The sequence below is a fragment of the Amphibalanus amphitrite genome, unplaced genomic scaffold, assembly GCF_019059575.1.
Source record: "Amphibalanus amphitrite isolate SeventyFive unplaced genomic scaffold, NRLGWU_Aamphi_draft 001908F_arrow, whole genome shotgun sequence".
NCBI lineage: Eukaryota > Metazoa > Arthropoda > Thecostraca > Balanomorpha > Balanidae > Amphibalanus > Amphibalanus amphitrite.
The window spans coordinates 17,861-89,430 of NW_024883401.1; the positions used below are offsets into that span (position 1 = coordinate 17,861).

Consider the following 71,570-nt stretch of genomic DNA (forward strand, 5'->3'; position numbering starts at 1 on the left):
CGGCCAAGTAGTTACCGAGATATTGCAACAATTACAAAACTGACACCTCTTCGTTTTGCACGTGGCACGTGCATAAGGGGTCACCCACATGCATCGGGAATAGTCCAATACTTGGTAGAAGGAATGAAGCTACCCTACAAAATTTACCGCATGTAAATCGGTCAAGTGGTTGCTGAGATATAAGCCTCGCAAAAGCGTCCGCACGGCCGGCCGGCCGGCCGCTCATACTCAGAAATTTCCGACTACGCTCGCTTCGCTCGCTCCGTAATTACACCTACCAGTATAGCGCCTTTTGGGGCGACTAACGGAGCGAGCGAGAGGGTGAGCCTTGCACGTGCGAAATTTCGAGGGGGTACCTCCAACTGACTTGTGCACGGCACCCTACTAACCGGTCTCTAGCGATGTGCCAAATTTGAGCACAATCGGCCCAGCCGTTTTCGAGATCTGGAAGCGGCACCCTGCACGTGCGCACGTGCAGAATGGGTCCCAACTGACTTGTGCACGGCACCCTACTAACTGGTCCCTAACCGTGTACCAAATTTGAGCGCCATCGGTCCAGCCGTTCTCGAGATCTGGAAACGACCCCTGCACGTGCGCACGTGCAGCAGCACCCCAACTCTGGCACATGGATATGCAGTGCCTAGTGGGTGCCTACCTACATGCCAACTTTCAGCGCAATCGGCCGAGTAGTTACCGAGATATTGCAACAATTATAAAACTGACACCTCTTCGTTTTGCGCGTGGCACGTGCATATGGGGTCACCCACATGCATCGGGAATAGTCCAATACTTGGTAGAAGGAATGAAGCTACCCTACAAAAATTACCCCGTGTAAATCGGTCAAGTGGTTGCTGAGATATAAGCCTCGCAAAAGCGTGACCACGGCCGGCCGGCCGGCCGCTCATACTCAGAAATTTCCGTTAATCTAAGGAAAGACTACGCTCGCTTCGCTCGCTCCGTAATAAATAGACCGGCACTTCACTGAACGCCATTTTGTCCGTACAATTCCACCGTCTCCCGACTAATGGGTCAGGTTTTGAACGAACAAAAACAGAGTGATTTAAAAGCGCGCTCAGCCACTACGATAGCGTGCGACTTAGTTTCAGTGCGTCTAACAGGTCCAGTAAGGAACCGGGTCACTTAGAACTCAATTATCAACACACCAGCCATAGACAGAGCTCTCTGACTAAGCAAGAATAAATGTCACAAACCACTTACACAAGGCACGCCAGAGGCTTCGTTTGCCTAAGTGGTTACGCGGCCATTTCTGGGTGGCATTCGGATTACTACCCCGTCGGAACTCGTATCTCAACCCACGCGACATCACGCGTCTCCATGCCTTCTTAGGTGTCCTCTAATGTCCTCAGGTGTCCTCTCCCCTCCTCGGACGTTCCTCGATCCCCCTCGTGACATTGGGACATTCCTCGCGTGCGCCACTAAAAGTTGCCGTGAGTGCCGGTGGAGTGGATGTCGAGTTCCTTTCTAAGTGGCCACCTGAGTGCCTCTAAAGGCGACTTCAGGACAGAGGGTAAGGTATGAGGGGGATAGAGCGGGGTGAGTCCCAAAGCATTCGATTACCTTGGGGCTGCTCTTACTTCTATATAACTTTCTCAAAATAACTTTCAATATAACTTTTGGCATTGTTTTTACATTTTCGAGGAAAAGGTCAATGATTCTTCACGTATCTATTCTCCAGTTTTCGACAAACATGCGGTGCAAAATCAAGATGTGGTACTTGCAAGTCCACTGCACGACTAAAAACATCATGCGCACTTCACAAAAGTTTTAGTTCACCACCAAAACTGTGTGTATCGTGTAATTTTGCGCTTCTCTTGCTCATATCTCTATATACCAGCAGCAGTTTACTCGTACACCTGACAAAGAGACTGCCGCACAATGAACAATGACCACCCACGCAAGTTATCTTTCAGCCCATTCACGCCGGTAGACCGGTGCTGTCTGTCTCTCAACTCCTCCACAACTCCCTTTCAGTCATCCTTCGTCACCAAACCAAGACCTTTTAGTCCGCGCGCGTCTCTCAGGCCCATCTCTCCCCAAGAAAGCATTAGACCTCATACCAACCCGACCCAGCATTCGACAGACAGACACCAGGGCCGTTTCGAGCAGGTATCAGACAGCCAAGTGTCGCTCCGATAAATCGCCGCGCTGCGTCTCCGACCGGTCAGGCAAAAAAGCTTTTAGCGGCTGCGCGCGCCGCGCGGACCACTCTCCGTGGCCGTAATTGAGTTGGGTTTACGGTCGGCGGCAGGGGCGCGCTCAGCGAAACTGAGAGGGGACCACACTCAGCTGACTTGAGTGGTGTGAGAACATAAACTGTGATAAACAATAGTGAACAGTAATTTAGATTTGTCGAATAGGAGCAAAAGGTAGCTGGCGGGGTACTAGCTCGCACCCTGCAAATGTAGAATATGAGGTAAAAGGAATTGCAGTTAAATTAAGCATACGTAAATTGCTGTGAATTTGTAGCTTAAATTATATACGAGCTCGGTTCGAAAATCGTAATGAACACTAAGTCATCCCTTAGTTGCAGATACGCATCCCTGTATCAGCATGGATGGACATGGGACCATAGACATCCATCACATCAAAATGTCGACAATGCAATATGACCACAAGTGGTTGCTCACCAGAGCTCAACACTAGCAGTCCACGACAGCCATTCACATCAATTCCCGACGCTCATCACTTCGGCAGAGTAGCCCTCAGCCCTCCCTTTTTCTTTCCCTGGCGTCGCCCCTGCCGCTGGACGTCCATTGCCGGAGAGGCGATAACAATCTCAATCGCTCCATAATCGTAAATCAGACGTCGGGCCGGGACCCGATGACGTCACGTCAGGTGTGTGGACGGAGCGTGGGAGGAATGACAGAGTGATGGGAGGTGAGCGCCGTCGCTTAGGGGAGGTGTGGTGACAAATGCTGCAAGGAGTACCTCCTAATGTAGGGCATGACAGCGGGGAGAGAGAGAGAGAGAGAGAGAGAGAGAGAGAGAGAGAGAGAGAGAGAGAGAGAGAGAGAGAGAGAGAGAGAGAGAGAGAGAGAGAGAGAGAGAGAGAGAGAGAGAGAGAGAGAGAGAGAGAGAGAGAGAGAGAGTATATCTCGGAGCCAAGGGAGGTGGAGGTAAGACACAGACGAACTTATTAACAGCAGTTTTAGCCACGGCGCAAATAAACAGTGCTAGACAACAGGCAAAGATGAAAAGTGCGAATAAATAATTGGATGTGAATAGGTAAAATGAAACCCAAAATTGACAAATTTTATTAGGAACAACAGCCTGATTTGACCGCTACACCTTCTTTATAACCACACTGCTCAACTTTCAAAAACACTCTTTTTCTGTCCGCATCCAACATCCGCTCCATTTCCCGTCCACAAACAAAGCTGCAACTGAACACATCACTCGCCTGCCTCCCAGTTCCTCCATTATAGCCGCCCACCCGCCACAGTGCGTTTCTGTTCATCTGTCGGCGCGCACAGAAGCGCACAGTGAGTGGATTTCACGCTCAGCTGGTTTGCTTTGTGACTGTCGGCAGGCGGTGTTGAGAGACTCAACGTCTGCAAGACTGACTACTGCAATTCACAGACCAGTGATCGGGGTGGAGAGAATTAAGGTTGAGGTTGTCAGAGCTGATAAATGCGCAGTCCAGTGGAGAAAACAGGATATGAAACGAGCAGTTGGTGTAACAATTTGTCCACCGCAGCTGAAAGCCCAAATACTGGGAGATAGGAGGAAGTGAGAAAAGATGTAAGATCCCGGGAAGTTGGCTCTGTTTACAAACTGTTGTACAAACAATGTGCAGCTGCTTGACGTATGTACAGTGTGGATCCTTTACAACGAGTCACTTTTAAACCAGGCCCTGTTGGGGGGTAGGGGAGGGAGGTGATTGACCTCCACCTATACAATTTTTGGTACAGCTTTTGCCGTTTTTTCGAATATTTTACCGAATTCAGAATTCAGCCCCATATCATATATGTACAGACAGCTCATTAGCTAGACAGGGTGAAACACCTTTATACATAGTTGTTAAAAAATGCAAACGGAGGAGGGTCAGGCAGCCAATACCGGAATGCATGCACACATTGCCCACGTATGAAATTGAAATAATGACTGACAAGCAGTACGTCGTTCGGTTTATATCTATCCGACCCCAGTCATCTGGCAACACATGTCGAAATGCGTCAGATCTGGCAACAGTTGACACCCCCCGTCAAGGTGGGCTGGGGTCGGTGGAAGGGGGGGGGGCTGAACAGTGTCGAACAGGCGGATCTGTAAAGGCTGTCTTGGTCGCTGAACAACATGCCTAATTTTTTTTTTTTTTTTTAATTAGAAAACTTCGGATTTCGATTCCTTATACACGGTTGTCAGTTTAAAATAAGCTTTTCCTCATAAAAGTTATGTGTAGTTTTCTTTGTATTTTGGAAAACCTGTAACTTGTTATCGATTTCTGGCGCTGCAGGAGAGGGGGGGGGGTGTATTTGCTTCCAATACCGCTCTGGATCAGCCCGTGTCTTCTCGCTTCCTACACCAAGCAAAGATAGGGCCGAATCTGCGGGACGAATGTTGGGTTGGTGGCACTATTTACCGGGGGTAACTGATTTTAGATTATAATAGATTTTCGACTAATGAAGGTGGGGGCTGACGGGGTGAGGTCATTTCGGTCACCATCTAGTTTTCACATGTGTTTGGGATCTCGCAGTTCCTTACCCCTATTAATATTTGACTATAGGTCTCCTTCGTTGAGGTAATGTTGTCCAGATTGCTTAGAATCTCAATCTATAACCGAAGGTTTGTTGTCAATAGTTAAAACACTATTCATTAGAATTGTGTTTTTCTATTGAAAAACAAATCTGAGTTCCCTGACAATTTGGCAAAAGCTGCCTGAAATCTATGCAGCTGTGTCCAATGACCAGTGTTTTTCACCTTTTCGTGTAGTGAAAAAGTCATAAATCAGATAACATGCGAGTTATTACCATTATGAGAGTTATGATCATTAAACGAAAAACAGCTTACATGAACATGTTACAATAATTAGAATTTAAACGAAATCATATGTCACTTACATAAATCTCAACGCATCGCTAACTAGGCACAAAATTTAAGACAAAATTAAAAACCGTTTTATATAATGCAAAGCGGCACGACTGCCAAAGGATAGCGGGAACGAGCTGACGCAAACCGGATCTGTGGGCTGCCGGTGACCCGGCCAAAGGTCACAGGTGTCACAGGAGGCACGTCACGAGGGTCCTGCTCAAAACTAGCGGACAGTGCTCGCGGTGCAGGAGCACGTGGGTGCATGTTGGTTTTGCTACAGCACAGATAACAGTAGTACTAGTAGTACTAGTACAGTAGTACCTGTACTTCTGTTATCTGTGGCTACAGGGATGTGCTTAGGGCTATGGATGACTAAACTTTATAGTGCCTGATAACAAGCAGTGACATAAACGATCAAGTATAATGGTTACCTACCTACTCTAAAACGCTTTATTTAATCATACGTTTTCGAGGATGAGCAAAATATTACCAGTAGAAATGAGAGATAAAAACTAGGATTGCATACATTCATGAAAACAGAATAGCCAAAATCCTCAGAAACGAACTTTACCCCAAGAAATAAAGTTTACCCGATACAAAACATAATAACGTTTGAATTATTGTTATGCCAATAGCCATCACTTGATTATCATCTAGCTACCAACGATCTGTTCACTTGCTACTATTTGTTACCATCTATCATTTTACGCTACAATCACTCCTAAGAGATAATGTCCGGCAACAAATGACTTTCTGGCCGTTGAGCGGAAGCCAGTAGACACCAAGGCGGCCCAGAAGCCCGGAGTATTAGCGGTTGGTCGCGATACGAGCAAGTGAGATATGACGGTCATTCGTCGACAGATTGTGGGCAGTTGCCTGGTCGGGACCTTATCTGACTGTCACATAAATTATAGAGACGAGCTTGGAAGTATTCAGGGCATTTCATGTCTGGCAAATGTTCGGCCTGAAATGGAAAGATGTGATGTTCACTGAGTGATGTGGAATTAGCAAATTAATAAGTGGATGCACAATAACACAGATCTCAAGCCAGATATAAGCATTAAGGGCGGTGCTAATAAAGCGCAAATATACCTTTAATAGGTAAAATACCTACTTATGCTGTCCCCACAAAATAGTACCAACAAAATGCCACCACTTTCTGAAGAAAAAAAAATCGAGATGATAAAACGCAATGATAGATGCTTAAACGATCTCAATGCCCTATAATTGAAATCAGCCACCAAACTTTCCAAAACTGCAAATTAGCTCCTTGGTAAACTAAATTGCTGCATCATCACATCATCCTCGGACACTATTGAAAATGACATCCATCAGTTGACTAAGAGCGTTTCGCTATTTTACTAATCCGACTAAGCCGATCGAAAGTCTAACATCACCATGTGAGCACGCCTTGCTTTGTGAACTGGACAATGATGCCTCCAGCATGCTATTCTGAGGTACGGGCAAGGTAGCTAGCTCACATATATTGTCAAATTTTGTAGTGTCTGTCAGATGAGATCATCCTAACGGAACGCCGAGTCTCTATTCAGCTGCCGTTCAACGAAGTCTGCTGCCGGGATCTACGTAAATGCTTACATACAGTTTACATAGATGTCATACACGCATGCCTTATGATGGAATGACGGGCGTGGGTATTGTGGTTTGACTCATACTTGAGAGAGAGGAGAGAGAGAGAGAGAGAGAGAGAGAGAGAGAGAGAGAGAGAGAGAGAGAGAGAGGGAGAGGGAGAGGGAGAGGGAGAGGGAGAGGGAGAGGGAGAGGGAGAGGGAGAGGGAGAGATAGAGACAGAGACAGAGACAGAGACAGAGACAGAGACAGAGACAGAGAGAGAGAGAGAGAGAGAGAGAGAGAGAGAGAGAGAGAGAGAGAGAGAGAGAGAGGAGAGAGAGAGAGAGAGAGAAAAAAAAAAAAAGAGAGAGGCTTCTGATAGCACAGTGGAGACGAGGACAAAGGTACAGCTCAAAGAAACTTCAATAGCTCTCATGCCCCTTGACTCGTATAGGTATACTCAATACTTAGCATACTGGAAGGTTGCGACATTCCCATATGGGCCCCATATGACCTCAGGTCACTTAGCACCGATAACACATTGCTTATTGCTGTATAATGCACCGCAGTATGCCATGTGTCATTTGGGTACCAAATCAATTTGTCATCACACAGTTGACGCCTGGTGATAATCACTACGTGACAGTTGATCTCCTCCAGACTCCATCCCATGATCGAGTGTCAAACAAGCACTGAGCACATTGAAATAAATGTTTTTATTCTGAGCAAAACTAAACTGAACGTTCCAAAGTCGTTAAGGTGATGATGTTTGGATATGAATGAGGCTATTGAATTATATTGGTTACATTAAACATGCATAGAGAAAATTTCACGGTAACCCGGCTCTACGTCCTTTTAATTTCATGGTAGATGACAGCGATTATAAAGCGAATACTCATACAATAAATGTTACGTGGTTTTGCGCAAAGAAAAACAAGCGGCAATGATTTTGGTTGCAATGGCCAAGAACCGCTTCACATACATGCAATGGTCTCAAAAGAAAGCCCTAAGTATGTCACACCAATGGGTAGCGCGCTGAGCGTATGCAATATTGCAAGAGGCTTGTGGACATCAAATAGAAAGTTAATATATCCCGGCAGTTGCTGGGGTATTTCGCCACCCACCGTTTGCTGGGGGGGGGGGGGGGCGTTAAACGCCCCCAGCCGATAACTCGAGAACCAATAGGCGCAGCGAAACGCACGAGGCGGCAAACGAAAGAACGCGACGAGACGCTTCAGATGAGTACTTTAAAGTTGAATTTTGAGGTCACAGGTCGGGTCAAGGTCAGGTCAAACACCTGAAATCGGGCTTTCAGTAGCATGGACTTCAGGACTTCGCAATGGGCGCCTCTCGTCATAAACTCTGTCAAAACGGTGCACAATCCATCATATAAGGCCTACAAGAGTGTCAGCTCCATGTAGGGGTCAGTCAAGCATAGGTCAGGGTCAAGGTCAGGTCAACCGGGTAGGCACATATCCCCGAAAATCAAAACTGATATTCGCAGCCTGTGACACATGTTTTATGGGTAATTTGGGGCGTAGAACACGATGGTGACATTCATTTTATCATATGTGTACGTGTTTGGCTAAAAAAGTTCAATTTAAGAAATGCATGAATCATGGTCGTGAAGTAGTCACGAGAAATTGCCAAGATTCAGTTCAAGATTTTGAAAAATTCGGAACGATAATCAATAATCGAAGATAGCCATGTGATTGCTCAAGGAATTGGCAGTCTAATGGCGTTTACGGCATGTCTGTATGTCTATTCTGTGATTTTATATGATTTTTTGAACATATGCCGTTTTTGGTCGAAAACTCAGAAATCATGACGTCACTAAAACCTCGATATCTCAAAAATTTTCCGACCGATTTTTTTGAAACTTTGTCACAATAAACTTGAATCAGTTTCCTACAGGTACCCAAAATTTGGCGCGCCTGCGGCGCGCCGTTTTTATGCTATGGCCCGGCGAAAAAAGTGGGGGCGTTTAACGCCCCCCCCCCCAGCAACTCGTCGTCGTCGTCGTCAGTCCCCCCGGTCCGCCGGGCGGACCGTAGCTCTTGGGCTCTGGAGGGATCTGGCGGCCCCCACCAGGGCCGCCACCACGTCTTCCCGTCTGGTCTCCTCGATAGCGGGGTGCAGCGTACCCAGGAGCCGGAAACGCCGCACCATCAAAGCAGGGCAGTGGAGCAGCAGGTGCTCAGACGTATCCGGCGCCTCGCCGCAGGCCAGGCACCAGCTCGCCCGGCAGCGCGGGTCCATGCACTGCTCGCACTGGGGCGACGGGCCACGGCCGATGCGGTGCAGGTATGCCGCCGAACCGGACCAGTGGCCCGCTCGCACCTGGTGGATGTCGATGGCGACCTCTCTCGGGTAGTCTCGCACCGGCGGTGGGAGGTGGCCGGCCATCAGCGAGCGGTACCAGCCCACAGGCCACTGAGCTAGGGCCCGCGAGCTGGCCGCCCTCGCCGCCGCACGGTGGACGGTCCGCACATCGACTGGTGCCTCCTCCTGGGGGAGTGCCGACGCCTCTCCGGCCAGGGCGTCAGCACGCTCATTGCCGGGAATGCCGCAGTGCGACGGGACCCACTGCAGGCGGAGCGGTCTCCCCCCGGAGGCAAGATCTGTCAGCAGCCTCCAGATCTCGGCTCCCATCGGCGACTCCTGCTCTGATGGACCCCCGCGGAGCTTCGCGAGTGCCGCCTGAGAATCGGTGCAGAGCACGATAGGGTCGCCGGTGTGTACTGGATGTTCGTGTAGGTGCCTTAGAGCTGCTCTGAGCGCCACCAGCTCAGCCCGGAAGCTGGAACATAGGCTGCCAGCTGCTTCCCGTAGCTCCACCGTCTCGTCGTCGGGATACACGATCAGGGCTCCAGCGCCTCCACTGCTGGTGCCACCCACGACGGAGCCGTCAGTCCAGACCCAGGTGGCGCACTGGGGCAGGCCCCCCAGGAATGTCTCCGCCGTTGACTTCTTCAGCTCCGCGCCCGCACCCACCGGAAGGCCGGGGCCGATGTCTAGACAGAAGGTGATATCACCTGTCTCGGCCCAGGGTGGGGGGCGGCGCGTCAGCGCCGGCTCGATCGGAGCCGTGACTCCGGCGGCCGCCCACACGGCCTGGCCGACGTCGCGCCAGCCGGTGACCGACGAGAGACGCCGGGCAACGACCGCGTCGGCGACGGCTCGGAGCGGGTCGGAGTCGGGGAGTGACCTCGCCTTGGCCAGGAAGCACGCCGCGAGAGCGTGGCGGCGCACCTCGACCGGCACCTGGCCGGCCTCCGCCGTGACTGCGTGTTTTCTCGTTGAGACGGGACAGCCGGTGACCACTCTAGAGATGGCTCGTACCTCTCTCTCGAGTACCTCCACGTGGGAGGGAGGCGTGGCAGGTAGCCAGGCGGCGGCGGCGTGTTCGAGCGGACCTCGCACGTAGCCGCTCGCCACCGCCCGGAGCTGCTCCTCCTCCAGTCCCCAGTTTCGGCCGGTGAGTTTTCGGAGTTGGGCGATGCGTGGGCGCGTCTTTCTTCGCAGCTCCTTGCAGTGGGCGCCGAAGTGGAGTGTGCGCTCCAGGGTCACTCCCAACAGCTTCAGGCTGTCCCCGGCGGACACAGCTTCCCCTGCCACACGAATGGAGCAGTCGGCCGCGTCTCTGGGGGACTGCGAGAGGACCAGGACTTGGGTTTTCTCGCCCGCCACTTGCATCTTGGCCCTTCCGGCCCAGTGAACGAGGGCGTCCGCTGCCATCTGCGCTCGCCGCCTTGCTGTCTCAATGTCATTACCCGCGCATAGCGTGGCCGTGTCGTCCGCGTACATAAACACGGTCGTGCTGGGTATCTCCTTGAGGGCCGCCACCAGCGGCGCCGCCCACAACAAAAACAAGGACGGCGCCAGGACACTTCCCTGTGGCAGGCCCGCGCGGAAGACGCGGTCGCGGCTCCTGCAGCCGTTCACGGTGACATGGGCCCGACGATCACGCAGGTAGGACCAGACCCAGCTGATCAGACAGAGCGGGATATCGCTGTCTCCAACAAGGCTAAATGATACCGCAGCAGATCCACCAAAACTCATACGCGGATGAGGCACACACGCTTCACTCGTTCTCATTTTCACAGTAGCTGAAGGGGCATATCCTTGCTTCAAGAACAATGATGACACACAGGTTTCACCTTCTTTCTCTCATTTTCACAGTAGCTGAGGAGGCATAGGTATCTTTGCTTCACACACAACTGAAGGCAATGATTCTGTCTCCCATCCCGAGCCGCTAGAGATGCTGTATCTTCTGATGTCTCTCCCTTGGAGGCGTCTCGCCGTTTCTGAAGAGGAAGGCGAACACTGCTGCGTAGTAGGTGATGTTGAACACTGCCCACATCATCGCCACGAAGCTGGAGACGAACATTGTCCACGCTCTCGGCTTCCCGCGAAACGTTGACGAATTTGACTTATTTTGATGTGCTCTGACAAGCAGATATCAAACCGTCAAACAGCGGCCAGTCATAAGCGATAAGTTTCACAGCTGAGGTTCAAGATTGTCGGTAGAAATGGAACTTCGTCCTTTGCTGAAGTAGACTAGAATCGTCAACTTCAATCGTTGATGATGTTAGTATGACAAGGCAGCTGGGTCTTCTTCCTCCCTCGAACGGTTCTTCCTTCGACGTAACCTTGGTGGTTGTCCTTCGCACGCAGTTTTCCACAGGAGTTAGGACGATAACACGCTGCACAGAAGTCAACGCCGGAAATCAAGTGTAATTCAGTACACTGTCCCTCCCGTAGTTTCTCGAGGGCAACGCGATCAAGACCTGCTTCCAGTTTGATTCTGCTCGTCTCTCAAGGACCCGGCACGAACCACACCTGAGTTCAGCCCTCACCGGCACACAAAGCCTTATTGAAGGGGGACACCCACAGACGTCAATCCTCCCCCACCCTGTAAGTACTTACCACAAGTGTGGACTAGAGGTGATTACGGTCAGAGCAGATGCACAGGTGTTAGTATTTAGTGTTACAGAGGGGTACCGCAATATCCCTGCCCCGTGGAAATCTCCCCACCCGTGGGGGAGGGTAGGTCTGTTGTACGTCTAATAAATATGGCGTATTTTAGGCAGGTAGCATGGAAGGATGAATATAGATTCTGAAAGGCCAGACAAGCCTTCACTCGGAAAAATCTCAAAAATGCGTTTATTTCTGCACTGAAGGTCAGTGAGATAAGCTTAATATTATGTATGTACAATGTTTGAGCAGTGAATACATATTTCAAACGTGCACTCATGTTTACCGTTCTTTGGGACACTGAATGATTTGACCAACAACGTAGTCAACAGCCGCATGCTTGACTACACGACCGTGCCGGAACAACATCAAAGAACCCCGATGAACAAAACTCATCAATAAAGACGGATCATCCCAATCATCATCCCCTGATTGCGGCAGCGCCCGTCGTTAGCACACTCTCATCCTTTTAACAGTCCCGGAGAATACCCGTAGCTAATCATCCTCCTACTAGCTCCAGTTCTGTGACGGCGCGCCCGCCCTGGCTGCCTGTCTCCTCCCAACGAGCCCCCGCCGCGAAACGTCAGATTTGTATGCATTAGCCGCCAGCTGGGACTGTGGGTGGGCAGTTGGAAACGGCAGGGGTTGAGGGGGAGGAGGGAGCGGTAGAGTGACCGATGTGTTTGGGGTGGAAGTGGAGCTGAGCAGAGATGGAATTGACACAAAAAGAGAGCGAGAGGTGAGGTGTGGTCAGAAAAGAGAAGCAGAGAACGGCGATTTAATAAAAACATTTACCCGAAAGAGAAGCAGAGAACGGCAATTTAATAAAAACCTTTATCCGTGGAGATATGCTTACACCTTACACCTCTTCGCGGTCCTCCGCTCAGATCGGTGATTCGCCACCCCATCAGCTATGGTCGAAAAGTATCCTTCGCCCAGCTCATTTACCACCGTATTCGGACCACTAAGAATTGACCCCCGAGTGGACGCTGTTTCTGAAGTGGAATCGGACTCAATTCCTGTCACGGATGCCAAGAAATCAGACCCATGTCCCACTGAGACTTTCATAGATTCACCCGATCGAAGATGATCCTCTAGGATGCTGGGGGTCATGGATCGTCTGCAATCGTATCCATACAGTCGTTCCCGTTCATTGCGTATGACGGACGGTGGTGTCCGCTTATCAATTCGGCAGTCAACCACCATATCGTATCTCTGTCGTCCCGTTCCGTTCCAGTGGTTCTCGTTCCGGCTTTGCCACAGCGTAGTTCCATCTCCCCATTTGTTGAATCGATGACGTGATAACGTTGGTATCAGATTGTGTTTAACATACCGCTGAGAATCGTAAGCCATTTGTCAAAGAAGCAAAATCAGTGGTGCGTACGAAAAACAATGCAACTGCTTAGTTTTAAATCATGATAAAAAGCAAACGCAAGAGGAGTTCTTACAACAAGCCAGCTTGATGAAAAGTACTAGCAGGCGTCAGTGCTACTCAATACTAAATGGCTTCGTAGTTTTTCAAGAAGACACGTGTCTCGTATTATCCAAGTCATTCCTGTGTGTTGTCGGCGCAGCTCGAGAGATCCGCGGATATGAAGGGGGTAGGGAGTCTTATATATTCACGAACAGATTCTATCACCGTGTCTGATAACGTGGCTCTCTCAAACGTCTAGCGATGTGCGTCCCGGCCGCGCTTACATTAAAACTTGAAGAGCTCGAGAAAATCCCCGCAGCTGCTGAAGTTTCAGAACTTTGCCTTGTTACGGAGCGAGCGAAGCGAGCGGAGTCTTACGTAGAATAACGGAAATTTCTGAGTATGAGCGGCCGGCCGGCCGGCCGGCCGGCCGGCCGGCCGGCCGTGGTCACGCTTTTGCGAGGCTTATATCTCAGCAACCACTTGACCGATTTACACGGGGTAATTTTTGTAGGGTAGCTTCATTCCTTCTACCAAGTATTGGACTATTCCCGATGCATGTGGGTGACCCCTTATGCACGTGCCACGCGCAAAACGAAGAGGTGTCCGTTTTGTAATTGTTGCAATATCTCGGTAACTACTTGGCCGATTGCGCTGAAAGTTGGCATGTAGGTAGGCACCCACTAGGCACTGCATATCCATGTGCCAGAGTTGGGGTGCTGCTGCACGTGCGCACGTGCAGGGGTCGTTTCCAGATCTCGAGAACGGCTGGACCGACGGCGCTCAAATTTGGTACACGGTTAGGGACCAGTTAGTAGGGTGCCGTGCACAAGTCAGTTGGGACCCATTCTGCACGTGCGCACGTGCAGGGTGCCGCTTCCAGATCTCGAGAACGGCTGGGCCGATTGTGCTCAAATTTGGCACATCGCTAGAGACCGGTTAGTAGGGTGCCGTGCACAAGTCAGTTGGAGGTACCCCCTCGAAATTTCGCACGTGCAAGGCTCACCCTCTCGCTCGCTCCGTTAGTCGCCCCAAAAGGCGCTATACTGGTTATGCAAAATTAGCGCGATATCTCGTCGGTAAGATGGTACAAAAGCGCGATTTTATGACATCGTCCTATGCATTAGTTATCGTCGCGGTGATGCTACGGTGTATCTGGTTAAAATGGCTGAGAGAAAGAGGTATAAGCATATGTGTCAGCTTTGTACAGATAAAACTTATTGATCTATCAGACTCTATGGATTGCTCACCATGGCAAATGTTTACAAAACATCTTCCTCAGTCTTTGCAAGCCATGCAAAGATACACCATAGGTGATTTACATGAACGGCTGTAAAACTAAACAGCTACATTAAAATGGAGTTTGGTCCCATGGAAGCTTTGACAGCGAACATGTAGGTGTTCAGGCGTAGCTGATCTCTTTAAGGTCAATATTTACGGTCATTGCTTTCAAACGAAAATTCTAATAAAACTATACAGCAAACAGCAATTGTAGTCAGAAGCTATCCTTACGTAAAATCCTCATGTATGTCAAATCCCTAAAGTCAATCAAATTTAATCAAACTGTCGCTAAAGTCATTGACATTTCCGCTTGTCAAAAGTCGTTACGCAATGGAGAATTAAGTGCGCTCAAGTCACACTCACTGTCACCGCGGTCAGGGACAGCTACGGATAATAAGGCTGAAAAAGTAGGCATATCTTGCATTGGCCTTGTTATATCGCCTAAATTAACAGAAAAAAACATTGATGTGTAGATTGCAAATGCCATTGGCGCCTACCATCTGTTCATTGGTTATGCTAGAAATGGGTGAATGTTACGTCTAAAGCAAAATATCTATGTTCCGTCAGCTGCCGACCGGCCAAACAAGGGTCAAAACCATCGCTGCCCCGTCCAATTCAGACATACTGCAGAGTGACCACAAATTATAGTGGGATTTAGTGGTCATTTGTTTTGCTGAACACCAGACAGCCAGATCCTTTCCTCTGCTGTTTATTGCCCAGTCTAGATGAGATACGCCGATAAAACGGACAATCTCGTTGCTCTTAGCAAACGGTTGTGCGGAGTTGGAGAAAATGGGTTTTAATTTTGCGAAACGAATTAGCTATGTAAATTGAAAGCATAGGGTTGCTTTTTGGGATAGCTGAAACAGCTCAATAATAGATCTACACATACGTAACTACCTAATCAGCATGTCACATGTCATAAGCGAAGTGATATGTCAACGGTTCACGGACTTTGCTACTAAAGCTCTCACTATCTTTTTGCTTTACCCCTTCCCAACGCCCTTTTGTCCTCACCATAGACCACCCGTGCCAAACCGCCTCTCTCTCTCTCTCTCTCTCTCTCTCTCTCTCTCTCTCTCTCTCTCTCTCTCTCTCTCTCTCTCTCTCTCTCTCTCTCTCTCTCTCTCTCTCTCTCTCTCCTCTCTCTCTCTCTCTCTCTCTCTCTCTCTCTCTCTCTCTCTCTCTCTCTCTCTCTCTCTCTCTCTCTCTCTCTCTCTCTCTCTCTCTCTCTCTCTCTCTCTCTCTCTCTCTCTCTCTCTCTCTCTCTCTCTCTCTCCTCTCTCTCTCTCTCTCTCTCTCTCTCTCTCTCTCTCTCTCTCTCTCTCTCTCTCTCTCTCTCTCTCTCTCTCTCTCTCTCTCTCTCTCTCTCTCTCTCTCTCTCTCTCTCTCTCTCTCTCTCTCTCTCTCTCTCTCTCTCTCTCTCTCTCTCTCTCTCTCTCTCTCTCTCTCTCTCTCTCTCTCTCTCTCTCTCTCTCTCTCTCTCTCTCTCTCTCTCTCTCTCTCTCTCTCTCTCTCTCTCTCTCTCTCTCTCTCTCTCTCTCTCTCTCTCTCTCTCTCTCTCTCTCTCTCTCTCTCTCTCTCTCTCTCTCTCTCTCTCTCTCTCTCTCTCTCTCTCTCTCTCTCTCTCTCTCTCTCTCTCTCTCTCTCTCTCTCTCTCTCTCTCTCTCTCTCTCTCTCTCTCTCTCTCTCTCTCTCTCTCTCTCTCTCTCTCTCTCTCTCTCTCTCTCTCTCTCTCTCTCTCTCTCTCTCTCTCTCTCTCTCTCTCTCTCTCTCTCTCTCTCTCTCTCTCTCTCCCTCTCTCTCTCTCTCTCTTTCTTACTCTTTCTCTCTCTCTCTCCCTCTCTTTCTTACTCTTTCTCTCTCTCTCTCTCTCTCTCTCTCTCTCTCTCTCTCTCTCTCTCTCCTCTCATCTTCTCTTCTCTTCTCCTCCCCTCCTCCTACCACATCTCTCTCCCCCTCCCATTCCCAGAGCGCTCACCGCCGCATTCCAATACCCTCCTCAGACCGGCATCGGTTACCAATGACGTCACTACTTTGGGGTGGCGCGTGCCTTGGATTCCGTCCTAAGTGCAGCTCGAATCACTCTAAAGCCACCCAGCTGGAGTGGGATTCCAACGGCTTGGCAGCCATGAGAGGAAAACAAATGGAGGAAACACTCAGAAGACAATAGAACAACAACTGCTGGTCATAAATATAGATTTACAGCAAGGTTGTAGGCAAGCACATTTGCTCGAATCCATCTTCCATTTATGTAGTTATTCTAGATTGAATACCTATTCTCAGCCATGGGTCTTATGTTGTGTTGTCTTCAACCAGAAGGGGAGATAAAAAGGCTGATGTTGATTTTGACGGTAATGGATTCACTAATGGACCAGAACCAGACCGCATGCAATAAATCTACCCTATCTGCAGGAATTCATAAAAACGCTCTGAGGTATGGAGATATGAGTACCTAATGCAATGCAGGGAATGTTGGAAATTTGAATGAACTAAGCATTGCAGATCTATGACCATTGTCCATTGTTGTTGAATGGACAATAGTCGCTCACCAAGCAGCTTGTTTATTTGTTTATTGTTCCAAAAATAACCACAAGCCAATGCCCAGTTATGGCTGCAGTCCCACGTCGAGCTGCGTATATGCAGTGCCAGTGCATTTCATTTTTTTCAGTATAGTTAATGACAAATATGTGCTTATCAGTTTAGCATCAATGGTATGACTCACAGTGATCTGCAGGTGTAACTCCTGTCCTGCTTATGTTACCTGCGAATACTCATCTAACAGTAGCATATTTGCTTTGGTGCCAAGGTCCATGCACAACAGTGAACAGGCATTCAAGAAATGCCCATAATAATCATTTCCTCCTTATCTTCTGAAGGAAGATTTCGTACCACAAGGGTCAAAACTAAAAGCCATTCTCGATTGAAATATACGGATTCAGCTTCGATGAAATCTCCATGCCACGGAGTGACGACCATGTTATAAATTCTAACGCACGCCGTAATTACGTCCGTTTACATATGGGGTGCTCTCTGCGCTAAACGACGGACGTATGTCATACCTGTCCTCTGAACTGCCCCATTAATGCCCCCAGCTGGCGGTGCTGTGCTGGTCTGCGCAGGGAACTCGTGACTCACGAGTCGGTCCCCCGCTGGGCCGGGCGCTCATTAGGCCAAGGGGTGGGCTCCTCAGACGCTGGCGAAAAAAAACTTCAATTATCTTAGCAAGGGATGGAAATCTGAACGTTTGAGAACCTGAACGCTTTCTTGGATATTATAATATTCAAGCTAAAAAACTTAGTAACGATGATAAAAATATCGAAAATCGAAATAACTTAACAATAGGCAGGGCACTTTAAATGAATTCGCCAAGAAATAGGAATTAAATGCAGGTGGCATCAATGCATGACCACAAAATGTATCTTTCCAATCCACCCTATTTAAAGTCCTCCACATGGTGAAAAAAAAAAACAATTATTCTGTATTCAAAGCTCCTTTTGCCGCCTTCTGAAACACGTCTGCCAGTTGTTGCTGATTTTTCCGTCGCTCCCGACCTGTGACGTCACCTACGGTGTAGAGTCGGGCCGGGTCTGCGCTAAGTGATGGTCTGTCAGCAACGCAGGCGCGCGCGGTCGGAGGGCGGGGAGAGGGAGGGAGGGGAGAGAGAGGGGAGAGCAGGGGCGGGGAGATGATGGGCGATAAATCTGAGACCGTGGCGATAGAGAATCGCCGCGCGATCGCCGGCGGGCGTTAGCATACCGGCACTCAAATTCGTAGAAACTGTTTAATGATCTGGGCTGTAATTAATTCGATACAAACATAAAACTGCACTAAAATGAATGCATTTAGCACGTTCATTATGCTTTCGTTAGCAGCCTTACGCTTGCAATGTTATTCAATCAACCCCTTGCTTCAGGATTAAGCCAATTAATATGAATGGTGCGTGATTCATGAAATCGATAAAACTGCAATCGTCTAATGCATTTCGTCTATACCTTTTTAACTCTGCAGCTTGGCAGGGCATCTGGCATTCCGATGAAAGGCATATAGAGATACGATGTTTAGTGAAGGCAAATGTTATCCAGGCTTATTTTAGTCACACTGTATAATTATTGATCAATAGCGATAATTAGGCAGCTTCCAAGCAGTTAAGTGCATCAATCTAGGAATCAAAATCGCCAGTTTGTGCGATGGCAAGTGACAGAACATTTGGCAACGTCAACGGGGTATTGCGTTTGTTATTCCAACGTCGGGCCGCATCCTTGTTGCCAAACGTACACCGCTAACAAATGCCCCGTGCTGGGAAATTGGACACCCAACCTGTCTTGTTAATGGTCTTGGCGATGTGATGATGCAGATTGGGGCTGCAACAGTAGGTGTCGAATTTCATTTTCCACCCCACACATACGTCAATTGCTCAAGAGTTAGAGGAGGGGTCTTGTTTCAGAAACAAATAAATTCATAATTGCAGGAATAGCTGCCAAGGCTGGTTTGATAAAAGCCAACACGATTCTGAGTTCAGACTTCTGGGACCTGAGTAGAAGGAAGCTGAGATGCATTAGTTGCCTAACAATCCCCCTCTATCACCTCAGTACCCCCCCCCCCCCCTCCCCCAGCACCGATGGGTGAAAGCACGTTCCTCTACTGCCCCAAACTTCCCACTTCATTTCCTTTGTGCAGAACAAACTTCCTCTCCTGAACAGCGGAATCATTGGTTGCGTTTGAAACCCAATTGTCGGCAGGTCATAACTCTTACCGGAAAATGGACGTGAAGACTTGCCGAGTGAGCTCCCGACGCAAATGGGAATTTAATGGGCGGTCTAGTGAAATGTGACCCATCTCTTCCATTCGTTTCGAACCCCTCCCTCCCTTACTCCTCTCTCTCTCTCTCTCTTTCTCTCTCTCTCTCTCTCTCTCTCTCTCTCTCTCTCTCTCTCTCTCTCTCTCTCTCTCTCGCTCTTTCACTCCTTTTTATCTTATCTATCTTCCTATTGACGATGACGCTTTCTTATCAGGGATTATAAGAGAAACACTATATAAGAGAGAGAAAGAGAGAGAGAGAGAGAGAGAGAGACGAGGTTATTGATGTTTTTCTTCGAGTAACCGCGTATCTCATTCGATGACGCAAATTAAAACACTACTGACTACACACAAAGAAGCCAATATATGAAAAGTGATGCCAACATTTAAATTGATCTCGTCTCATTCCAGACATCTGTAACGATATCCTCATTAATAAAATTAAGAATCTGTGTACAAAATACGTGACGTACCTGACTTGACGACGTACAACTAAGAAATAACGCTCTTGGCCTAGGTGTTACCGACATTCGGGGGCAGAGACTCTAGATGTTTAAGTCCCTACTGCACAACTGTTTATTTAGTTGACTGGTGATCGGCCTTGTAAACCGATGCCTATACTGAGATGTAACGTTGATGCATTGTAGATGCTTTTCAACTAAATTTACGCCTTACTGATGGACAATCGAAATGCGTGTGGTCTAGTGATGTCAATTACGGAAAATCGGAGTACCGATACCAAACCAAATACCAACCGAAACCACGGGAAAATACCGAAACCAAACCAACTTGGGAAACTGAGGGAAATGCCTACTTTTTACCGATTTCTTAGCCTCTTATGCATTAGTGAGGGCTTATGATACCAACAAAATACCAAACACATTACGATTGAAATACCAAATACCAAGTCGGTATCGGTTTGGTATCGGTATACCAAAAAAGTTGGTATCCGATTGACATCTCTAGTGTGGTCTATAGAAACTAATGGCCACGGCAAACTTGAATGCTGCGTGAGCTGAACGGTAGCCGAGGCAAAAGTAAAACAGAAATAGATATCTAATCAGGAATCCTGTATATCATGTTTCGACAAAAAAAAACACACACACATCCCGATATATTAACCCTCGCCGGCCGGGGGGGGGGCGGGTGCCGCCCCCCCCCCATAGGGTTTTTTCGCGATAGCTCCGAGCACGCTGGCGATAGAGAGCTGAAACTTGGCATACCTGACCTTTGATTCAAGCCGGATCTTTTGACACCAACCGCATTTTTGGGTCAGGTCAGGTCACTGACCTATGACGTCATAAGTGAACCTCTGCACGGTCTTCAGATGTCGCAACTTCGCAACGCCCTCACTGCCAGAGGAGATGTCACAGGGAAATGAAACTTGCAGGATCTAGTATACATTATGAGTCTCACAACTTATATATCTCGGATTTTTCCTAAAGGTCATATGAGGTCAGGTCATTTTCGTGACCTCACCATTATAAGTCAATGGGAAAAAATGAAAACTGCTATTCTGGCGCCGGGAACGATCTCCAACTATCTCAAGCACACAGAATCGTGATTTGATGCACTCCTTGCAAGGTTAGATGCGTCACTTTTGCAATGTTGACCTTGCGTGACGTCATTTATGACGTCGTCAAGGTCATATTAGTTTTTTCGTCAATAACTCTTGATCAAATTGAGCTAGCGAGTCGGGAAAGCCACCAATGGACTCAGGAAGACCTGCCAAATCGAATTATATGCGACATGACCTCTTTCGACCAACTTCGTGACCTGGGGGTGCTGACCTGACCTTGACCTGAGGTCAACACCCCAAGTTGACCTGACCCGGACAAAAAGTATATCATTCGACGCGCCTGAGGGAGGCGGAACACGATGCTGCCAAAATCGCGGCTCTGCGGCCGTTTTTTTTTTTTTTTTGCAAAGTTATTCACCAAAAACTGAACCGTACCTAAGGGCACTTGACCTGACCTCAGAGGTCACCGGTTGACCTAGTACCAATCTCTGCGTCTCGTAACGGCGCACACGCTCGTTTTTTCCGCGACGCGCTAGCTCCACCAGAGGCGAAACGGCGAGGGGGGGTCGTACCCGCCCCCCCCCTCGGCCGGCGCGTATGTAGAAAACCAATAGGTCCGGCGAGGGTTAAGATTTTCAGTCTTTTCCCACACCACACGATATTCCCAGATCATTGAGGGGCGAACTCATCACGCGATTGGAAAGCGCGAGCGTAGCGCCGCCTGGTGGCTACTACGGGAACTAGGCCGAGTTCCAGACACTGGTGTCGCTGGAAGCTGAGCATGCACTGGAAAATGGTCGCTGGATTATGGATTTTGGACGGTTGTGATCGATGAACTTTATGGAAAGTAGGTACTATCCAGTAGGTATCCATTTAACCAAGAATGAGTTTTTATCCAAAACTGAGACACAAAGCTAAAAATGTGGGATATGAGCAAAATTGAAAGGGACGAAGCAGCAGGCGTGCATAAAAATGACCTCAAATGCACACAAAGTTATGACATGTTACAGAGTGTTTACAACGGCACACATTAGGCAAACATGTGTCACATGACTTTAATACCAAATATCAAGTTAAGTGTAAAGAGACCTTGTCTAACCTGACCTGGACCTATAGTAGCTGCATAAATAGTAGCTTGGTGTTTGGGAAATGCATCGTTCATTCTTATTTCTTACGCACGTCCTTTGTCCAACATGCGCTGGATATTGACAAACGTCAATCAATAAAACGAAAGTGCATCAGGAGCATTTATGTTAGTCTTTCTAACGACGCACCGCCGAGCACGCTTAACCCGCGCCCCGTAGGGCTACCGGCGCACCCTACCACCCGTAGGGGGGGGGGGGGCCGTTTCGGCCCCCCCCCCTAAGATCTCGGAAAGTTACCGGCCGATTTTCAAAATTCAAACGGCGTTCGATAGCCCCACCCGGGAACTACCTTGTGACCAAATTTCATTGACCTAGGTCAAACCGATGACGTCACAGGTCAGGTCAAAGGTCAGATTTTCACCGTTCACAGGCAATTCAAGAAATGTGCTGTGAAAGCGAGTAAATTGGTAATTTATTGAAAACCATCGATGGTACATTGTTCGTCAAACACATACTTTGCTATCTGAGGTCACTGATACCAGGTCAGGTCACAGCGAGGTCAGGTCACCGGGGGTCACAATATGAATGTGTCGTGTGATACATGTTTTATGGTCCATTTTACATGACAAATGCGATTATGTGGGTTAGGCAGCCTTTGGGGCCAGCCTAGGTCACGTTTTTGTGAAGGTCAGGTCAAGATCAGGTCAAATTAGGTCAAATTTCAAAGTTGATATTTTTGCATAAAATGGGTATCGATTCGATGCAGCTCGTCACGGGGAGTCTAATGGTGGTCTTCGTTTTGCTCTACGAGTTCTAGAATTGCCAAAAATTGAGTTTGAAAATTTGACGTCATCATTTTTGGACAGTTTTTTCGCTATAACTTGGCCAAAAAACGAGGTATCTATCTGAAATTTGGTATGTAGATAGAAGACGGTAGGCACTATCACATATATTCCGGTTTTTTCGAAACTCAAAAAACTTTTTGGATTTTTTGGCGAATATATCCAAAAAAATGCTTTTTTGATTTTTGGGGGTCAAAACTCAAAAATTTCAAAAATTCGAGATAGCAGTTTTGTAGCCCTGTCAATTCTACACCTTTTATGTCTTGATCATTTTTCTGTATCTTCAAAGCTGTAGTCCTGACAGGTCTTCTCGCGAAGGTCTTTTTTCGGTCGAAAATGACAGAACATGACGTCACTCTGACGTCATTGGTGGCCAACCTATCATAGCCTCTGGAAAAATTTTTGGTCACAATGTGTAAAATTGATGCCCGGAGGGGTCCTGAAAGTTTGGTGGCGATATCTCCAGCCGTTTAGGAGATATCGACCGAAAAGGACAGGGAGGGGCCGTTTCGCCCCCCCCCCTACGGGGCGCGGGGTAATTAGCTTCGGAGATCATTTGAAAGAAGAAGACTAAAACACCCATTCCCTTCCGTCAATTACGGCCATCTGAGTGCTCCTGGCAATAAATTCAAGCGTTACCCTGTCAGGAGCCATGTGTTAGTAACATCATGCATCATAGATCATCGTGTTTTGAACACAATTGCATAATAAACTACATATTCAATTGAGATAAAAAGCGACTGATCTCTTATCTCTTATGCCAGGCATTGGTGTGTCATAAACGGGAGCCGTCTAATGACATCGCCATTGGACCAGTGTCAAACAGGTGACACATGCCTTGCTAGCATGACTGTCGATGATGATTCACAATCGCCACAGTCCTTGGGCTGTCAGAAATTGTTAATAGCGTCATATAGAGCTGCAAAGGCGGACGGAGCCATGCGGTATCCGCCGCCGCTTTGGTTCCGGCTGTTTTCCGGCTGTTTACTGGTTATTTCCGGTTGTTTCCGGTTACATTTTGTCTTCTTTGATGGGTTTACGACATTATTGTGCCAGTCAGCTCCAGCCTTTTGTGTCAAATTGTGTCAGCATAAAGCTAAATCATGGGCTACAGCATCGAGTTTTCCGATTGTAATATCGAGTTACCGACGGCTGCGTCGGCTTTGTCCCCTAGGACGGATCACGCAGCGTGCGGGCCGGCCACCGAGGTCACGTGGTGTCGCGCCCGGGGCTATGCCTGACAGGGTCCGGGGGGGGGGGGGGGTAACCCGTGTGACCGGGCGCCCCGGCGATTGGCTGCTCGTGCACCGTGGATGCATCCCAATCCGTCGGCAACACTATACTTATGTCATCCAGACTGTATGTAGAAAACTTAGGACATGAATGAATTGTCCTCAGGAAGAGAAGTGAGAAGCACCTGGGGCATTCCACGATAGATCGTACCAGGCCCGTCACCCTCATCTCTCAGATTTTAATGAAAATTCGTCCTAGGGGTAATCATAGGCCCCAAAGACGCCTAGCAAAATATCAGACTTCTCAGAACAAAACTTTTTGAGTTATATTGCATTACATTTTTTTAATTTCGGTTTGTAACGGTGAGTTTGATGGCCCATAACTCAAGAACGGGTTAAGCTACCAACAAACAGTAAACAACACTAAGCTTGCGATGAATCAAAAATTAATACTACCATTTAAAAATTCCAAAGAAAAATTTTCATTGTTGAGCAAAAACCTTAATCTTTTTTCATTTGCCTCTAATGACCTTTGGGACCAAAATTTTTCAAATTTTTATTTTTTCAAAATAAACTTCATGTCATTGCAAATCGACATGCAAAAAATTAGAAAGGTGTTCTTTCTATAAAATCCTCATTTTCCCGCAAACAAAATGGGTTTCGGAGGGGTTGATACGACCCCAGCACGCCATTTCGCTTCTAACAGAGCTAGAGCCTCGCGGAAAAAACGAGCGTGTGTGCCGCAACAAGTCGCAACGATTGGTACCCGATTTTAAGGTCTCAATTTAACCGGTAGCGTCTGAGGTCAGGTCAAGTGACTGAAGTTACGGGTTCGGTTTTTAGTAAATAACTTCGCAAAAAATGACCGCAGAGCCACGATTTTGGCATCATTGTGTTCGCCTAGCTCAGGTGCATCGAATGGTATACTTTTTGCTAGGGTGAGGTCAACTTAAGTAGTTGACCTCGGATCAAGGTCAGGTCAGAGCGCCTCAGGTCACGAAGCTGGGCAAAGGGTATCATATGGCATATCATTTGATTCGGAAGGTCTTCCCGAGTCCATTGGTGGCTTTCCCGACTCTCTAGCTCCATTTGATCGGGGGTTATTGACGAAAAACTCGTGCGACCCTAGTGACGTCATAAATGACGTCACGCAAGGTTACCAATGCAAAACAAAAGCATTGGACTTTGCAAGAAGTGCATGAACTCACGATACCATGTACGTGTGGGATAGTTTTAGATCATTCTCGGCGCCAAAATAACAGTTTTTATATTTCCCCATTGACTTATAACAGTGATGTCACGTGACCGACCTGACTCACGTTACCCTAAAAATTCCCAGATATACAAGTTGTGAGACCTCTGGAGGACACCATGTATGCGTCCTGTAACTTTCATCTCGGACAGATATGGTCGCTGGCGTCCAAAACAATGTCAGAACCAAACAGCCTTTTTCACCCTCGCGCTTATAGGAAAGAGGGTTGGATGAACCCTCTTTTCACTTTTTTCAGATGACTCAGACTTCAATTGAAATTTCAGTAACCCGTGATGTCACTAGGCAGCTTTACCACGCCATTTGTAAGCTCCCCTCCCGAAATCACTATTCGAAACCGTTATCGTGACGTAAAATAAATACATTTATAGAAAGAACACCTTCCTAATTTTTTGCATATTTGTTAACAATGAGCTAAACATTTTTTTTAGAAAAATAAAAATTCAAAAAAATTTGGTCCCAAAGTCGAAAAAATACAAATTAAAGAAAACTCGATATGTCATACATCAAAAATAACGTATTTTTCGAAATTTCAAAAATACATATTAATCTCTGTTTCATTGCAAGTTCAATGTTATATAACATTTGGCATTTGAATAATCCGTCTTAGAGTTACAGCCCGCCAAACTTAGCGCTGCAAAGCAGGATCCAAAAAATGTTATACACCATAACTCAAAAAATACTTATCTGATAAGCCTGAAATTGTTACAGGTGGATTCAGAGCCCCTGATTACCCCTGAGACCAATTCTCGTCAAATTCCGAGAGATGAGGGTGTCAAATTGGAAAAAAGTGGTACGATCTATCGTGGAATGCCCCACCTACAAAAGTGCATGTTTGGAAACGTGATTACAATGTTTTTCCATAGGTAGGTACACATCACAACCCCCTTACCACCAGCCTGAATCGAGCCTTACCAACAGTATTTGCCAGCTCAAATGAAGCAGAAAAATAGGTTTTCGGTGTTTGATGGCCATTGGCCACATATAGTGTGCCAATTTTTGTTCAATAAATCAGTACGATCCTAGATCGGTTACTCGTTTCATCCTAGTCAAGCGCAGAGCTACCGACACGAGCCCACATCGGGAGTCTCCCCCTCCCTTGGAGTTGTGTGGTGCCGACGGTGGCGGATGGTAGTCTCTGCCTTGACAATCCTTACATTCCCTCTCACAACGAGAGGAGAACTACTAGCGGTATGCACTGCTAGCAGTTCAAGTGGTGACCGGCTACTTTCAGCCGTGCCACAATGCATTACAATCCAAGGAAACGGCATGAATCCGGCGAATGCTGAACTGAAGAGAAATTTTAAAAGCAGCCAACCGTTTTCCTTTATGTCAAAGGAATGCAAAAAAAATAAACATAGAAAAGGATGTCTATATCCTCCCAGCATTCTACCCTAAGGCCATGACACTTTGCCTTCCTCAAGACACACAGCAGCCAACATTAGCATTCAACGCTAATCACATTACCTTTCCATCAGCATTCATCACATCAGCTCAACCACGTGGACCAGCCGTGTCAAACCGAATCGCGTCAAATCGTCAGCAACATAACCCCTAAATTATCCTTCCCTTCCTAGCCGCCCCGCGGGCCGGACTCCCGGCCGGATGGGCCCCTACTCACTGGTCAATTACCGGTCAGAACCGACCGGAAGTCGCCAGTTCCGGTTTATAGCCGGCCTGCGCACTGCCGGCCGCTAACCGCCCATGTCATGCGTTTCGTTGTGTAAAAAGGTCAAAACAGGCGGGAGTGGAGTACCATAAAGATATCGAAACGCGTTGTCATGGTGGTTTGTGAAGGCATGATTAGAAACAACTGGCCTTGTAGCTGATGTCAATCGTTGTTTTGGCTAACATATAATCATTGCCCTCACACATTGAAGCTACGTTTTATCCATTTCTGTGATAATCAATAGAGAGCTAATTTGGCCACACCTGAAAAATACATGTTACCTGCTTTGCATTTGATGCATTGATATGCAAAAAAAAAAAATCCCTGGTCTTGTGACTTGTGCTGGCGGAAAAGCTGCTGAATTCGTGTAGCCATTTCGCCTAGGGCTGATAATCCCGGGATCGGGATCCCGGGATCCCGGGATTGTATTAATCCCGAATCCCGGGATTAGAAGCATCGGGATTTCGGGATCCCGATATTTTCCGTACAGAAACATCGTTCATAAAGTGTAGCTGATAGTAGGTATGTAAAAAAGGTAAGTGAGTAACAACGCATTACAGTGCAGTTTTATGTCCAAAGATCTTACTTACGCCGTGCAAAGTCGTTATGCACAAGTATTGGTTACATAACTATATACCTAATTGACATTGTTTCACACCGTCTCAGCCTTCACAATGTGGCGAGAGACGAGCTCTCTCTCGGCTCATCTCTCGCTCCCCGCGACGTCCCTCGCGTACTCGGTTTAACAGATCATTTTGCACGATGACATACCATGCCGACTATCGAATTCGAGTCCATCGAGTGGGAGGAGGTCGGCCGTCTTCTCTGTGTGACTGTGGGAGCACGTCTGGTGGCTCAGTTACTGTCAGTGCCCCGTGGCTGGACGATCCATGAGGCTGGCCGGGCGCCCTGGGCATGGTTACCGTCAGTGAATAATTATTAATTACGTGCCTTTGTGATAAGCTATAGCTAACTTTGCCAAAATGTCGGATTTTGCTGAATTTAAAGGCAGTGCGGTGTGGGAACATTATCTAAGAAGTCAAGATGGCCACACAGCAAAGTGTCGTCTTTGTAAAAAGGTACTGAAAATATCTGGAGGTTCCACCAAAGGACTTCACGTCCACCTCAGGAGCAAGCATGGTGGTATGAGTGTTGCTGGACCATCCCGATCCGGAGAGACGCCGCAAAACGTGTCCGGCGAAGGTCAAGGTGAGAGCGCTAAAACCACGGCACCGCATCTAAAAGGAATGAAGACCTTAGATTGCTGCTATGTTTCCAAAACGGACGACGACCTGGATGCTATCCTAGCTAGAATGTGCGCGAGAGATGGGATACCTTTTACAGTTTTCTGTACCTCACCGGACCTACGCGGACTTTTGGCTGCTAAAGGATATAAAAACCTTCCAACCCATCACAACACGATCCGCCGGCGTGTCCTCAAACACTGTGCTCGCCTGAAGTGTGACGTGAAGGCGAAACTGGCCGAAGAATTGTCAAATGGCAAACGGTTCTCACTTACGATCGACGAGTATACGTCCCTGAAAAACCGTCGCTATATGAGCGTGACTGTCCACTGCGAAGGTAACATGTGGGGTCTCGGTGTCGCGCGTTGTCACGGATCGATGCCAGCAGAGAAATGTCTGGATCTTCTGCAGGGCAAGCTGGCAGAATTTGGCCTTGAACTCAGTAAGCACGTCACCTGCGTCACAACCGACGGAGCTTCGGTGATGGTGAAATTCGGGAAGTCACTGCCATGTGAGCACCAACTCTGCTTCGCACACGGTGTTCACCTCGCCGTTGTCGACGCTCTGTACTCGGGTGACGCCGGGCAGACCTCTGAACAAGCAGATGACGACCGTGGTGGTGGTGGACCTAACCAGGTGAGCTTAGTATACAATTATGCATACATCTGATATAGGCACCTAGCGTGAAAATAGAATAACAGTGACGAAATGGTAGAAAATTGTGCACCAAAGTTCGTATCATTTACTGTGCGATTTCACTTCATAAGAGTCAAAGAACAAACAACATTTCACCCAGAGAACAAGGCTTAAGAGCATCGAGCTCAGTTTCATCCGCATCGCGCAATTACTCTCCTTAAAGCATAAAGAGTCGTAAATCTTCATCTACAAATAATCCGAGGAGCCAACACAGCAGGATGACCCCTTAATATATGTACATCTTATATAGATTAATAAGGTAAGGATATTGTCGCCTTGCAGGTGAACTCGTCAGATGAATCCGACGGTGATGACGAGGATGAGGACGACAACGTGGAAGAAAACACTACACTGAAAACAATTTAACCCAAGGCTCGCGAGTAAACCGGTGTTTTGCAGGTACCCCTATCCGCAACCATTTTTAACCACCCTCCCAGGAGTACAGTAAGGTCCCATTGCAGTGTAGTTGTCCCTGCTCTCAGCGGACTTGTCCGCTGACAGCGGTTATATCCGCTCAGAGCAAGTACGACTACACCGCAATGGGACCTAGCACTACTCCTGGGAGGGTGGTTAAAAATGGTTGCGGATAGGGGTACCCGTAAAACACCGGTTTACTCGCCAGCCTTGGGTTAAATTGTTTTCAGTGTACTGGTGCTACTGGTCACCACGAACTACATAGTTCGCTCTCTCCAGTCGTTAAAAGCATTAGAAACATTGTCCGCTGGTTTAGAAAATCGCTCGTACGAAATGAAGTCCTTCAGAAATACGTCAGAGAGGAGCGTGGGCAGGAACTGATGCTAGTGCTAGACTGTAAAACCCGATGGAATAGTTTGTATGACATGCTAGAACGATTTGATAACCTCAAAGCAGCTGTCCACAAAGCACTCATTGACATAGGAGACAAACGTATGAAAATGATCGATGATTATGAATATGCCGCCATACCTGCGCTCATTCGCTGCCTGAGAATCATGAAACTCGGAGCAGAAGCGCTATGCAGGAGAGAAAGTGGACTATTGGAGGCTGAAGCTGCTCTAAAGTTTATGTTAAGCGCGCTTGACAAGGAGGACTGCGCGATTGCATGTAAACTGTCTGATGCGTTGAAACAGCGCATCCGACAGAGACGGTCACGTGCGGCTAAAGTCCTACAATCGCTCCATAACAAAATGTCGGCAGACAGAGACTGGAAAGATATTTTTCCTAGTGCCTCTCGCAAGGAAGCACAGGACTTAGTTGTCCACATGATGGAAAGATTGGGAGAACAGATGCATGATACCGAAGTAGGTGTAGATACAGAAGTGATGGACGCTGATGATCCTGAATCAGCGCCGTCTCTTCAGTCGATGCTTCAACAAGCTCTAGATGAGGTAAAAGCTCCAGAGCAAGGCACCAGTTCATGCCCGTCTGGGATTAACTTTTCGCAATCTTCTCTGATGATGACGAAGGCCATAAGGAAAGAATTGGAAAATTTACCTATCTCAGGAAGGACAGGCATGGTAGCGCTGTCCTACAACTGGCTGAAGGGCATAGTTCCTACGAGCGTTGAATCGGAACGAGTGTTTTCCACTGTCGGGAATATCGTCACAAAAGTGCGGTCGAGTCTCGGCGACGAAGTCGTTGATGCACTTTGCTTCCTCAAGTGTAGACAAGTGAATGTGACTAGGACATGCTGCTGGTCAGACGACCACAATCCGTAGGCACGTCTACTGTATCCTGACTCGAAATATAAACAAGAAATACAATGATCAATGTCATTCATGCTCTTATATTTGTTCGGGGTGAAGGTGTATGCCTGGTATTGTGTTTATGATGGTAAGGATGCGCCATATACATACGATATTGCAAGAAAATTCTGCTTTGTAGACAGGTTAAAATAAAAACTGCTCAATCCCGGGATCCCGGGATATCCCGGGATTGCATTTCTAAAATCCCGGGATCCCGGGATTGCCAAAAAGTCCCGGGATTATCAGCCCTAATTTCGCCCATGGTATAGGGGAAGTTGGGGGAACGCCGAAGACTTTTTTTCTGACGCCCGTAGCACGCAAGGTAGACAACATACGCTATTCTTGTTGGCGTCATTCGAGAGGCCAGTCTTTTGCCTTTCAAACATACCAGGCGCATTTGATGAATTCGCATACCGTTAAGCGCACAAACTAAAAATATCAAAGAAGTGACTTTTTCGGCGTTGCCCCGGACTGCGGGGAAAGCCGAAAATGGGAGAAATGATCTACGGGGAATCCCGACATTGATGTTTTGCCATTTTATCTCAAACTTTATCCAGAATTCATCAAAGCTGACACACGTTTCAAGAGCTTGAGGACGCGGTGCACACTGGAAGTTATAATTGTGTGATATAATAAGAAAATGCCAGGTAAATCATTCCTTATAGGTAACAGGCCGTTGTGTCGGTTGAAAGTGTAATTTGTGTGACTAAAAATACGCGTTGCTATTCTACAGCAGTAAAGTCCACGTAGCGTGCTTTTAACACGTGCGTAATCGCACGTTTTCGGCATTACCCCAGCCAGCCATACTTTCATTTGCAGGCCCATAACTTTTCAACGTGCTGTATAAATTTCAAATAGGCAGCACACTTATGCAAAGACATGCTAAAGATTACTTGACCGAATTGGCCAGACAAACGGTAGCATAATGAGTAAAAAATGCAGCTTCAAAGGCGCATGTAGTACAAGGGAAACGTACCTTGAAAACGCTCTTGGCGCCCTCACAGTCGAAGTATTCCGAATGACGACTCGTAACAAACATGCGATAATTGTAGTCACTTAAGCTTCAGAGCATCACTGACAGGTGGCATCCATGTCTTACGGTTTTCGAAATATCTCGAATTTCGGCTTTGCCCCAACTCCGGCATTGCCCCAACTTCCCCTAACAAGGAAATGCAACTGGCCAAAGCGCCACTGACCCAATAATGGAACGGTGCGCGACTGAGACCAGCTGTGCTATGCACGTGTTTATGAAGCTGGTAAACATAGCCAGAACAACTGATTTCCTGTACACTCAAAATAATATTTACTAAGTCCCGTATTATCCAATATCTTAGCAAATCTCACGAACCCAAAGCGTGCCAAGTCCACATCAACGCAATCCAAAAGCGTGTTAATGTCCATTTAACACGACTTAGGTTAGTGAGATTTACCAGGATAACGCGGAGCGCGGCGGAAGTTAGTAAATGTATCTAACAGTGTAGTCACCAGTCGGCAAGCACCACAACAAGGATTTGTAATTTTGACAGTACGAGTAAATATAAATATGATAAGCGTCATTTTGTTTAGAGAGAAAGACTGAGAGAGGGAGTGTAATATATGAAACGGTTGAATATAAGTAGGCATGTGCCCTGAAATCTAATATAGACAAATTTTAGGGGACACGTTAGATTCAGCCACGCCGAGGGGTGTCCAAACCCTGTCTATCCCTTACAATTAAATATTGGTCAAAGCAGTCATTAGAAGATGAGTTATCCATAATCATATGTAAATGTCCATGTCTATGGCCGCCACTCTACGTCCCCCCAAAAAAGTCGCACATTTTGTCTGTCATGACTCACTGAACAGTGAGAACACAAAACATTTTGTGCTGCCGTGGCAGTCCCACCCGGGTCACTGCCGGGCGTGCCGCCACTACTAGTTCCGTTCGAGGCTGCGCATGACCCTGGGTGTGGGTCCGCCCCGCGGGGGAGGAGGGGGCAGGGTGTCAGGGGGGGGGGTCAGGGGGTACTCCACCGCCGCCCAGTTACCGCAGTACTGGATGACTGGCACACAACCCGCGCCAATAAAAACCACCGGGAGCTGCCGCTGGACCGATCAGTGAGCTGCGCTGGCCGGGCCGGAGCTGAGCTGCGCTGATCGCCGCTGGAGCTGCGCTGATCGCCGCTGAGCTAATCCGCTCTGGAGCTGAGCCATGGCGCTGTTCGGCCGTCTCTGGGTTCTGCCCGTACTTCTGGCACTGCTGGCCGCGACCAAAGGTGAGGGTATGTACGGCACAACATTATATAGGTTTAATGAGTTTTCAACCTAACGGATCAACTAAATGCGATTTATTGCTGAGTCCTAGTCGTTGATAGGCATTTCAATGTCTGTTCCCTTGTATGATTTTATTGAATTTTGACAACACTACATTTCTATGAAGTTATTTTGATCAATTTTCCGTGTGCATTGGGTTTATTTCAAATCACTTCATTACACTTGGAGAATGCTTTCATGAAGCTATTTTGATCAATTTTCCGGGTGTCTGGTGCTGATTTTAGGCGATGATTCTGGCTCCATGGAGTCAGGCGAGGTCCTAGAGATGCTGGACGATACGCTGGAGACCATGAGGGTAGCCGGCTGCCTTCCTGACGATTACGTCTCACTAGAGCTTCCCTCCTGCGAGCAAGTCAACGGGGGAGTGTACGACAAAATTCTCTGCGTCGCCAAAAGGTGATAGTTGCTGCTTAGTGGCAGGACAATCTGTGCAGCAAATGAACTTGCATTTATTACCATTCATGCTAAAAACATTGTACGCAAGGGAAGCATGTGACTGTGAAAGTAACTTGGTGCTTGGCAGGGCTAAGATTAGCTCGTGTTTGAATTGCGTGAGCTGGAGTAAGGCAACGTGAGTAACAATAGTTTTAATCCATCGCATACATGTAAGGTCAGATTAATGCCATCAGATGATAAACCTAGTCTCAGATAGACAGATAGAGGCTAGAATTGCGAGGCGCCCACTCTATGCCTCTTTTTGTTGGACAAGTTTCCATCATTTGACCAGGCTCTGGAAGCCATTTTTTTTTTCTGAGTTACGACTTCTTGAACAAAATTCTAGAACAGAATTGCGTCAGAACAGCGGCCAAAAAGAGGACTACCAATAACTAGTAGCTAACTATAACAAATAGCTTATAACAAATAGCAAATAACTAGCGGTTTCATTAGTTTAGGACAGTATCACACACAAACATGCCTGTTCAGCTACAAAACAGGCTGTGAAATCGTGTCAGCTATTCACCATCCTGCATGACCTGTTCTAACATAATATTTTCGCTTCCAGTGCCGGCTTTGCCAATGAGTCTGGGTCATATAATGCTGAGACCGCCACCACCTTCATCGGCTCTTTGAGCTCGGACGAACAGTGGGTGGAGGCGACGAAGGCGACGCTGAACTCCTGCTCTTCGATGATGTCCGATGAGCTGCCCGACAACAGGCAGGGAGTCTTCATGTTCGCTTGTCTGGTGATGTCGCTCAAGTTCCAGTGCAACGCCAAGCGTACGGGAGATGCCATGCAGTCGATTATCGGAACTGAGGGTCAATCCATCGGACAGGCTCTGGCTTATATCGCCGAGGGCTACTGTGTGACTGGCGGCCTTAAGAACCCCGACAGCATCGACGAATGGACGGCGTGCTCCGAGCAGAACTCCCTCGACCTGGAGGTCCTCGCCGAGGCCGGAGAGGCCTACAAGAAGTTCGCGTACACTTCGGAGGAGGTGGACATCGACGCAGATGACATCAACGCGCTTAGCGACCAGCTGGACAACTTCAACGCCACCATCCACTGCACGATGACAGCGATTGGGGAGATCACTGCTGACGGCGAGCTCGACTTTGACCGGATGCGCGAGAACCTCAACATCAGCAAGGGCAAGGACTACATCAAGAAGACTGCCGTGGGGGTGCTCGACTTCTGCCAGGGTATGTCACCCGCAACTCCCAACGACTTCGTGACATGCTGGTTCGGCAGCCTGCCCCACGTCTGCATCTCGCTGCAGGCCCACGGCCTGGTGCTGGCTCCGGAGAAGAAGCCAAGCTGCCCGGCGGGGGGACGCGGAGGAAGGGGACGCGGAGGAAGGGGACGCGGAGGAAGGACCCAGCGCCGCAGGAACCAGCGCAGGAGGAACCAGCGCCGCAGGAACCAGCGCCGTCGCCAGAGGCCGCAACAGCCCGCCGAGGAGATTTAGAGGGTTGCCGAACAGAGCTACACCCAACGGCCGATACAAATGATTAATGAACAGGACCACGCGTTTTTGCTCGCTTGGAGGCGTAGCAGACTCAGGCACCTGCTGTTGTCTGAACCCACAGTCAGACGATACCGAAATTAGATCGCACCCCCTTTTACGCATAATCATTGGCATTGTTCATGAAGCGCACATGCGGTTATATACAAAATGTTTACAATGGCACCGTTTCTACAAATACACTTTTCAAGATTGAGAGGATTATTTGGTAATTAAACTGAAATAATATGAGACACATTCAGCACTTTTCACCGCCCCACACCGGTGTTGATGGGCTAACATATAATTGCGTATTTTGTTTCCTGTGAAAATTCACCACCCGATGAATTCCTCTGAGGATCTTTGCAATGTCGACCAAGAAATGTCCTTATATCTTGTCATGGGAGCGCCGCGTCTCGAAACATTCCTCAAAGGCAGGGGGTCACAATAAAGCTACCGCAAACCACAATACCACAAAACACTGAACACTCTTGTTACAATCCAGTAGCATGGGCTCCTTGTAGAGTTCAATAGGTTTTGTGCCTAATAGATGCTAGCATCATGTTAGCGCTAGCTTCTGCTAGTTGCTACCTACATTGTACAGGCGTTGAAGACAGTACCCGTCCTGATATGAAATAAAGTACGACAAAATATTTCTATAATGCGCCATGATCGTACCATGTAGCTATTTATAGTCAGCTAGCAACAGATGGCGTCGGACAGGCTTTCATAGCAGCACACCCACGTGGGTAGGGTGTCACCAAACCAAGTGTCACCCATCAGAACTGTCAGGTGACCGCCTACACCGCCCACCGGTACCCCGTGCCACGACCCCCCCCCCCCCCGGGGAAGGGGCTACCGGCAGAGACCTCTGTTGGTCAGAAGTGGAGTTACAGCTCGCCATGATGAGACGTCATGACCCCGACCTGACTGGGCTAGAACCCCCCCCCCCCTCGCCCCCAGCGCCAGTTGCCCCAGTTGAACGATAACATAACATCCAATGCTAGCTGCTGTGGTAAGAAGGGCTCTAGCGTCATAACTAGAAATCGGATATTTATGTGATTTTTTTTCGCCAAAAATATGCCATTTTTATGTTTGAAATTATGGCAAAATATGTTACCAAATCATCAAAATATGTTAATTGAAGCACACCTTGACCACCGCCGGACCTATTGATTTTCTACACACGCACCGGCACGCGCCGGCACGTTACGCGCCGGCAGAGGGGGGGGGGGGGGATACGACCCCCCTCGCCGTTTCGCCCCTGATCGAGCTAGAGCGTCGCGGAAAAAACGAGCGTGCGCGCCGTTACGAGACGCGGCGATTGATGCCCGATTTTAAGACCTCAGGTCAACCAATGGCTTCTCAGTCCTCTCCCAGACTCCAGCCAGCTCAACTTAGCTGCATTGTCGACACCGCCTGCAAACCACCACGGGTCCAGCCCGCTCCCGGCCGACGTGATCGCAATCCGAGCCGACTTCTCGAGTTCGAGGCGGCGCGGCGGCGGGCCGGGTAGTATGTATGATGATGTAGTATGATGATGATGATGATGATGATGATGATGATGATGATGTAGTTTGTCGTAGTACCTACGACAAACTACGACATTCTTATACAGGCTTATAAAACATTCCTAACACAGAGACCACCACGGGAGGTCTGACTGAGTGTAGCTTCAGCCTTACTGGCCTTTTTTCCTTAAGGATTGTTTTTCAAGCTTGAAATGTTGTGAAAATATGTCCCCATGCCTACTTATTTGGATGTGTGGCTCTGCAAGTCAGTTACTCAACCAGCATCAGTCCGGCTCTCCATCGCATAGCCCTCGCTCACCACAGCCCCAGAGACAGCGTTTACACTTAGAGGTGTCATGCTGGTCATAAAATGATTACTGATTAGGGAGAACTACCTTGTGACCTAATTTCATCGACCTGGACCTAACCAATGACGCTACAGGTCAGGTCAAAGGTCGAATTTTCACCGTTTACAGGCATTTCAAGAAATGTGTTGAAAAATCAAGTAAGAAGGAATGCCATTGAAAATCGTCGATGGGGAATTGTACGTCAAACACATATTTTGCTATCTGAGGTCACTAAAACCAGGTCAGGTCACATAGGCTAGGTCACTGAGGGTCACAATATGAAAGTGTAGCGTGATACGTGTTTTATGGTCCATTTTACATGACAAACGCGATTATGTGGGTCACGCAACCTTTAAGACCAGTTTAGGCTATATTCTGGTGAAGGTTAGGTCAAGGTCGGGTCAAATTAGGTCAAATTTCAAACTTGATATTTTGCATAAAATGGGTATTGATTCGATGCAGTTCGTCACGGAGAGTCTAATGGTGGTCTTTGTTTTGTGCTACGTGGTCTAGAATTGCTAAAAAATTGTGTTTGAAAAATTGACGTCATCAGTTCTGAACAGTTTTTTTTTCGCTATGACTTGGCCAAAAAAAGAGGTATAGATCTCAAAATTGGTATGTACGAAATAGAGGACGGTAGGGACAATCATATACATTTCAGGTTTTACAAATCCGATTTTTTTAGGGTTTTCGGCTATTATAGTTTTAGTGATGATGAAATAGCCTTTGCTCATACTTAATCGAAAAATGACGAAAAAAAACAAAATATATATAAAGAGACTGATATTTCGCCCTTGTGGCTTCTTCAGAGTGAGCATTTAAAACATTCATATTTGAAGCAGAGATGGCGAACGTGCGGATAACATTCTTTGCACCACCGATCACAAGTTGTTGCTAATTTAAATAGCAATAATCCAATTTTAACACTTTACCCTAAGTACTATACTCTGTTCCGTTTCAAGCTTGCAGCCGGAGTGCCCTGCTGAAAGCAGTGCGTGATTTCTGTATGTACAGCTCTTACATTTTAAAGGGACCCTCCCACCTTAACATCAGTTTTGAGTTGAGATAGCCATGTTTGCGGCCAGGCTCAGAAACCACCATTTATCCTGGTCGCAACCCCCGCAGCTTTATGGTGTTCAAGAAATTTCTTCCCTTTACTTGCAGGGTGGGACCAGCGTGGTCCCTATCTCTTAACCATTACGGGAATCTGATGACGTCATCAGGCTTTCGAACGTCCGTTAAATGTTTGACTAAAACGTTTTGTTGCACGCGGTGGTATATGCTGCTTTGCGCGCAACAAATGCCGCACTTTCAAATAAAGTCGCTAGGAACAGCGGAGATCCCAAAAAGTAAACAAAAGTAAAAGTCTAATATCTTGAAAACCGGTGAATATTTTTCGATGAAATTTGGTAGATATTCGTTTTTGCTCTTTTTGAACCGAGCGACATCACTTTCATGCCAATTCATTAACTTTTTTGAAGGTGGGAGGGTCCCTTTAAGACGCAAATTCTTGAGCGGAGAAGCGATCTGCCGAAGAAACTCCGACTGCAAGCTTTATATGGAACAGACTATAATCCTAAATGCATCTAAGTCAATGATACCTAAAATAAAATTTCGGTACCGGTGTCAAATGTGTAATTGTGCAGGGATCGTGTGTGTTCTTATTTAGGCCAACATGCGTCATTTTATTTCTGTATACCTATATGCTGCCAGTCTGGGGAGAAGATCGTGATCGTAAATCATGCCTTTTTATTTTAGGTATCATTGACTTAGATGCATTTAGGATTAGTACTTAGGGTAAAGTGTTAAAATTGGATTATTGTTATTTATATTAGCAACAACTTGTGATCGGTGGTGCAAAGAATGTTATCCGCACGTTCGCCATCTCTGCTTCAAATATGAATGTTTTAAATGTTCACTCTGAAGAAGCCACAAGGGCGAAATATCAGTCTTTTATATATATTTTGTTTTTTTTCGTCATTTTTCGATTAAGTATGAGCAAAGGCTAGTTCATCATCACTAAAACTATAATACTAACAATGCTCATCACAGCCATCAAACATATATGTTTTCGGCTATTATATAAAAAAATGTTTTTTATTTTGGGGGTTCAAAATCCCAAAATTTGAAGAAAAAACTCATAAAGCAGTTTTGTAGCCCAGTCCATTCTACACATTCTATGTCTGAACAATTTTTTTTTGTATCCTCAAAGCGAGAGCTCATCCCGCGAAATCTTTTTGGGGTTGAAAATGGCAGAACAAGACGTCATTCTGACGTCATTTGCGGCCAACCTATCATAGCCTCTGGAATTTTTTTAGTCACAATGTGTAAAATTGATGCCCGGAGGGGTCCTGAAACTTTGGTGACGATATCGGCAGTCGCTTGGGAAATATCTACGGAAAAAGACAGGGGCGTTTCGCCCCCCCCCCCTACGGGGCGCGGGTTAACCCTCGCCCTGGCAGGGCATTTTTCATAGCACGGCCTGGCAGGGGGGCCGATGCTACCCCCCCCCCCTCGCGATTGGCTCCTATGACACTTAGAAACACCAAATTTGGTAGGTAGGTGTACCCCCTGGAGTTCTCGCCCCTGTGCAAATTTGGTTGCTCTAGGTCAATATTTAGGGGGGTTTTGGCCTTTGGGGGTATAAATGTAAAAATTTCGCTAAAAACAGGTCAAAAGTTTTTCGCTTATAACTTTTGATCTAATTAAGATAGAGCAAACAGAAATGCACCAGTGAACTCAGCATGCCAAGGCGCGTCGAGTGATATACTTTTTAGCTTGCTTAAATGTACTTAAAGTTTTTCTTAATTTTTAAGTAAACTTTAATGAATTAATTAAATTCAAGTTAACCAAATTGCACCATATCGCATATCATTCGATTCGGCTGATCACCAGGAACACAATGACACCATTTTTTAAGCTCTAGCGTCATTATGTGCCAAGTTATTGGCAACAACGTCATTTGACCTCAGTTGACCTCATTTGACCTGACCCATGGATAAGCAGACCAAACAAAGAAGCACCAAGTGACCTGCTGTTAAGTACTGTGGTTTCAAGGCACAAAAATGATAGAACGAAGCGGATATCTCCAGTATTTTCCGAATTTGGTATTTTCCCATAGGCTTAACATTACGACGTAATGACCTCTAACTGACCTCAGGTCAGTGACCTCAAAAACCCGAACTAAATGTTATACAACTCGGTGAAATTAGCACATCCTGAAAGTTCGAAGGAAATCAGTCCAAAACTGTGAGTTGGACAGGTGCAAAAAGAAAATTGAAATTTGACCGTGACCTTGTACCGGTTTTCTGACCTGGTGACCTGACCCAAGGTCAACCGGACCTGAAATTTTCAGGTCATATGTAAAAAGGTTGCCCCATAGGCTATGCCAAATTTGGCGGCGCGCACGCTATCTTCGAAAAACCTTAAGGGGGGACGCATCGACCCCCCTGCCAGGGCGAGGGTTAATGCTGACGCTGGTGACTGGCGGCCTGGTATGACGACAAGGGCGAGCCGGCGACGTCGCGAGATTTTCCACCATGTCTAAAATATGTGAGTTTTTGCTCAAATGTGCATTTTATGTTATTTCCATTCGGAGAGTTGATTTTACGTGAAAATGTGCTTTATGTGATCACATAAAAATCTGATCTCTAGTCATGACCCTGCACACCGGATTTCGAGCCACCAGCATCCTTTTGGGAGCACCGTTTGACCCCGCCATGAACTGTGACATACAGCGAGTTCTGCCAACTCAGCTCGGACAGACGTCAGGGTCCGTCAGGGCGCTGACGCCCACTGACGCCCCCTGTCGCCATAAAAGGGCCCCCCGGCCAGCGGTCAGTCGCAGTCCCTGCCAGCCCGGTCTCGAAGCCAGCAGTGTTGACGCCATGCTGCGGCTCTCGCTAGCTCTCGCCGTGCTGCTGGCGGTCTCCGCCGCCGGCGACAAGTACCCAATCAGCCGCTTTGGCTGCGGCTGCAACCGCAACATCATCGCCGCCGACCTCACCGTCCAGGAGATCTCGCAGCTGCGCGTCTACATCCAGCAGCTGGGCATCAAGAACCACCCGGTCCTCACTGACGACGTAATCAATGCAATCTTCCGGTTCAACCTGAACAACAACTACCAGGGCCAGGTGCCATCCAAGCGTTCCACTCTGCTGCAGATCTTCTCCGAGTCTTTCAGCTCGCTGACCGACGCGGTCCTCCCCAGCGTCTCGCAATGCGGCAAGTTCGGCGATTACCTCTACAAGGCGACGCCGCTGGTCATCTCTGGGGACCGCAAGTTTGATATGTGCTCACTGGTGGCCTCCTACGCGGTAATCCTGCATCAGCGCGAAGTCACCGTCAACTTTGACCAGCTGAACGTGATACTGAAGCTCGGACTGCAGAAGTACCTCAAGTCCACGGCCTACCAGGTGAGGCACTATGCTATGCTATGTGTTATGTTACAAGGTGGTTACAAGGCGGGTTATGTTACGTGCTCCTTCACATTATTTGATATTCATCGAAGCTCTTGTTTGCATCAGTTTTTTCTTCAGTGCAGAGCTATAGTTTCAAATGCTGAGATAGTATGTCCATCGCACCACAAGTGGCAGCAAGAAATATTTACACCCGAATCCCGTACAAACTGGCACACAGGAGCGCACAGGCTTTGTGCTTAGGAAACCGAGCCTACGCTCTCACACCATCTAATCATGTCCTTTGTCTGTTCCAGTCGAGCTACAGCATGTTGACACAGCTGCTGACCAGCCTGGACTTCATCGATCACGACCTGCCCACGATCCTCGACTACGAAGAGCTCATTGCTGTACGTCGCGCATTGCTGCTGCGCTACAACATCAAGAGGGCCCGGTTCGACAACAGGTTTAGACTAGCTATCGAGGTAAGCATTCCGGAATACTTGTGTTATTGCGCTTGGAGCTGGAATCATTAGAAGCACAAGCCTCAACGCAAGAAGGTATCTGCATTATATCTATATCTGTTGGTAGTTTACGCGTGATGCATAAGTTATTCAATAAGTGTTTCTTATGTCGTATGAAACTTAGGATAGTTGAAACGCAAACTGTACCGAAATACTTGACGAAAAAATCCAATAATTAAAAATAAAGCTGTTCTAAACGCGCTAGACACCATCTATTTCTAAACTGCAAGGAACACAAGACACATCGAATATGATCTCAGGCAGCTTTTGCCAAATTGTCAGGGAACTCAGATTTGTTTTTCAATAGAAAAACACAATTCTAAAGAATAGTGTTTTAACTATTGACAACAAACCTTCGGTTATATTTCATGAACATGCTATCAATGGCTACGTTTCCATGACACAAGCTAAGCCGATTTTGAAAAATGGATTTGCTCCATCATAGCAATTAGGCATAATTTAAAAATGTAAATATAGGATTAGGTGCTAGCTAAAACCATATATACCTACGCTCATTTTTTGCATAAGGTAAATAGTTTCCGAGAAAAACGCACGTGAAATTTCGCTAAATCGATTTAGACGTGTCATGGAAACGTAGTGAATGACAAGTCACATGCATTTTCTCTATTATCTCCACAGGAGTTCAAGCTAAACCGTCATCGCCTCCTGAGCACTTTCAACACCATTGCCTTCCGTGGTCCGTACTACGAGATCGTCGTGCAGGAGGTCATCAGGGAGATCATCAAGATCTTCCCGGGACTCTCAGCTTCGTCCGTGCGCATCATCCTCGACGTGCTGCAGCTTACCAACGCGTGAGTGGAGTTGTTTGTTTGAAGCAAGAGATAAGTCATAAAGGTCGCACGACGATGTAACTAGAAGAGCCCACTAGTCCTCGCAACGGGTAGGCAGTAGGCACACGTTACTCGTCTTGTCCTGTCTGGCTGTTCGTCGTCTTGCACGAGCAGCAAGAGGTGTAACAGTCTTTATCACGTATTTCAGCAGGAATAGTAAGAACCTATAAACTCTTCCTGGCAAAAGTGTCGTAAACAGAAAACATTATAATTAAACCCTCCTTTTCAAAGTTTCTTCTATTGACAACGAACAATTAAGCCATCCTTGAATAGGGTCCCGCAGGGGAAACGGGGCATCTAATTGTCAACGTAATTAACTTTACCGCCGTAGCATGGGTTGATATAAGCCCCAATTAAGAGGCCCATATGCAAGTAGTAAACAATCCAAGCGTCACAACAGTAGGTTTCATGCGCCGAACGCACTTGGTCAACCGTGCCTCATTTACTTTTAGACGTCTGTGCATGGTGAAACGATACCGTGGTGTTAGCTCGATTACGTTAACATACGCGTCCCTGTTTCCACAGTCCTGGCGGCAAGGCTAGTCCCAGGGACCTTCTGGCACTGATCACCGTGCCCAGACTGGACGCTGAGCTGTACGTCATCCAGGAGTACTACATCCAGAAGTACGTCGCCTCCTTGGTCACCTACTATCCCTCCATCTCAGTAGAGATTATCAAGGAGGCTTACCCCACCTTCCTCATCAGTCTGATTTCGCAGGGCATCCAGCCGGTGAACACGATCGTTACTTACAATACCTTCCACTACTACCTGCAGGCCTACTTCCAGTCCACCAGCTCCTACTCTGTCGAGTCTATGACGACCTTTTTCCTCCGCACGGTGGTGACGTCGATCCCTCGTGGCTCACCACACTTCCGTATAAACATTTTCCAGTCTACTGTTGTCATCGACAACATCCTGGTGCCGCAGCCCTGGACCAGCATCTACAGGAAGGGCAAAGCTAGCATCATCAAACGCATCGTCGGGCCACAGGGCAACAGCAGGAACATTATCATTCGTCTGAAGACCGGACGCGGTGAGAAGCCCGTCATCCAGAACGACCTCAAGTTCAAGAACATTGTTCCCGCTGACGTTCCGGGCTATGACCAGTTCGAGTACCAGAACGTTATCCTGTCAGCTATCCAGCTGAGCCAGGTTGCCAGCGCGCTGATCCAGCGCTTCAACCTGCTGAAGCAGCCCTCGCTGCAGCTGTCGACGCTGCGCATTATGATTCGCGCTGGACTGATCAAGGGAACTGGAGTCCAGGCTGCGAACGCCTTCAGTACACTGTTCCAGGGTCTGCCCGCCTACTCTCTCCCGACCGACTTGACGTTCGTCTTCTCGCAGCTGACCGAATTAAACCTGCAACTGACGGAGACTCAGATACGTGGTGCGCTCCAGCAGTTCTACGTGGTGACCCGCTCCCTGGGCTATGTCATCCCGCAGGAGACGATCCACAGTGTGTTCGTGTACTCCGTTCGCGAGTACCTCTCGACCCTGACGTCGATCCCGACTCAGCCGTTCGGAGATGGGTTCCTTGAGTTCCTGTACCTGCGTCTTGAAGTTATCATCAAGAAGGTAGTGGTGATCGAGCAGCAGGTGCCTATTGACGACTACGTCACCCAGCAGATCTTGTCTGTTTTCGCTAACGTTCGCATCAGCGTGGAGGCCAGACGCACGATCATCCGGTTCATCCACAACTCCAAGCTCCTCCCGAAGCCCCAGAAGGGAGTATCGGTGGTGAGCCAATATCAGGCTCTGCTGACCTCACTAACGAAGCGTTATCCGCTTGATATTTTCGTCCTGAATAAGAACATTCTGGTGCAGATAAGGAGTCAGCTCATCAGTGCTGGTATCCAGATTCAGCTCAAGGTTTTGCGCGATATCAACATCATCGCATACATCTCTCTCGGTCTTATGGATCGTCTGAAGGGGCAGAACACGGTGGGTTATGTTCGCCAGATTGTCTACAGCTCGATACGCTACTTCCTGCGAACCAACAAGGTCACTAGCATCCTGAGCCTGGAGTTCGTTCAGTTCCTGTTGCACAAGTACAAGGTGCCGTCACCCCCGCAGATCTGGTGGCAGCCACCCGTCGAGCAGCACAAGGTCAACATCCAGCGTGACATCTACATCCTTCCCGACATCTATCTGCCAGTGAGGAGTGTCCACCAACTGGTTGTGATCCTCCAGAAACGCTTCGTCTTCGTGTCGATCGACAACGTTCAGACCATTATCGTGCACACCATCCTGATCCTCCGTGCCAACGGCGTGACCATCACCAGCGACAACTGTTACGATTATCTGTACAGGTACTACAGCGGACTGCCAGCGAACATCGGCGTGGAGTCATTCGACATCAGCAGTGTTCTGGATAGCATCAAACGCTATGCGGCGCAGACCACTGTGACCGAGGTGCACGTGCAGTCGGCCCTCGTAGAGCTGTGCATCCACCTGTACTCGATGGAGCTGCCTCTGCCCAGCGTGCAGTACCGCAACAAGTTCCTCGGCTATGTCATCGACGCTTACGGCAAGAAGTATCGCCGGCACGGACTGCCTCTTGGCGCGCGCTTCTACAAGTTTTTGAAGAAATTCCTGCCGAAGGCCCGCCACACAAAGCCCAAGTACATCTCGTGCAAGTACGACTACTTCAAGTGCTAGATATCAATGCAGAGCAATTGGGCTTTGATCACTCGTGGATACCACCTAAATGACTATGGTCCATGCCAGAACAGCTGCACACAGTGCGGCGTTCTGACATTGGATTGGCATCAGAGCTGATATGACACATGATAAACGCATTGTTTGGAGGGTATTGTTAAATGGGTGGGCATTTTTCAGGGTTTACCTACACGTGTGACATGAAATTATTGTTTTTGTGTCTATTCTGATCCATGTCATGAAATTGGGTAGTGCATGTGTTGGTGTAACTGTGATATCAAATAATAATAAGACGATGATGGCGAAATGCGGTGTTTTTGTTTGTCGGTTTGCCATTTGAGAAAACGGAAGGGCGATGGGAAGAACTCACCTGAAACAAACTGAGAAACGTGACTCACTGTGTACGAGCTCACGATGAGCGCAGACGGCCAGACGGCTTAGCACTAGCGAGCGGGCATGCATAGACAACAACCTTAAACTCGAAAACAACAGGGTACTTCACTACAATACATCATATATTGTCAGCGGAGACACTGCACGACTCAACCCAACACGACACGACTCAACCATTGTTATGGTAACTTTGAGCTGCGCCCCGCTGGGGGTCCTAGATTTCCACGCCCTGCTGGGAGGGGGGGGGGGTTGAACACCCCCCTTTAAAGGGACTGTCCCACCTTAACGTTAGAATTGAGTTGAGATAGCCATCTTGATGGGCGTTCTTTGAAAATCAGAGCCGTGAAAACCGTTTATCCGTCGCCGCCCTCGCGCTTGCAAAAAACATTGTCATAGTGTGTAACGGGGCTGTATTTTGTCCGTTTTTTGGAGAGGTGGAACAGCCCAGTACAGAGAGCACACAGCATTAGCACCGCCTAAAGCAAGATAAACGAACAAGGCACAGGAGGCGTTGGGGTGGCGGCGGGCGAACAACGACTTTTTTGCTGGCTCTGCGTCGCCTGTCGCTGCGTCAACTGCGGGTGCGGCGGCGCCGCCGCGCCGGCTCAGCCGCCGCAGGTTGACAAGCGCTTAAGTTGGCGACGACCGATAAAAGTCTTTATACGCCGTTGGCGCATAAATTGCCATTTATCCGTCGCCGCCCTCGCGCTTGCAAAAAACATTGTCATAGTGTGTAACGGGGCTGTATTTTGTCCGTTTTTTGGAGAGGTGGAACAACCCAACCACCCCCCGGCCCACCTGTCGCCGCGCAGGCGGCCGGGGTTCGCAGTCCGGGCTGGGCGACGTCAGTGCGAACTTGAGCCGAGCTGCAGCAGGGACCCACACCGGCGGAGGTACCGCCGCAAGGCAGATGAAGACCAGCGCCAATGACGGCGACACCGAGCGCCCGCGGCCGGGACCATATTCTGTCCCGCCGTGTCGGGGCTCGCCACCCGTGATGAGGCATCGAACTTTTGGATTGATTGTGTAAGAGCAAGTATTGCAGATCCGTACATCTCCTGCCAGGAGAGCCCACGGCCAGCGGATACACCGGCTCCGCCGTGGTGAGCTCCGCGTAAGACACGCTGAGAGTAAAAGCTGGCGACACCAAGCGCGCGCGGCCGGGACCAATTCCGACGCACCGCGGCGGGGCCCGCGACCCGTGATGCGGTATCGAACGTCTGGATGAATTGTGCGACAGCAAAGCTCGCAGGTTGCTCGCGTCATACCACGAGAACCCCCGGCCGGAAGACACAACGATCCTAAGACGTCTGAGAGTAATGACTGAGCACCCGCGGCCGGGACCGTGCCATCCCGCCGTGTCGGGGCCCGCAGACCGTGATAGGATGTCGTATATGAGCCGCGCGCCAGGTGGAGCAGTGAGACAGTTTGATGCCGGAGTCGGGCCAGCCGGAGTGATGCCGGAGTTGGGATGCCGGAGTATCACCTAGCGGGAGCCGGAAGAGACGATCACAATCGTGTAACGCGACTCCAAGGCATGTCATGGCAGGCCTGTACTGGGCACCAGGGTACGCTCCGAGCGTTACAAACATTCTGAGAGCGAGACAGAAATCCTCTACCATCATCGCGGAATAAACCAATTAATAAGAAACAAGGAGCTCAAAACAGAACTGATTGGTCAAGTGTCACATAAAAAGCGGGCGATTTAGATGAGGATGTCGGTAAGCGACCGCAGAGGGCGAGCTGTTAGTATTGCCTACGACGCTCAACGAAGATGAAACCGTGCCATCCAAATTATTGGATGGCAACCGAGTCGCCCACAGAAAGAGGAATCGGCTGGAAAGAACGACGGTGTCGTGTCGCGGTATGGAAGTCAAAGAGGTGGTGTGGCGATCAGAGAGGAGGTAGGTAGCGGGGCCAGCATAGGCACAGTGTGCATCTCCGGCAGCGGCAGCTGCTCCGTAGGGGGCGGCAACGGCAGCGGTAGCATGACACGATGAGGTAGCGCTTGTCGCTGCATCGCAATGTCCGCCATCCAGCAGCACCCGCCGACCTCCTCGTGGACCAGGTGACGCCGGCTGTTTACCCGCGCGCTGAGCACCGTTTGGGTAGGCACCGTATCCGTAGTGGGAGGCGGCTGAGGCAATTGCCGAAGCTGCGCCCCGCTCCGTGCAGCAGTACCCCGCAACCAGCCCCGTCCGTGAATTGTGACCAAGCGCGGCGGGGCCGGCCTGAGCCCGCCGTCGACGCAGACCGGTAGAGGGTTTCTCGGCATGCCCGATGTGCCATGAAACAAAGGTACACATAAACGTCAGTGAAGACAACTGCATGATACACAGCGATAGGTATTTCCCGCGGTGCCATCATCGCCGCCAGGGGCACTAGCGAAGGAAATACTTTGAGAAATGCAGTGAGGGCGGTACGACACTAGGAACTCGTGGGAGCATCGTAAACCGACATACTATGCCAAAAGCAGAATGAATAAAAGCACATTATCATGTGAGGTGGACAGATGCAGGGTGGTCGTTTGGAATAGATGTAAAGGCAATTGGAAACATCAGCCCTGTTTGAAGCGAACAGGGCAAAAGCAAAACCAAACGCACCCATCGAACCACACGGTGTGACATTGTATCTGTATCGCAGTCAGTCCTCAGCGTCAATAGCCGGCTAAGAGGAGATGCCCAAAGTACATATACTCCTTCGCGGACCGCCGACCAGCTGAGCTGGATCATGCTCACGGGCCACACCAAAGACAGTAACGCGCACGGCGGAAGCGGCAGCCAGTAACAGTGTTATATCGTACCAACGATAGGGGCCGGACCGACCACCCACGGCGTGATACTTATGAGCTGACCGCAGCCCCGCCGGTAAAAGCTGTTAGGATTTAGGAAGCCTTCACGCAAAAAGCCGATCGTGGTGTGAGAGAAGCTGACCGAGCTCGACCGGCAACACCTATTAGTGAATATGTGTCCGGAATTCGTAACTCGCCGCTAGAATTATTTTCGGTCGCAGTAAAGTTGACAATGTCTCCAACTTGCGAACAAAGCTCGGGTGGTTGTCCCCGCGCGGTATGTCCGATTTCCACACCCTTGTCCTCACATAGGTACAAGGTCCTACAGCGCCGAGAACCCGAGCAACTAGCAATCCTGTTCGTCGCTAATAGCGCTATCCCCGCGAGAAACAATCCAGGCAAGCTCACCTCCTCCATCTTCCCCGTCCGCGGCTGGAAACGGGCAAGCGGCGGTTCGGCTATCGCGCTGCAGCGCTGCTGAACAGCCTGCCACCTCACCTGTCGCAGCTGCCTCCCGCCGTGAGTGAATGTGCAAATGTTCTGAATGCTTAGATAAGCAACCGCGGATATGGATTCTGAGCAGTAATCGCCACGCACGTTGTATGTGGATCGCTCTGAAATGTAAATACGATGCAATACAATACAATACAATATCATCCGCACTGTATGGGCTTATCGCTGCCAACCGGGAGAGAAGAGCTCACCGCTGCTCCGCCGTAAATGTCGATTATCTCATCAGGACGGTAGACTCCATTGGAATGAATCTGTTCAGCTGCATGTATACGAATGAAGAAATAAAGAGTGAACACGCACGGTTAGCGGGATCCGAACATACGCAACCCGCCCCGGAAACTCGAAGGCGAGATCAAACCCCGCCATTCCGGAAGATATCAGGGCGGGAACAGCCTCCGCCATACCGGGAATATACCAGGGTGGGAACAGCCTCCACCATTCCGGGAATAGACCAGAGCGGGAACATTCTCCGCCATTCCGGGAAAATACCACGGCGGGGGGGCCACCTCCGCCAGTCCGGAAATATACCACGGCTGGCACAGCCTCCGCCAAGCCGGGAATATACCGCGGCGGGAACAGCCTCCGCCTATCCGGGAATATACCACGGCTGGCACAGCCTCCGCCATTCCGGGAATATACCGCGGCGGGAACAGCCTCCTCCAATCCGGGAATATACCAGGGCGGGAACAACTTCCGCCATTCCGGGAATATATCGGGGCGGGAACAGCCTCCGCCATTCCGGGAAGAAACCACGGCGGGGACAGCCTCCGCCATACCGGGAATATACCAGGGCGGGAACAGCCTCCGCCAGTCTGGGAATACACCACGGCGGGAACAGCCTCCGCCATTCCGGGAATATACCAGGGCGGGAACAAGCTCTGCCATTCCGGGAATACACCAGGGCGGGAACAGCCTCCGCCATCTTGGAAATATACCGTGGAGGGAACAGCCTCCGCCATGCCGGGAATAGACCAGAGCGGGAACATCCTCCGCCATCATGGAAAAATACCACGGCGGGGGCCACCTCCGCCGGTCCGGAAATATAACACTGCTGGCACACCCTCCGTCATTCCGGGAATATACCAGGTTAGGAGCAACCTCCGCCATTCAGGAAATATATCACGGCAGGAGATATCTCCGCCATTCCGGGAACTTACCGGATCGGGTACAGCCACCACCATAAGACAATAAAGTCTTACAAAACACGCAAGTTTGCGGCGAGATATCGACGCATCCAGCGTGCAACGCCGGGCCGCCCAGAAAGCAAAGCTATCGCCCCCCAACAGCAGCATGCTGAAACGAAAATGAAGAAAAGGCAAGGAGGGACGTAACCAACGGCATGTGGACGGAACGGAGCAGTGCCGTACCCGTTACTAGTCCGGGAACGTACGGCTAAACCCGGTAACTGCCATAATGAGAGTCGGTGCCAAACTCTTGGATGCCGGCCACCAATAAGCCACAGAGGCGACTGCAGGTACAACATCCGCAAGCCCGGCGGGTACCACGGCCGCCAGTTCTGTGGTTACAACGTCCACCAGCCCCCAGCGGGTACAACATCCGCAAGCCCCGCGGGTACAGCGTCCGCCAGTTCTGTGGGTACAACGTCCACCAGCCCCCAGCGGGTACAACATCCGCAAGCCCGGCGGGCACAACGTCCGCTAGTTCTGTGGGTACAACGTCCACCAGCCCCCAGCGGGTACCACATCCGCAAGCCCGGCGGGTACAACGTCAGCCAGTTCGGTGGGCACAACGTCCACCAGCCCCCGTGAGTCCACCCACCTCCGGTGACAGCAGGAAAATCATCTGCAGGCTTAAATAAAGAACACGTCGCGGGGGCCATGGCGGGTATAATGTCCGCCGGTAATTGGCCGGGAACAACTGCCGTTGGTATGGGCAGAAAGAGAGAAAGGAAAAACGTTTCTCGCCCCTCACGGTAATAACGTAATACACACCCTCACCCCATCCAAGCGAAATACGCAAGCGATCCTGTACCGGGAATCGAACCCGGGTCGCCCGGGTGAGAAGCGAGCGCTCTACACTTGAGCCACGACGCCCATACGACCCATACTCCCGGGGCGGGATGACGCTCTGCGACAACACTGGGTAGGGGAGGGGAGCGAAACAAAGAAGGGGGGACGCGGCCCTACCCAGGCCCGGGCCTGGGTCAGAGCAGCGTGCCTCGCACGTCATACACCGAATATGGGGGCAAAATGGAACTCGACGAGTATGCATGAACGGCCGGTGGCGACCGACGCCGTAGAGCGGTAAAATGGCGACAAAAAGCACGCAACCAGGGCCCAGGCGATGGTAAACCGAGACAACGCGTCTAGGTCTATACTGCCATCAGCAGAGAGTATGTCCCAGATATCGGAACGTAATCACCAACCTGGATGCCAGCAATGTTTCACAAGGCGTGCTGCCGCAGTGAGACTCCAGTAGAAGACTTAAAACCAATAACTACAGCGAACAACGACTTTTTTGCTGGCTCTGCGTCGCCTGTCGCTGCGTCAACTGCGGGTGCGGCGGCGCCGCCGCGCCGGCTCAGCCGCCGCAGGTTGACAAGCGCTTAAGTTGGCGACGACCGATAAAAGTCTTTATACGCCGTTGGCGCATAAATTGCCATTTCTCCAGCAATTACTTCATCGCAAAGAAAATTGTGTTTGATTTTGACATCTGTGCAAATAAGTGCCACAATGTATTGGTATTGGCACTTAAAACCTGTGACGTCACCGCCTTTTCCGAAGTTTCTGTATCTGTCGACTTGTTTTTTATTGAAACCTTGAAAAATAACAACGCCTCTTGGAACAGCGCCCATTGAGCGCCCATTCGTTCCGGTGCCACGAGGTGGAGAAATAAATTGATATGCCAAACAATTCTAATAGTCTTCTAATTCTTGTAGTATTTTTACTTTTGTATTTAAATGTATTTGGCCGTCCTAAATGTGACTGAAGAATGCAAGAGCCATGAACTTATCAATGGCAGGTGTCAAGTTCAAGTGTGCAACTCTCTAAAATTAATCATAGTATCAAAATGATAAATGATTAGCTCACTGCTGTTTCAACTCCATAATCAAGACATGCTCTGAGGAGTCCACAATCTATTGATGGTGACAACTAAGGAAGAGACGATGAATGTTCACCTTTTTATTTCTGAGCATCCAAGACGACTAACCTTGAGCCGTTAAACATTGATAATACCCTGTATGCTGAAGTGTGGGTGGCCTGAGGTCGACCATGCGTAGTAAAGAACTGTTGTTTGTGTAAACACCATGCATAGGCATTTTGAAATAAATTTCAGTGATGTAATGTATCATTCTTTGAACTGAGTTGCTGATGGCGGATGAAAGCGGAAGTGCTGCATGTTGAATCAGAAATGCTCTGTTGCGCTTTTAAGCTTATGTTAGATTTTATAGATGGTTTAGTTTTCCTGCAGATTTCATCTTAAAGCTGTCAATAGTGTTTTACCTTTGTTTCCTGGGAGCAGATCCAGCTACTAACATGAGCATGGGACTGGGCCTTTGTACCACAGTCGCTGCGCTGCTTGTCAAAACCTAGGTAATGAGCTTTGTTAGGCCATGCTATGCATTTTTTAAACCTTTAGAGTACTTTGTGATCATTGACACACATATTGCAATTTGCACCTGACAAACAGCAGCAAAATCACACCCCATCCTTACCTCTGTGCAGTGTCACCCAACAGACAACAGGGCTTCAAAACAGGCAGGTTCCGCATTCAAGTCGCTTCTTGCAACTATGTGACTAATGTTAGGACAATAGACGTGCTGTACAGAGAAGGTGTGTTCTGTGTAGCTCTTGAAAAATGAAGTCATGCCTAAAATTCAGTTTAGAATATTACAATTACAAATAACTTGGATAAAAGTTGCAAAACATGAACTCTGACTGGTCAGTTGAAATGTCTTTAGTCAGTGAACCACGCCTGGGCTGGAGGTGGTCAGTTCCCTGGCTTGCGCGACCTCGGGCAGGAGCTGTGGGACTTGTACATGGACAAATTGAATAGATGCTAGCCTAGATCATGTCGTGGCTGCAGTCCAAGACATGTTCACTAGTTGCCGTTGCTGCCGCCGCCTGCTGCTGCCCTGCGTGCCGGCTGGTAGCTCACTGCTGGTCTGTTTGCACGCCAGGCATCCTACTGGACGAGTGGGGTAGGTCGTAGATCTTTGAGAGTGAAACGTTTGGTCTAAATGTAGCTGAAACTCTTACAAATAATCTAATAAAAAGGCAAAATTTCAGAGGACTCCATTGGTGTCTCAGTGGTGACAAGCAGAACTTGATCAGAACTGTTATCATGCTGAATGCTGAAACTGAGAATAGGGCTGAGCTGGTGGGCTAGAATTTAATATGCATGCTTACAAGGTCCTCAGTTAATCCACAAATTTGTCAGACTTGCCTGTAGGCAAATTTATGCAGATGAAATGTTTCTGGCAGATAGCCCTGAGGCAAAATGTTATTCAAGCTTGTTCCGCAGCTTGTTGCGTTCCACATGAGCCACTAAATCAGAGTCACACAACTCTGCCAAATGTGCTGAAAGGCCACGATTTTTCCAATAGGTCGGTATATTTATTATTTTTCACAGACACAACAAAAATACAAATGCAGGTCACTACAATTCATTCTGATTCAATTACAATTGCTGGAATGTGTTTTGCAGACTTATTATATTGAATCTTGAACAGACTATATTTAATTACTTTGCTCATGGGCTCAGGCCAGTACTGCAGAGTATGGCTCGCAGGTTGCCAAGGAGCACAGGCCCAACTCCCAAGTCCAAAATTGACAAACCCTTCACACAGAGCCCGAAAATTCACACCAAAGCGGGCTGAGAGAACACAAAAAATGCACCAAACCCCAAAATGGCCAGTCAAAATCTGCACTGACCTCAAATCCCCACAATGCTACACATCTGCACCACAGCAAGCCAAATTTGCACCCCGCTACACTAAATCTGCACCACAGTCACACTAAACCAAATCCGCACCGCACCGCACCACACCTAAATCCGCACCAGACGAAGGAGTCCACACTGACAAAATCTAGACAAAATTGCCATACTTTGCAGTCTAGCTCATGGCTATATCCATTGTGATTCTTAGGTCTGATATTATTGAAGTTGAGCTCACTTCCATCATCCATGTGCCCAAGACATTGTGGGCAGCATCAATTATAATCAAACATCAAATATCTTGCTTTTGCTTATTTAGGAGCATTCTATAATCTTTTAAAAATGATAAATAAGGCCTTGTTGATATTCTTTAAAGTTTGCGACCTTATTCTTGACAAAGTTCAAGCTTCAATTTTCCAATTTTCATTTCAATCCTTTCCATGAATATTGAACATGTTACTAAAATACCAAGTTCCTGATATTTGATTTCATGCGAAATGTTTGTACTATTCGCGGCAGAAGTGTAACAAAACTTTGTGCCACCAATTTGGCAGCTAGGAAAAAAACTTTGCCCGAGGGGTGTTCACGGGCACCGCACACTGCTGCGTGCGCTGTGTGCGGTGCGTCCAGCAGGCGTGGGGGTAGGGGATGGGTAGGCGGCTCTGACGTCACGGCTGCGTGCGGTGGACGGTCCGCTGTGGCCAGTCCCGACCGGCCACAGCGATCGCTGTGTGCGGTGACGGAAGGCTGACGTAGGGACGCAGTGGGCGGAGCTTCGAGGCTGTGTGCGGTCCGACCGCACACAGGGCCCGTGAACAGCCCTCCGATAAAAAACAATCATATGACGTAATCGATCCAAAAGCTTTAAATTGGAATTTTTTAACAATTAGCCAACTATGGGCCGAATGTTTGCCAATTTCGTATAAAGGGGCCCCTAATATATGTCTTGCAACACAAGAACAGTATATCAAAGCAATTTTTTGAAGGTGGGACAGTCCCTTTAACTCGGCTCTTGGGCCACGTAGCGATACGGGAAAGGCGGCGTTCGAAAGAGCTTCAAAAATAAGGAAGAAATCACTACGGTCAATCTTTTGGTCACTTCACAGGGCAGGTCATCAGAGGCCAATGAAGGCCAAAACTCGCCGATTTGTAGGTCAGATTTCGACAATTTTCAACAAATCGACGCACAGCTCGGAAACTAATAAAACTACAGCGCCGCGGAAAAGCGCATTTGATATGTAAGCGCATTTGACATTTGATAAAAGCGCATATTAACGTTTTTTTCTGAGTAATCCTCTCAGATTTGAACTACCGTCAACGGTTTTGCCTGCAGGAAGCAAAAACTGTCAAAATACCTGATTTTTTTTTTCGGAAAGTTTTTCTGCAATAACTTCTGACTCAAACCTTGGACGAACTTTCTTTTACCAGCATCGTGTTCCTCTCGTCAAGACGCGTCGTATGAACTATCATTCGACCTTGAAAGGTCAAGTTGAAAATTAATCCTCAGGTCAATGTCATGACCTGACCGATAAGGGTTAAGTTGCAAATCAGTCGATCCGTATCGTCGAGCCAAACACATCTAAGGTGTTTTCATCGCTCTAGCATGCCTCTATAAAAGTTATTCGCGAAAAACTATCAGATACCATTGGTGGGTGACCTGAGATGACCTCAGGGGCATAAAAAGGGGTCACGGCCACGGGTGCCATTGTCATGTTCAGTGTGTTAAAGATACTACACCTATTTGCGTTGTTCGATGGCCAATCAGCAAAACCCATTCGTCCGATCAGCACACAGGTGGCGCCAGTAGACGCGTTTACATAGGGTTTGTTGCAAGCTTATATTTCCGTCCGTGATGTTGCAAAAGATGCCAATGGTGCTTAACAAGTTACAAAATTATCCCCTCTAAATATTTGAAGACCACTGCAACGAAATTATCGCCAAATTAACGAGCTAGAGCCTCGTCAAATATGCTATGTAAACCGGGTTAGTGAGAGGCATTCCGGCAAAACCTTCAGCATATGGGCGAAACGGAATGTGATCCCACTCCACAGTTCGTCAGCTGGTATAGCCTTCGCTATTCGCCAATAACTGATTGACTTCCGGCAAAACCTTTGACGATTTGGATAAATGCTTCGTCATTCGTTAATATCCCTTCGTCGTTCACCAAAACATCCCCATGCTAATTTCGGCATTCCTCATAGCATTTCGTCAAAACTAAAAACAGATCGCCCCTTTAAGAGAAGAATAAATATGACCACATTTATACAGTGCGGTGCGAGGCATAGGTGGCGAAACTCGTGGCCATTTATCCACATAAGAATCGGTAGTGTTCATGAGCGCCATAGGTACAATGTACATTAGGTACATTTATACATTTAGGTACATATAGATGGACGTAGCTGGCATGTTATCGGCTGATTGAAAAATGGAAAGGCAAGAGAGCTACAGGCCAGGGCCTCCTCTAAGGATTTTTCACTGGGTGGGCAGAATTTTCGCTACTCCCCTGCCCAAGGGCGAATCCAGCCACTATTTTGAGGTTCAACCAATTTCAAAACCTGTTACCGCGGGGGGGGGGGCGGGGGTGAGGCGAAATAAGCAGTGCCGTTATTGGAAAAAGATGATAGTTTGCAAAGTTAACTTTTGTCGTATGATTTATGGTTAGCGATGCTCGAGCGATTCGTTCCAGAGTTACATGTACAGCCCTCCGCAAACTGCGTGGTAGGTAGGTATTCTTATTCGGTATTCTTGCTATTTTGACAATGTACCAGTTTTTGTGACCTTGTGACCTGGCCTCGGGTCACTAGAACCTAAAACTCCAAGGCCAAGTGACAAACAGATGCTCCAAGTCGTGTCTTAACCCTCGCATGTGTGCGGCGTTTGCCAGCTTCTAATGTGTGTGGGGGGGGGTCGGTTGGACCCCCCCTTGCCGTTTGGCCCCTGATCAAGCTAGAGCTTCGCGGAAAAAACGAGCGTGTTGCCCGTGACGAGAGGAAGCCGATGATACCCAATTTTAAGGTCCTAGGTCATTGGTTGACCTTCCAGGTCAGGTCAATGACCCAAAGTCGGGAAAATCGGGACCTATTAGAAAGTCGTAAAGTGTGGCTGCTAAGGGTTTTTTTCGGGGTGCTGATCACGAATATCGTGTTAGTTTTGATCACAGATGATGTCTTTAAGCATTTAGACCAGGTCGGGTCAGGTCAGGTCAGGTCAACCAGTAGGGGTTGTGACGGGTGTTCGTAGTACCTGTCAACCGCCTCTGACAGCTTCGTAACATGTTACGAAGGCACCAAAACTACTTCGTAAATGTTCAAATGGTTGCTAAATTCGAATTCAGCTCCAAAAACTAGCCTAGAAACATGTAAAACTCGAAAAAGTGAACCGAGGTCACCCGAGGTCACCAAAGGTCAATGACCTGACCTGACCTTCAGGTGACCTTGACACCCACCCTTATGCATGGGAGCAACATCAAATCATATGTTTGAACGTTTGAAACCACGAAAAGCTTGCAAACGCGCGGCTAATGCGAGCCGACATACGCGGAATCGCGATTCCGGCCAAACATGGTCTCGGAAAAGAGGTCACAGGTCAAAGGTCATTTGGGTCAGGGTCATGAAATTTTCAGGGTAGGTGTAAAATTGATCAATGCGAGGGTACTGAAAGTTTCATTGCGATCGACCGCTTTTTACGCGAGTTATTCGCGAAAAATCATGGGGGGTCCATCCGACCCCCCCTACACATGCGAGGGTTAAATTTGGTAGCGCTACGTGCTATAGAACTCACGCTATCAACGAAAAACTCTGGCATTCGGTTGCCGCTAAACTACATAGTCCAATTTTCCCCTGACCTTGTACGGGGTTTGTGACCTGGTGACCTGACCTGAAAAGACTAGAGACCTGAAATTTTCAGGACAAGTGCCAAAAGGTTGCCCCAGAGGGTATGCTAAATTTGAGCGCCGCCGTTTTTACGTTATTTGTGAAAAACCTTAGGGGGGTGCATCAACCCCCCTCACCGGGCGAGGGCTAACTAACATAATACATTGTAGTAAAGGCTACCCGAACCGGTAATGATTCTTGCTTATTTGTTTAGCTCAGCCGTATTTAGAGATTTAGCTGGCTTTGTCCATGAATAACAATATCGGCAGGGGCGTAGCCAAGGGGGAGGGGCCACGGGGGTAATGGCCCCCTCCCTTGAGCGCAAAACGCGCCATGGGGGAGTGAGCCCCTCAGGCCCCGGGATATTTTTTTTTCAAACACTGGATAAAACGTCTTTTACTCGGAAGAAAATTGATATCGAAGTTTCATTTCTGTGGCCCTCTGATGACCCAATGGGCCCCTGCACTCATCCGATGACCCCCGGTTTCCTGGGGCCCCTGGTCGCCTAGAGGGCCCCGGTCGCTTGGGGGCTAGTCGCCTGGGGGCCTGGTCGCCTGGCCCCTGCCCCCTGGTCGCCTGGAAGAACGCTTGTCACCTGCAGTGGCATAGCCAAGGAGGGGGCCAAAGGGACCATGCCCCCCCCCCCTGGAAGCCAGGGGTCCTTATTCTATAGGGGCCCTGGCTGACACAGTGGGCCCTTGGCGACGCAAAGGCCCCTGCGGCAGATCCTTTGACACAGCTGAGTAGTTATACTTTGGCCAAGAGAGCCCCAATTTTAGAGCCTTGGGGCCCTATTGAAACCAGGGGGCCAGTTGGATGGGATGGGTCCAACTTGGGTCCAACGGTGTGTAAACAGAATCAATGCGTTCCGACTGTTGGTCTGACCCTATATCGGTTTGAGGGAGCTCGGATCGGATCCACTGTCGATCTGAGGGGCCTCTATCGGTTTGAGGAAGCCCTCAACTGCCCTGAACGGGTCATTAGTTTGTCTGAGAGAGCCCTCCGTCGGCATGACTGGGCATCTGCAAGTGCAAGGAGGGCTTTTGTCGGTCTTAGTGGCCCTTAGGCGGCTTATATGACCCTCAGACGGCTTACGAGGCTCTCATGCGCTGTAGGGGCCTGTGACGGTCTGAAGAACCCTCATCCGACCTACGGGCCCTCAGACCGCCCTCAAAACCGACTGGCGACTCTATGAAGCTATTCGTGGGCCTATCTAACAGGGCCCATGGACTGCTTACCCCTCAGTTCTAATATTTTTTGTTAATAAATATTTTTCTATTTATTTGGGCCCCCTCCAAAAAAATATTGGATCCAACCAGATGGCTTTTTGGATTTTTAGGGGGTTATTTTGGGCCCCTGTGCGTTTGGCCCCCTCCTTGAGGAAATTCTGACTACGCCCCTGAATATCGGGCAACCAGAAAACTTTTTTTTTTACCTTCAAACAGCCTCCAGTTTGCTTAAGACCAGAAAGGTAGTACCGGACGTCCGGCCGGACCAGAATTTTTGCATTTGCTTCTGGGTGGGCAAATCGACGCCACTGGGTGGGCAATTGTGGTGACTGGGTGGGCATTTGCCCACCCAGTGGGTATGTTAGAGGAGGCCCTGCTACAGGCTGGCTAAGTTAACCCCGCCTCAAACACCAAGGTGTCACCAAAGAACAGGCAACAGCTGCTGGATAAGTCAGCCCCGCCCCAAACACCAAGGTGTCCGGCCGGCAGGGCCCGGCTCGCCATCTGTCAGCCATTCCCTCGCGAGTCCGACCGGCGCGGCCGCCCGAGGCGTTGTCTCATGACATCGCTCGGGCAGTGACGCGATAATGACGGCTGACTTCGTGGTTTGTATCGAAGCGCTTAGGAGTCCGACGCTCAACCATCTTACATGGTATTGCGCTGGCAGTCTTCTTGTTGCTATTGTATGCTGCCTTTTTCGGAATCCAATGGTTAATTGGTGGCAAATTGCGCTGGAACTGTCACAAGCCTCATCCACGAATGTGTGATTAACGTTAAATATTTAATATGGCTACATAAGCACTACGTCCTAGGTCTGGATCGGCCGCTTTTTACGCGAGTTATTTGCAAAAAACCGAGGGGGGTCCGCTCGACCCCCCCCCCCTCCTATAGGGCGAGGGTAAAAAAATGACACATTCTCTTAGTGGACGGCGTTGGGCCGAAGGCTCAGTCAAGCACGATTTAAACGTGCTCTGCAGCGTGATTCCACAGCCTCGGCCGCGCCGTCTCGAATCGAACATCAATGCCAATAATCCACTGCAACTATAATCCCCTCCCCAGATGTCCAGTTTTTCAGCAGCTGCAGACGTCATCCTGACTCACCGCCACCAAACTTGTCTCAGTCAGCGACCTTGCAGGTTCAATCCCTGATCGGACGACGGGTTTGATGGAGGCTTGATCCCTGCTGTAGCTTCCCCTGTCAGTAGCGAGTTAGCTGTCTTCGTGGGAGCTTCCGTCCAGCTCTTGTCTCATTCGCTGCATTTGCCGTACCATTGCAAACTCAGGCTTTTAACATGAGAGCGTTGGCGATATTGGTTATCTGTGTTCTTGGATCGGTAACAGCAACTCCAATCAGGGACGTCACAACGATTTTCAGAGCGAGAAAAGAATTGGCAGGTAAGGTGTGATGTAATAGTCTGCTAGAAGGGAGCTAAATACTGCACTTTATGTCAATGCTAATTTTTCCATCCATAGGCATGGGTAGTGAGAATATCAGGTCTAGACATATGACATCATGTTTGATCTAATTTTTTTTTTCTAAGAATCGATCAAGTGTGCTGAAAAACAAAAGTTAGCATGCTGGGGGGAATACTTGTTGCTTGACGTTTGCATGACTTTGTAAGTATGCAATTTGTGTAATTCAAAAATGGACGGAATGCTTCAAATTAAGATTTTCATTTAATTGTGCTGCGTTTGGAGCCATTGCCTTTTGGCTGAAATGAGCTGACAGCTATCGGTCTAACAGTTGGGATATTCAGGCCATATCCAAACTATTGGTCGCTGGAGGTTAGAGCTCATATCTTCAGATCAATAGCAAACATCAGCACTTCCCACATCAACACCTGCAAATCGCTACCTATAGGTAGGTATAGGTAACGCTAAAAATATGGGGAACAATGTCAGAATCGCGGACAGAACGGCACATTATGAGTCAGATAAGATCAGAATGCCACTCAAAATCGGTGATCACTGGCCATTGCAGAGGTAGGTGGTTGACAACCTTAGGACTTTTCTTTGTATACCGCATTTCTCTAGAAATGTACTCTGAGACTTGATAGTATGAATTAACATGAAGGTAATAATTTTACTGACACAATTATGTATGCGTTTGCGCAAGGCCCAAAAACTACGAACATTACATCGGTGCAGATGCTCTGAAGGGGACTTCGGACATCTGCACCGATTCGCGAGATGCGTCTTGCTATGAAGGTAAATGTCTACGCTTGACGACGGTTAGGGTTAAAGCGACAGATCCCGTTTAATGCTGGTACAAGGCCGCCAACATTACGCGGGTAATTCTACCACCGAGATAAGTGGATAGGTGCGTCATACCATGCCTGCTATACCGATAAAAATGAGGTCAAGAGTGTAAATCATCAGAATAAAATCCAACCGATCCACAGCTCGATCATCGAGCCGGCCATCACTCAATGCAAGAAAAATGTCATTCTTTCGTCACTTTGGCGATGGCTGCGGCTGAATGTAACAAAAATTAAAATAAAAAGTTGAAACTATATAGTTGAAAATATAAATGAATAACGACGAGCAAATTCAAAATAAATCAACATAAACGCATCAACCTAAGCTCAAATCAATATATATCCTGTATTTCTCAGGCTTAGCATTAGTGATTGCTTAAATTAATCCTGCAGGTAGCAAAATCAGACCAAACAGTCCGGCAGTAGTCCCTTCTCAGCGTAATCTTTAGGCAATCCACTATTAAGAGTCTTAGCATTTAATGGCTCGCTTCACAGGCAATAGCTTCCTAGTCACTTTGTATCCTTTTGACCAGAAAAGTACCTCATTATGTGAGGGATTATGTCAACAGGAAATTCCTGAAGCGTGATGCTGAATAATTTAACGCATAATTCCCATTAAAGGCATTCGATATGTGACAGCTATTGCCACAGCTGGTAAAGACCAGTATAAGACGCGATTGTGGTTTAAATCCGCAGAGATTTTGTGTGTCGTTCCCTGAACTTGCTGATATAAGAAGGATCTGTATCCTTCTCGATTGGTATGTCGAACCCATCGGGATAAAATCGTCACATAAAACGTAGCTTTTGGTTAAAACATTAATGGCGTTCCTCTTTTACCTTTGCAAACTATAACAAATATATTGTGCAATTAAATAAGCCAAAATAGTGAGATATGGATAACAAACTTCAGCAATTAATCCTCCGTGGTACTGTTCCCATTTGTAAAGAGTCTAGTCCTACGTACCCAATACCCCGATAATTAATCGGGTCTCATGTCCATGTTGTCACTTCCAACACACCCATTTGAGGCCTCTCTGGCGGCTGGCCTGCTCTGCTCCAGTGTTCCATGCCTTCGAGTCTTACTTGGCATTAATGAAATTGTTGACTGATTGCTGCATTGGTTGAGCACTCTATTGCGGTGCTCTTGAAAGACGGTGCAGGGCCGTGGATTGCATATGAAAGGAATATAGCACGAATAAGCCAATGACGAATGACGAACAAGTACCCTTCCGATTATATCTGACCTGGAGCGAGCCAAACATGAACAAGCTATTGACGGCTGTTATAAGACGCGTGAGTATTATTGGATACCAGCTAATGCGTGTTCATTTGTGTCTTTGCAGCGTCGTGTGAGGCCACCGGACCCTCTGAGAGCGACCCGTGTGTCTTCTGCAAATGCTTCTCGGGCAAAGGATGTGTAGTGAGTTGAAAGGAGTTCTCACACCTACCTATACCTACCATATAGCTACCTATAGCCTTATGTCCTTACCTATGCCTACAGCCTATACCTACCTATACCTATAGCCTACCTCTACCTAGTTATATTATAGCCCTTGGCCTGATTTGTTACTGAGCCACGTTTCTGCGCGAGAATGTGAAATGCAGGCGCGGGTCAGGCGTTCCCCGGTGCCGACAGTGATCCGGTGGACACTGAGTAACGCCCAGTCTGATGGATAAGGTGTCGGTAACGGGCTACAGTCTCAACACTTTGCAAACACTCGAATAATTAAGGATGGCATGCCAATTGCCCATTGTGACACCCCGGTGTTTTTCTCAGACAGTATCCGCCGTGCTTTTCGTAAACAGTACCTGTAAACGGATTTTTACATACGACAAATGTGTAAGACTCCCCACGTAACGTTGTGTAATGTGTATTATCACCATCAACCTCACCCCCTGAGGTTGATGGTAGAACTACGTGAAGTGAGCACCAGTGAAGTGAGCTATGTGCCGTTATCTGCTAAATTTGACCAGCTATTGTCCTTCGCAGGCAGTATCAGCACGATGCGACTGGGACCGCAACCAGGAAAAGTACGAGAGCGAGGGGTGCCGGGCCGAGTTCACCCCGGAGTTTGCTGTCCAAGTGTCGTCTGTGGCGAGGGTGAGGTCAAGGACGCTTCTGTGACGGCCGGCGTCGCCACCGGATTGGGAGATGTCGAAGAAGAAGGATCGTCTGCGGTAGAGGCTGCAACACCAGAGCTGAAGGAAGATGAGGGGGAGCGCGGAGGACAAGATACGGTGTCCGAGGTTATGACAGAGACCTTGAGCACCACTGAGGTGTCAGCGATCACACCTGAACCGCCAGTCACCACAAAGGAGCCTGCGAGCACCAGTGAAGTGGTAAAAACTACCACTGAGTCACCAGCCACCACAGAAGAGCCCGCGACTACCACTGAAGTACAGGCCACTTCTGAGGCGCCAGTTACCACCACAGAGCCTTCGAACACGACCGAGTCTACGACTGAGCCCAAGAGTATCGCGCTCACACCCGCGCCCGTGGTCGATCATACAGGCAGTGAAGCCGTCGATAGCCCTTCTCAGTCAACGTTTTCATCAGTTGAAGTAACATCTGAAACTGCAAAGTCAGATCTCGTGGGGTCGGCGATTTCGGTACAGCTATCGCAAACAGCAGAAGAAGACAAAGTATCCACCAATGCGCCTGAAGAAAATGCCTCCGACGGGACAGTCAAGCCTGGAGACAAACAAAATATCGAACTAAAGGAGGACATTCTAGACGAGGTCGAAGGCTCTGGGGGTTCAGACGATTTGACATCTCCTGGCGTTGAAACTGCGTCATCCATCCCAACTGTCCTATCAGGCCAAGACACTGATTCACTCACGCAACCTATCGCTGATTCAGCGCGTTTCGGAGAAAATGAAGTCGCGTTAGTAGAATTCGAGGCATCTGATGACGGAGCGGCTTCCTCTGAACTACACGCCGAAAGTGATCCAATGGAAAGCGATAATGTGTTTCCGGTCTCTGAAGAGTCCGACGGTTCCGGCCTAGGTTTGGAGCTGAACGATGAACAGGATACGTTTGTCGTTTTGTCTGGCTCAGAAGTCTAGATGGAATGGCTTGGATTGGTATGTAGGGTGTATAAGCGAGCAATAAAAAGTCGCTAGCATTGAATGCGGAATGTAGTCTCGAAATAAATGACACGCCAGCCTGCATGATAGAATGTAGTTGTTTGATCGTGCAAAAAAGAAAATACAAGATAACGGATGCCATCGGTGTTGTGTTGAGAGGAGGGGACTCATGCTTGAACAAAATAATCAGTTTAATTGTAAGAGAAAGGATGCATGCGTGAATTAATAAATGGGGCAGAATGAGTCTAGGTGGCGTGCAGAATGAATGATAAATGGGACAGAATGAGCTAGGTGGGGTCCATCTGAGGTACCGTTCGAGGACGACAGAATGCGGGAAATTAGCATAGATACGATTAAATTATACATAGACCTCTGTATACAAGCGGGGTGCCACAGGGCTCAGTCTTAGGAGCTCTATTGTTCTCCATGTTTGTTTATGACATTGCCGACCTCCTAAATGGATTCATTTCCACATTTGCCGACGATTCGAAAGCCTATCAAAGTATACAGAGGTCTATGACTTAAGCAATACCATGAGATACCTACTCGTATTTCAGGCAAAAGTTTTAACTAACGCGACTGACGAATCTGTATTCTGAAGAAAACGATCATCTTTCCAGCTACAAATCTTGTAAAAATATGCCCCACAAGACATCTTCTATACTTGACAGTGAGTAAGATATATCAACATTTTGCATTACGCTCTACGATACCCTAACGGCAAGGAGAGCCTGTACTGGTAGGTATGCGTATTCGTTGTTCAGCGGGGGGTGTCCTGCTGACGTGTTTCAGAAAACTTATGGAAATGATAAAACAAATGTTTCAAAATGCGACCCTTCTTTTTGGGCCCTGTTTCAGCCGCCAGACAATATTATGCAAAAAGTCACAATAGCTTTTATCAGCTGACCACAAACACGGTTATTGTTAACGAAGTTAGTATCGCCTGGCGGTAGAACCATGAACTAAAGTTACCCTAACAGACCACCGAACTGGGCGGGGGAGCCACCAGTGTGACTGTGTGGTTGGCAGAGCTATACTCCCACATTTTTTCGTTTTGAAGAGCCTCAGCATCAGGACAACAGCAGCGGGAGACGCATACGTCATCTCATCGAGTGTTCATTTCGTCAGGTTGTTTATCGGGGCCTTAGGGCCGTCCTAGGTTTACTGAGGTCATTTGGCGCCCATTCGTTTGCGTCCTTAGACAAAGAATTTCACAGTGGAAGTGCTACCTAAGAGTATGCGTTCTGCATTATGTAAGTCGACTGCTGCGTTTGCCATGCGTGCCACGAATGTTACGTCATTGTGTCCTCGCCTCCCGACAAAGACAGAAGCTTGTGCCATCATCGTTTTATTAATTACATCACATCCAATACAACACTACTGCTCCCGAAGATGTTGGGCAGCGCCACTTCGGCGCACACCGACAGGGGATGACATACGGCGGCAGCATAAGGCAATATCGTCTAGTTCTGGCAAGGCAATCACGAATCATCAGTCATAGTCCTAGCGCGCGTCAGCCGATTTAAGTTCGTCTAGCAGCGGATGTACTTGCTGTTCTTGCATAGGTATCCAGGCTTGATGGGTGTGATCGGCTGGACGGGGCGATACTTGGGTCCGTAAGTTCTGATGCGGAGAAGGATCTGCTCCACGTAGCTGACAACCAGCAGGCTCTTGTACTTCTGCACAATGCTGATCACCACCTCCTGGAAGATGCTGATCAGCTTAGAGCGCGAGATCTTGACACTGCTGAGACCGAGAGATAGTCGGCAGATAGCAAAGGCACGGCGGATCTCAGTCTGGCTAACCTTGAGCTGCTTTCCCTTTACCAAATCGATGATGCTAGAGAGCTCCTCTGAGGTCAGGCCCGGCAGAAGGCTGAGGCCAGACAGTGAGCTCTGCAGACTGCCCATCGTCAGACTTCCCTTCGTCACACGACGGAAGAGCTGGAAGTAGAGGGGAATGTCCGACGGGTAGACGGGAGTCTTCAGCGTCGAGTGGAACACCTTGTAGACCTGCGGGCCGGCAAAGATCGGGAAAGGCTTCAGGTAGCCAGGCAGCTTCGGCAGGAAGTCCTGCAGGAAGTCGTAGAAGAGCTTGCCGAAGGGCAGCTGGCGACGGACCTGCACCTTGCCGTAAGCACCGATGACGAAGCTGAGGAAGCCATCACGAACCTTGACGCTCGGAAGAGGCATCTTCAGATAGTACATGTGGAGGTACAGCTCCACGAGGGCCGACTGCACGCCAGTACCAGAGATGGTGGCGTCCTTCAGCTGGTCGTCAATCTCCTTCACGAGGTCCTCGATGTCAAACTCGCCAACGGAGATGCTCTTGGGCAGGCCTCTGTAGTAGCGCGTGAGGACCTCGTAGCAGTTCTTCTGCACGATCTCCTGTCCGCTGGCGCGGAGAAGCAGAACAGTGTGTGCCAGGATCGACTGCACATTCTCAATGGAGACGAAGACGAAGCGGGTTCGGAGGATGACCACCAGCTGCTCAACCTGCTTCACCGGGAGGCTGATACCAGAGAGAATGTAGATCGGCGCCCGAGTGTACTCGGGGTACTGGATGACGGGTCTCTTGGGCACCGGCAGCTGAGGCACCGGCACCTTGTACTGGTGCAGCAGGACGCGGAAGAACTCCACGCTCGGGATGTTGCTGACCTTGTTGATGCGCAGGAAGTAGCGAATCGAGCTGAGCACAATCTGGCGAACGCGAATCACAGTCAGGGACTTTTCCAGACGGTTCAGCAGACCCAAGCCTATGTAGGCCATAACGTTGGCATCACGCAGATACTTGATGTCAACGCTGATACCAGCCTTCTTCAGCTCAGCTCGGATGTAGACCAGCTCCTTGGTGCTCAGAATGAAAGTGCCGATCGGGTAACGCTTGAAGAGAGACTTGAGCAGACGCTGGTACTGGGCGACCACCGACACTCCTTGCCCAACTTTCGGCAGAAGGTCTGAGTTGTGGATGAAGCGGATGATGGTACGTCTGGCTTCCACACTGATACGCACGCTGCTGCCAAACACCGAGAAGATTTTCTGGGAGACGTAGTCATCAATGGGCACCTTCTGGTCAACCACCGTCACCTGTCTGATGATGCCGGCGAGACGCTGGTACAGGAACTCAAGGAATCCATCTCCGAACGGCTGAGCCGGGACTGACGCCAGCGTCGACAGGTATTCCCGAACGGTGTACAGGAAGACACTGGGGATGGTCTGCTGCGGGATGACGTAGCCGAGGCAGCGAGAAGCCACGTAGAACTGCTGGATGCCGGCGAGCAGCTGGGTCTCCGTCAGCTGCAGGCGGTTCTCGCTCAGCTGTGTGAGGACGAAGCTGAGGTCAGTCGGACCAGAGTAGGCCGGCAGTCCACGGAACAGACGGCGGAAGGCGGCAGCAGCGGCGGCACCACTGTTCGGGATGACGTTGGCGTGAATTATGATTCGCATCAGCGACAGCTGCAGGGAAGGCTGCTTCAGCTGGTTGAAGCGTTGTATCAGGACGCTAGCAATCTCCCTCATCTGGACAGCTGACAGGATGACGTTCTGGTACTCGAACTGGTCATAGCCCGGAACGTCAGCGGGAACAATGGTCTGGAACTTGAGGTCGTTTCCAATAACTCCCTTCTCTCCTTGGCCTCCGATGATACGGTTCGTGATGTCACTGCTGCTTCCCTGAAGGCCACGGATGCGCTTGATGATTGTCTGGCGTCCCTCCTCGTAGATGCTGGCCAGACCCTCTGGGACCAGGATGTTATCAATGACAACGGAGCTGTCGAAGATGTGAAGACGGAAGGACTGAGATCCACGTGGGATCAACGGCGTCACCACTTGCATCACGTAGAGGAGATACGCCTGCACGGAGTAGATGCGCGTGACCAGGAAGAATCGCTGTGTGTGCCAGATGAAGGCCTCGTAGGTAGCCTCCAGTTGCAGAGGCTGGACGCCCTGGGACGCCAGGGCGATGATGAAGAGGGAATAGGCCCCCTTGATGTCGTCGATGGTGAGACCCTGGTGATGCTCCGGCAGCTTCAGGTAGACACGGTTGGCGGCGGCTTCGGTGATCTTGCGGATGCTGACGTCCAGTTTCGGCACGGTGATCATGGCCAGCAGATCCTTCGGAGTCGCCTTACCACCAGCACTGTGAAAAGAAAGGAATGGTGGATGTCAGCAATGTGTGCGTAGCATGAACTGATCAAGTAGACTGTTAACGCATGAAGGTATGTGATCTGAGGGCCTGTGAAGGTAAATCTTCAGACTGCTGCCCAACTATCGCTCTACACATCGGTTTCGTTATTCTTTAAAGCTCAATGTGGAAGCTCAATCTCAATGTTAAAGCTCAATGCTTACAAACAGCTACATCTTCAGGGCATACTACCTTCGTGACATTTATAGCCACTACGCTCCCTCCAGCACAGCTAGCTTCTGATGCCTGGCGTTACTCACGAGTTGGTGAGCTGCAGAATGTTGAGGATGATGCGTACGGTCTTGGCCGAGATTCCGGAGAAGATGGTCAGCATCTGCTTGATCACCAGCTGCACATTGGTCTCGTAGTTGGGTCCGCGGTACGCCAGAGTGTTGAAGCTAGCCAACAGACGGCGGCGGTTCTCCTCGAAGGCCTGTCGATTAAAAGGTCGGTCAGCACCTCAGTTTTGGAAACAGATTTAGAAGGGGATGCCCTAAAAGACATGTAAATAAATATTATGACATGTAAATAAAGGGTGCAATGAGGATGCCAGGCCTGCTAAACGATTCATTTATCAATCAATAAACTCATATATGAATGAATGCATGAATGAATGAATGAATGAATGAATGAATGAATGAATGAATGAATGAATGAATGCACATTGATTAATGAAATATCTGTAAAGGCATCCGGCACAAGCCGTAAGTTCCTAGCAACTGTCAACGTAGATTAAGAGATTTAAAGTTAATGTTAACGAATAACGTTCCTGAAGTTTCATACCGACAGGCAAGAAAACGTCTTTTGCCCCATTTCAGACTGTTAACTGAATGATTCTCTCGCAGTTCACCAGTTTTAGTTTCTCTATTAAATTACAGTCTACCTCTGCGGCAGCGTTCAGCTGACAGACACTCACCTTGATAGCCAGCTTGTAGCGGTTGTCGAAGATCTCGCGGTCGAGGTTGAAGCGCGACTCGAGAGCGCGACGGACCACAATCAGCGACTCCTGGTCCAGGATGTTGGGCAGGTTGTGGTCGATGTGATCCAGGGCAGAGATCAGCTGGATAAGGCTGCCGTAGCTCGACTGAAAAAGACGCACGCATGTTGTAAGAATGAGACATCGAGGCGGAACTGCACTGGCTGGATGGACAGTTTAAATGGGGAAAATAGGAATGCCCGTAGATAAGCCTCATGGCAATTACACGGAACCGCACGAACACATTCTTGAATGTCATATTAGTTAATGAAAAATTAGTTATTAAATACTTTTTGTTTCGCTTCAATAACAAGTTCCATTATTAACTAGGTACACTTGACCGAGCTGACGAAAGACCTAATGTTTTTAGTAAATTCGCACCAAAGCTTTGACATTGGCACACAACAGTGGTTGTGGCTGTTTCACTCAAATCGTGACAAGTTGACAGCAAAATGATCCCAATTCATTGACGACCAAGGCTATGCAGCACCGAAACTCGCCCAATGCTGTCGCATTTTCTTTTGAACAGCCAACGCAGTGTTACGCTTATTGGGTAACGTTACCCTTTATTTCATTATGATCCGATCGAATAACGAGGGGCGCAAGAGTGTCATGGCTTTTTAATATTGGTGCGGAGGCCAACTTCGCTGCAGACTTCAATTGACGCTATACAGCAGCAATGTCAGGATAATTTTTCAAAATAATGAAGAAAGAACTTTTGTTCCTTCGTTCATTGGGGTTTACGGGCGCGTCGACTGCGATGGTCATTTTGCGCCCAAAAGAACTTTTGTAAGGACAGCGTTTTTTCAAGCCAGTATGTAGCAATTGGAAAGGAAATACCATATAGCAAAGTTACAATACCCTACGTTCTCACTAACTTAGAAAGGGCCTCCCATGTATGCCTCCCACTAGCCACGCCGCTGTAACGGGGGCTACTGAGCCACCGCGCTCAATCTCACCTGGTAGGCGGTCGACTGCAGATATGCAGCCAGTCCACTTTTGAGCAGCACGTTCAGCTGCTCCAGGTTCACCGTCACACCCCGCTGGTGCAGGATCACCGATGCTGACGCCACCAGCGAGCGCAGGTCCAGGCTGACGCCTCCCGCCGCCAGGCCAGGGACCGATTTCTGCAGGTATCCAGCGATCTTCCCACACTGCGGTACACTGGGCACCACGGCATCGGTCAGCGTGTTCAGAGACTCGCTGATGATCTGGAGGACGCCAGTGCGTGTCGCCGGCACCACGTCCGGGAAGTTGTTGATGAGGTTGAAGCGGAAGATGGCTTGGAGGGCATCGTTGCTGAGCACGTCGTAGTGTTTCACACCACGTTCTTTCACGTAGCCGCGCAGGTGGGAGATCTCTTCGCCGGTCAGCTTCGCGGCGACGGGGTTGCGCAGGCAGCCGCAGCCGCTGCGAGCGAAGAGGACGTTTCCATAGGCGGAGGCCGCCAACAGGAGGGCGAGCAAGCGGAAGTCGCAGCATGACTGAAACTCTGCGGGATGTGTGAGCGAAGCCGAGCTGGCAGGGAGCTGCGATTGTCGGTTGGCAGGGGGCCGTTTTATCCCGCCACGGCCAGACCCTGTGGGCGTAACGGCCGTGTCTGTGACAGCCGTGTGACGCCGTGGGGCCCGTGACAGCGCCCGCCGGAGGGCCATAGGTCGAGGTCCGCGCGCACGATGGCTGTCACTCAGACGGCCGGCCGTCGGCTCGTGCACCCACAAAGCGGGTCATATTGCGGCCGCCAAATGACAGGAGTGATTCTGCACACTGCAACCCTGCTCAGAAACACGGGCTGGTGTGTAGAACGTCGGAGAGATTTCGTAAAGTAGGTAGGTAGCTCCACGTGGACATTGCACTACATTGTAAGCTCAGGCCGCAAAGATATTTCAGGCGTTCATTTCACAGCGATCAGCAGTATTGCGATCAGCAGTATAGATCAGCGATTGCAGGACGACCTGCAGTAGTTCGTCCGTCCATCCATTGTCAATATCACTTCAGATTCCTAATGACTGTAGAATGATGTGATTCCCATTCACGCTACTTATTAGATTTCAAGCTTAGACCGGGCTTAATAAGTGATCACTGATCAGTCCAACCTTTGCAGCTTCACCGACTCATTCGGAATTGTATATTGTGCCCCTGACGATATGATGAATCATGAATGGCACTTCAAACATCGTTAACTTCTTAAGCTACAATCTATTATTTCCACACATAACCTGTGCGTTTCTCCTTCTCAGGCATATTATTTGCGTCGTTATTTCTCTCCCATTATTGCTGTTGCTATATCATCCCCAAGCATTTTCATTATTTGTATTGTCATAGCAATGTCGACGGTCTCATATCAGACAAGTGTCGAATGTTAATTCATCATCATGCAATCAGTGACCACTGACCCCTTAAAGATTACGATCGTTATGAACGATCTTCGACGTTGGATTCTTCAGATTCCGG

At 48.7% G+C, this 71,570-nt stretch overlaps 3 protein-coding genes, 1 long non-coding RNA gene and 1 pseudogene across 4 annotated transcripts; 3 read left to right on the plus strand and 2 right to left on the minus strand.

The window, feature by feature from the left end:
- Positions 1–8,640: 8,640 nt before the first annotated feature.
- LOC122375739 lies at positions 8,641–10,314 on the minus strand. Its single transcript, XM_043355234.1, has one exon. The coding sequence runs from the start codon at positions 10,312–10,314 to the stop codon at positions 8,641–8,643; it is 1,674 nt and encodes a 557-aa protein (XP_043211169.1).
- Positions 10,315–32,375: 22,061 nt separating this feature from the next.
- On the plus strand, positions 32,376–34,844 carry LOC122375742. Its single transcript, XM_043355235.1, has 3 exons — positions 32,376–32,626; positions 32,909–33,080; positions 33,688–34,844. The coding sequence occupies exons 1-3, from the start codon at positions 32,563–32,565 to the stop codon at positions 34,589–34,591; spliced, it is 1,140 nt and encodes a 379-aa protein (XP_043211170.1). The 5' UTR covers positions 32,376–32,562; the 3' UTR covers positions 34,592–34,844.
- A 5,478-nt stretch (positions 34,845–40,322) lies between these two features.
- LOC122375736 lies at positions 40,323–45,223 on the plus strand. The gene is made up of 4 exons (XM_043355232.1): positions 40,323–40,900; positions 41,200–41,367; positions 42,046–42,218; positions 42,783–45,223. Exons 1-4 carry the CDS (start codon positions 40,373–40,375, stop codon positions 44,914–44,916), a joined length of 3,003 nt encoding a protein of 1,000 aa, XP_043211167.1. The 5' UTR covers positions 40,323–40,372; the 3' UTR covers positions 44,917–45,223.
- A 14,525-nt stretch (positions 45,224–59,748) lies between these two features.
- LOC122375737 lies at positions 59,749–62,937 on the plus strand. The gene is made up of 3 exons (XR_006255445.1): positions 59,749–60,008; positions 62,215–62,291; positions 62,862–62,937. It is a non-coding gene; the product is annotated as an uncharacterized LOC122375737 (long non-coding RNA).
- Positions 62,938–65,324: 2,387 nt separating this feature from the next.
- On the minus strand, positions 65,325–70,613 carry LOC122375740 (annotated as a pseudogene).
- Positions 70,614–71,570: the final 957 nt, after the last annotated feature.

Coding starts and splice junctions, on each gene's coding strand:
- LOC122375739 (XM_043355234.1), bottom strand. CDS start 10,314: ATGCAAGTGGCGGGCGAGAAAACCCAAGTCCTGGTCCTCTCGCAGTCC.
- LOC122375742 (XM_043355235.1), top strand. CDS start 32,563: ATGGCGCTGTTCGGCCGTCTCTGGGTTCTGCCCGTACTTCTGGCACTG. Junction 32,627..32,908: donor ACTGCTGGCCGCGACCAAAG/GTGAGGGTATGT, acceptor TGCTGATTTTAG/GCGATGATTCTGGCTCCATG. Junction 33,081..33,687: donor ATTCTCTGCGTCGCCAAAAG/GTGATAGTTGCT, acceptor TTTCGCTTCCAG/TGCCGGCTTTGCCAATGAGT.
- LOC122375736 (XM_043355232.1), top strand. CDS start 40,373: ATGCTGCGGCTCTCGCTAGCTCTCGCCGTGCTGCTGGCGGTCTCCGCC. Junction 41,368..42,045: donor GGTTTAGACTAGCTATCGAG/GTAAGCATTCCG, acceptor TTATCTCCACAG/GAGTTCAAGCTAAACCGTCA. Junction 42,219..42,782: donor GTGCTGCAGCTTACCAACGC/GTGAGTGGAGTT, acceptor CTGTTTCCACAG/TCCTGGCGGCAAGGCTAGTC.